This window comes from Microtus pennsylvanicus, chromosome 3 (assembly GCF_037038515.1).
Source record: "Microtus pennsylvanicus isolate mMicPen1 chromosome 3, mMicPen1.hap1, whole genome shotgun sequence".
NCBI lineage: Eukaryota > Metazoa > Chordata > Mammalia > Rodentia > Cricetidae > Microtus > Microtus pennsylvanicus.
The window spans coordinates 9,870,452-9,931,399 of record NC_134581.1 but is presented as its reverse complement, the minus strand read 5'-3'; the positions used below and the strand labels follow the sequence as shown (position 1 = coordinate 9,931,399).

Sequence of the window (60,948 nt, the reverse complement as noted above, 5' to 3'; positions counted from 1 at the left end):
TATTAAAAAAATAAAACTTTAGAGTCACAAAGATAAAATGCATAAAAGAATTTTTTCTCGCTGGTTGTGGTGGCACACGCCGGTAGGATTTGCTGAAGGAGGCAGAGGCAGGAGGATCATGAGTTCGAGGCCAGCCTGGGCTACACATTTAAAAAAAATTATTTTTTCTCTAATTTTGCCAAATACAAATGAACTAGATTTTGTAACTGTAATTCTTACTTGATAACTGTTTTGTTGTACATAATCTTACTATGTTAAAGTTAAAATGTGAGGGAGGTAAATGTGGAATATTGCTTTACACTGTGTGAATATACGTTGCTGTGATTGGTTTAATAGAGAAGCTGACAGGCGAATAGCCAATAGTTCAGGTGGAAGAGCCAAACAGATCGATGGGAAAAAGAACAGAGTCAGAGAGACACCAGCAGACACAGAGAGAAGCAAAAGCAAGATGGGCATGCTGTACTGAGAAAAGGTATTAAGCCACATCACAAAGCAGATAAGAAATACGGGTTAATTTAAATGTAAGAGTTAGCTAGTTAACAAGCCTGAGCTATTGGCTAAGCATCTATAATTAATATATGCCTCTGGGTTTATTTGGGAGATGCTGGTGGGATTGGAACTTCCACCTACCAGCCTCTGACTGGACCTGAGAAGCCAGCAAGCATGGCTGCGGTGACTTGCACAAGAACAATCCCTCAGGTTCGTACTATGTAGAACTGCTTGGGAAGAACCAGGTGTGGCCATGGTGGATGATTTGTGGGCAGAGGTTTCAGATGCTCTCTGTTTTTGCTTGTGGATTAAGACACGAGCTCTCAGCTGTTGCTCCAGCACCATGGCCCCCACCATGATGACCATGAACCCTAGCCCTCTGAAACTGTAAGCCTCAAATAAGTTGACAAAATAACCGTGACAGCAGCTGGTATATCTACTGCCCATGCCAGGCTGGTCTCCACCCCAGGACCTGAGGAAAGGGAAGACACTAAGAGATAGCCCTAGAAGAAAAACACTGAGAAACAACTTGTCATCGGTTGGGGCAACTCACTTTCTCTAAAGCATATCTACATTTTCCAGTTTAAAGTTACTGTGTGGCCTATCAAATTCTTGGGAAAGCAATCTTACAACACGCACACCTGGTATCATGTAAAAAAACCTTTTAAACTTTTAAATTCTTCTTTTTCCAAGTAGCCCTGGCTGTCCTTGAACTCAGAGATCCGCCTCCTGAGTGCTGGGAAAGGCGAGTCACACTATGCCCAGGTATTTCTTTCTTTTCTTTAAAAAAATATTTATTTATTTATGTATGTATGTATGTATGTATACAATATTCTGTCTGTGTGTATGCCTGCAGGCCAGAAGAGGGCACCAAACCCCATTACAGATGGCTGTGAGCCACCATGTGGTTGCTGGGAATTGAACTCAGGACCTTTGGAAGAACAGGCAATGCTCTTAACCTCTGAGCCATCTCTCCAGCCCCCAAGGTATTTCTTTATGTGCATGTGAGTCCTGAATGAATGTGGACTCTGTCTGTGCAGATGCCTGCACAGGCCACAAGATGGTGTCAGATACTCCTGGAGCTGGATTGCTCCTGGAAGTTGTGAGCATGTGGGTGTGAAGAACAGAACTCTGATTCCTGGAAGACCAGTAAGTGCTCTTAACCACTGAACCATCTCTCCAACCCCACTATCATTAATTTTTCAGTGAATGATTCCAACTGTATTAGTCATCTCCTTTAAACCCAATTATATCCTGTGGTGGTTTGAATGAGATTAGCCCCCAAAGGCTCATAGATTTGAGTGCTTAGTCACTAGGGAGTGGAACTATTTGGAAAGATTAGGAGGTATGGCTTTGAGGAAGGAAGTGTGACACTGGGGGTGGGCTTTGAGGTTTTAAAAGCCTATACCAAGACCAGAGTTTCTCTCTTGGTCTATTGACCCAGATGTATCTCTCAGCTCCAGCATCGCAAGTGCCCCCTGCTCCCTGCCATGACAATAACAGAATTACCTCTGAAACTGTAAAAGAGTGCTCAAGTAAACACTTTCTTTTTTTAAAAAAATATTTATTTATTTATTATGTATACAATATTCTGTCTGCGTGTATGCCTGCAGGCCAGAAGAGAGCACCAGATCTCATTACAGATGGGTGTGAACCACCACGTGGTTGCTGGGAATTGAACTCAGGACATTTGGAAGAGCAGGCAATGCTCTTAACCGCTAAGCCATCTCTCCAGCCCAACACTTTCTTAAGTTGCCTTGGTGATGGCATCTCTTCACAACAACGGAACAGTGACTAAGACAGACCCTGCGGGTTAGCATGAATCTACTCCATCTCCTTCACCCCAGGGTCAGTTTCTGGACTGACTAGAGCTGATGCTCTGTTCTGTTGGTCTTTTTTTACAGTTTTGACATTAACTCTCACTAGATAATTCCAATGGCGGAAAGAAAGATGACAACACTGTTCTGAGAAGAACATTTTTAATGCCTGGACACAGACATACCACAGAATGGGTCACAAGTAAAAGTCTCGCAAATAAAAACGGAAAGTGGGTTTATTAGTCCTTAATTTTAAGTAAACCTCTGGCAAAAATTCCGGTGGGGGTACAACAGTCTCAAACTGTTTTCAAAGCCAGCACCTTTCCCACCTGTTTTCTTTATTGGCTTTCCTGTAGGACAACCGAGAGGCCACTGACCACGCCCCGGGCCTCAGGTTAACAGTTCCCTCAAAGCAAGCTCTCACTTCCTCTGCACGGTGGTGAATGAGGGCATCTGGATGGGTTGGATGGGATGCACAGGCTGGAACACGGGCTTCTTCCTCACGTCGGAGTGGGCCTTCACTGTGGGGAGCAGCTGGTTCCGCTTGATCATCTGCAGGGCCAGCTGTGTGTTGCCTAGAGAAACACTGCCCATTAAAGAAAACCAAGCACACACACTACCAACGCACAAACTAGGCCACTAGCACCCTGCAAAGGAGGCGAAGGAGGCCTAGAGAAGGAGGTCCGCCTGAGCACCATGGACAAAGCCACTGCGCAGGCCACACATTCTCACTTAAGCTATGTGCAGTGTGGCGGGCGGTGCTCTTTTCTCTCGTGCTGGGGTCTAAACACAGACCCTGAGTACGTTTGCTGCTCCACTACAGCACTAGGCCAGCAAGAGGATCTCAAAAAAGTTCCCCAAGGATTCTAAGGCATACCCAGGCAGACAACTTGCTATGATACAAGTGGGCTGTATAAAGAAGGGGTTCAAGGGATTCAGCACCACAAACTCATTCGAGGCTTGGCTTTTAGTCAGTCAAGACCCTTGGAGTGCCAAGGACTTAATGTCTCTTCAGCTACAAAAACAAGATGTTAGAGAAATGCCTCAGAGGTTAAGAGCACTGCACTGGTTGTTCTTCCAGAGAACCTTCCTAGGTTTGATTCCTAAGAGATTGGCTTTGATTTGTTTTGAGAGTTCTTGTAAAAGTGGGCCAGGAGTGGTGGCATTTATCTTTACCCAGTAGACAGAGGCAGAGAGGCAGGAGGATTTTGGAGTTTGAGGCCAGCCTGGTCTACATAGTGAATTCCAGACCAGTCAGGGCAACAAAGTGAGACCCTGCTTCTTTTTTTTTTTTTAAATATTTATTTATTATGTATACAATATTCTGTCTGTGTGTATGTCTGCAGGCCAGAAGAGGGCACCAGACCTCATTGCAGATGGTTGTGAGCCACCATGTGGTTGCTGGGAATTGAACTCAGGACCTTTGGAAGAGCAGGCAATGCTCTTCTCTTTTTTTTTTTTTTTTTTTTGGTTTTTCGAGACAGGGTTTCTCTGTGGCTTTGGAGCCTGTCCTGGAACTAGCTCTGTAGACCAGGCTGGTCTCGAACTCACAGAGATCCGCCTGCCTCTGCCTCCCGAGTGCTGGGATTAAAGGCGTGCGCCACGCAGGCAATGCTCTTAACCACTGAGCCATCTCTCCAGCCCGAGACCCTGCTTCTAAAAACAAAAGAATAAAAACACAAACAAAAGACACAGCACTATGCAGCCCAAGAAGGCAGCATTGTGATTCATGTTCAAGAGTCAGTCAGCTGTCCAAGAAAAGCCGAATGTTCAGGAACTGATTTTAAGGGACAGAATTTAAAACTGTATTTTCAGACGAAAAGGAATATTTTAATTTGTGGGCAGGAATCTGTAAGACACCAAAACCTTGCTAACTAACTAGTCTTTCCATCTCCCCCGTCCTCTGTGCAGCGCCATGAACAGAACCCAGGCCAGCACTCTACTGCTAAGCTCCAGGTTACGCCCTTGGTGTGTGTGAGTGTTGGCATGCGTATGGAGGTCAGAGGACAATTTTGTGATTCAAGCTCAGGTTACCAGGAGCAAATGCCCTTTACCTGCTGAGCCACTGTGCTGTCCCCTTAGTTACATTTTCTACTTAGAAAACCGGGTGGGTCATGTTCTCAAGGACTGTGCAGCTTTAACCTGTATTGTTTTGGGGATACACCAGTCTGGATCACATGACCCTCCTGCCTCTGCCTCTCAAATGCTTTAATTAGAGACACAAACCAACATGCCTGGTACCAAAGGTCGTGAGCATTTTGAAGGACAGCACCCTAATGAGAATCACTCACCGTTCTGCAGTTCAAGGTAGACCGCCAGCAGGATGGCCTCAGGGGGCACCTCTTTAGGATGGATCATTGAAGCCGCCTTTGCCAAGAGAGAGAGAGAGAAAAAACACTCATGAAAGCAAAGTCCTCCGCGAGTCTCCATGAGAAGCTGGCACTGACTCAGGGCTCACGGTCACAGCGCCCCTCAGCACCTCTGCTGTCTCCTACCGTAGTCCAGGAAGGGCTCACTGCGTGCCCAGGGCTGGGAGCTATTATGCTTGGCTCTCCGTGGCAAATGAGGATGCCAGGCCTTGAACACATGGTGCTGTCCGGCCTCATCCTCTGAGCACAGGGTATAGAATATGCTATCTCACTCAACATTCCCTTTATCTTGATACCTATTAAACTCAATATGATTATTTTTCCTCATGTATGGTATAAAAATGTAGGTTTCCCAGCTTCTACCCATATTTCCTCAACCCTAATTTGGCTTTCTTTCTCCTTTTTTATTTTTTGAAACAGCAACCCCAAACTATGTAGCCAAGGATGACCTTGAATTTCTAACCCTGACCTCTACCTCCCTCCTCAATGGTGGAGAGTATAGGACTGTATGACTGTACATGTTTTCAAAAATACAAAATTTTTTAGATAGATTTATTTTTATGTGCATTTTCCCTGTATTTCTCTATGTGAACCACACATGCCTGGTACCTGAGGAGGTCAGTGCCCTTGGAACTAGAGTTTTAAATGCTTGTGAGCCAGCAAGCAGGGGCTGGGAACCAAACCTGGGTCCTCTACAAGAACAAGTGCTCTTTTTCTTTTTTTGTGTTTCTTAAGACAGGGTTTCGCTGTGTAGCCCTGGCTGGCCTTTAACTCAGAGATCCACCCGCCTCTGTCTCCCAAGGACTGGGGTTAAGCTGTGTGCCACCACTGCCCACTGAACAAATGCCTCAGTAGCTGAGCCATCACTGGGTGTGGTGGCTCACCCTTCTGATCCCAGCAGGTGCATCTGTGTTTGAAGTCAGCCTGGTCTACAGAGTGAGTTCTAGGACAGCTGGGGCTGTACAGAGAAACCCTGTTTTATAAAAGCAAACAGTTGAGCCATCTCTCCAGTCACTGGTATTATTTATTCTCTCATATTTGTGTCTGTACGTGGGGGAAGAGGGCGTGTGCATGCCACAGTGCACGTGTGGAAGTCACAGGACAACTTTAGTTTGTTTGTTTGTTTTTTTTTTTTTTTTTCCGAGACAGGGTTTCTTTGTAGTTTTGGAGCCTGTTCTGGAACTAGCTCTTGTAGACCAGGCTGGCCTTGAACTCACAGAGATCCACCTGCCCCTGCCTCTGGAGTGCTGGGATTAAAGGCGTGCGCCACCACCACCCGACTAGCTCCTTAGCTTTTTGAGGTAAGGTAGCCCACGCTGCTCTAGAACTCACCAGGCTGCCTTTAAAACTTAAAAAGTGTGCCCCACCACCCCCAAGCCTGGACTTAAAACTTCTGGAAAGACTACCTGAGATTACTGGTGTGTGCCACTATGCCCAGCTAAAACAGGAGCCTCCGCTGGGCGGTGGTGGCGCACACCTTTAATCCCAGCACTTGGGAGGCAGAGGCAGGAGGATCTCTGTGAGTTTGAGACCAGCCTGGTCTACAAGAGCTAGTTCCAGGACAGGCTCCAAAACCACATAGAAACCCTGCCTCGAAAAACCAAGAAAAAAAAAAAAAAGACAGGAGCCTCCCTGATGATAAACAAGAGAGCACATAATAATTGATTCAGGTTTACTGAAGTGGGAGAGAGGCAGGTGAATGTATGTGAAAATGGGCTAGACACCTAACTGATGGGCAGAAAATGGGCACAAAGATACGGAAGGCTGAGAGGGAATGCAGATTCCGGGGCCTCTCACCCAGAGCCTGTGTAGCCCTGGCTATCTGCAATTCACTTTTTAGAGAAGGCTGGCCTTAAACTCAGAGATCTGCCTGCCTTTGCCTCCCAAGAGCTGGAATTAAGGGTATGTGCCACCACTGCCCTGCACAGCTCATGCTCTGAAGACCCTGCCCTGTGAACGGGGCGGGCAGCTTTTCCCTCTCACATCACAGAGGTCTAACAGCAGCTAGGCCTAGAAACTGGAAATTCTGTACTTACAGGTCTACCTTCATGTGGGGGAGGGCATCACTACACTACTTTGTAGACATTAAGATTTTTTGGGTGTGTATGTGTTAAGATGGATCAGTGGGTAAAGGAAATAACTAACTCCCCCAGTCATACATACACACACACACCTGCAAAAAACTTTAAGTTCTATTTTTTTTTTTTTTGGTGGCTAATAAACAGAGGTAATTTGCTGTTGTTCTTTGCATCAACCACAACCTACACAGCTTTTTATAAAATACAGGAATTCAAGGTAACAACTTTCTGAGACTTAATGGCATTTGGCTGCTGACTGCTCAGAATCATGGTGGGGGGGTGATTTGGAAACATCAGCTCAGAGCCCTTTCTGACTCTCCAAATCATTGTTCTGCCCTCCTAGACAGGGTGGGCCTCCCAATTAACAAAGACCCGCCACTGGATTAACCCAAAGAACGGAGACCAAAACAAACAGGAGACCCCGAACCAGGACTGACCTCATCTGTCTCTTCTCACATGGCTCAGCCGCGACCATTGCAGTGCGAGAACCTGAGCTGGGCTGTACACACTAACCACAGGTCTAAAGCCCAGCTGGGCCATCAGAAGGGCCGCTGACTACAGTTCCACCACAGAGAGCACTAAGACATTTCACCTCCTGCAGTTCAGTTCACAGCTCACGTGTGTGCTCAGGGTTCCCCAGAGAGCTCAGCATTGATTTTCTGATTTTGCACTACAAGTGTCCAATGCAGACACTAAGGTGACTACAGCTATGGATGGTTATTTTCCAGGATAGAGCCCCATCACTTTAAGACCCATCAAGGTCACCTGCGTAAGCAGATAGTACATGGAGTCCTCTGTGACGTCCCGAGAGTCCAGTCAGTTTCAGTGCCAGTCTCCCCAACAGGTGAGAACACAGGTGGTTCTCTCAGAATGTCCTTTTCTTGAGTTTAGTTTTGCCTTTTCTTTTCTTTTTGAGACAGGCTGTCTTAGTTAGGGTTTCTATTGCTGTGGCAAACACCATGAACAAAATCAGTTTGGGGAGGAAAAGTTTTCTTCCAACTTACAGTTTACAATCCATAACTCAGGGAAGTCAGGATAGGAATTCATGGACAGAGCAGGAAGCTGGAGGCAAGAATTGATGCAGAGGCCATGGAAGAATGCTGCTTACTGGCTTGCTTCAAAATGCTTTTTTACAGCGCCCTCCCCCATCAATCACTAATTAAGAAAATGCGCCAGGCGGTGGTGGCAGCGGCGACAGCGGTGGTGGTGGTGGCAGAGGCCTTTAATCCCAGCAGGCAGATTTCTGAGTTTGAGGTCAGCCTGGCCTACAGAGAAAATTCCAGGATAGCCAAGGCTACACAGAGAAATCATCTCAAACAACAACTACAGAAAGAAGGAAATGTGTGCGCCACAGACATGCCTACAGGCCAATCTTAGGGAGGCACTTTCTCAACTGAAGAGTCCTTTTTCCCAAGGACTCTATAGCTTCTATAAAGCTAACATAAAATTAGCCAGCACACAGTACTTACTATGTAGCTCAGGGTAGCCTGGAACTCTCTTTGTAGGCCATGCTGGCCTCGAACTTGCAGAGAACCACTTGTCTCTACCTCTTGAATGCTGGAGTAAAAGGTATGCCCTGCCATGCTCTCAAGAAGATTCAATTCAATTTAATTATTTATTTTTTTGGTTTTTTTGAGACAGGATTTTTTTTTAAATATTTATTTATTTATTATGTATACAACATTCTGTCTGTGTGTATGCCTGCAGGCCAGAAGAAGGCACCAGACCTCATTGCAGATGGTTGTGAGCCACCATGTGGTTGCTGGGAATTGAACTCAGAACCTTTGGAAGAGCAGGCAGTGCTCTTAACCTCTAAGCCATCTCTCCAGCCCCCTAGACAGAATTTTTTTGTGTAGCTTTGGAGCCTGTCCTGGAACTCACTTGTAGGATAGGCTGGCCTTGAACTCAGAAATCCGACTGCCTCTGCCTCTAGAGTGCTGGGATTAAAAGTGTGCGTCACCACCACCCAGCCCAAGAGTATTTTAAATCTGGAAAATTTTTTCAGGTGTTTAATAAATTGACCATAAACCTCAAATAAAATCACAAACCCTATAAACTCTCAGATCCTTTACTGTACATGGCCAGCTGCCCTTCCCAGGTCCTCTTACCTGGTGCAGACACTTCCGGGCTTTATCATATTCGCTCCTCAGGCAGTAAGCACTGCCCAGATTGAAGAGCATCACAGTCCGGGCAGAGTTGACAGAACTGGGGTAGCACTGAGGGGCACGCTTGCCGGCTGAGGAGAAAGTGTAGACACTGGTGAAGGGGCTGTGCAGAGAACACGGGAGCACCGCTCCACCGCTGAGCACTTGGAACAAAGCACTATTCCTCAGGCTGACAGATACACGAAGGACACAAGAGATGCAGGGTCTAAATCTTTGGGATGCAGGCCAGGCTACTTAAGGATTTACAAAACTTCTTACTTACAGGATTCCATTGCTTCATTTTCACCCTTGTCTGATCCTACAAATACATGAAAATAAATCTGAGGGCAGGACAACAGCACATCTTCTAAACACCTAAGTTTCTTACCAAGTAGGAACTTAACGTATGGTAGCATTTGCTTTTGGTGTTGTGGAGGCTTTGTTAAAGGTGTCAGGATGCAACCTCACCACCACCCCACGTGAGCTAGTCACGAAGAGAGGGGACCACATGGCTTCACAGCCTCAGAAACTTAAACATGACTGAAAATTGTTTGAAAACCACACCTCCATTCACTCTTGCATGGAGGAATCAGTTAAAAGGAACAAAAAATAGTATCAGAACCAAACCAAAATGCATCCTCTTAAGGCAGGTGAGCTGGCACAAATGTCTGTCATCCTAGCACTGAAAAAGTCCAGCCAGGCTGGAGGATGGCATGAGCCCAGGAGTTTGAAGCCAGCCTGGGCAAACAGTGAGGTTATGCCTCTTAAAAAAGGGGAGTGTGTGAGGTGAGCAGAGGAAAGGAAGGAAGGAAGGAAGGAAGGAAGGAAGGAAGGAAGGAAGGAAGGAAGAAAGAAGGAAGGGAGGAAGTGAGGAAGGGAGGAGGGAATGGAAGGGAAGGGAAGAATCCTAACATATCAGCCTTTGAGTGAGAATTTAGGCCAAGAGACAATCAGTTTCCAGGCTTACTTAGCAAACAATTACTAGATTGCCATAAACATGGAGAGCTGACTTCAATCTTCCTTCCCTTCACAACCATGCCCTAAGGTCTCTACATATCCTGAATTACAAAAGGAAGGAAGTGGCAACAATGACCAGCTGGATCAAATGGGTCCTCATTAACCTTGGTCCTGCTCATTTGAGGAGATCCCTAAGGAGACATCAGTGACATTCTCTGGATTCAGGTGTGTAATGGCATCGGATATTCTGTCGAGGGAGATGAGGGCTTCTGCAGCATATAAATGGCCCAAAAACCTGAAATGAAATTGCAGATTTTAGTCTGAGGAGCAGGTCATCACAGAAATGCTTAGTGTACAGTAACACAGGGCATGTGATTCACATACTCCATGTACCTGACCTGAAACCTAAGCTTATTTAGGTTATTCTAATCCAGCAAGAATCAGTGGGTAAAGTCATCTGCTACCAAATCTTACGTGCCAAGTTCAGTCCCTGGGACTCATGCGCTAGAAGGACGGGGAGCTAACTCTTGCAAGTTGTTCTCTCGGCCACATGTATACTATGACATGTACCTTACCAATCTCTATTTGCACAAACATTACAAATAAACAAACAATTCAAAAACAAAACAAAAACATTGTAGGAGGAAATGGAGAGATGGCTCCCAGATTAAGAGCACTGATTGCTCTTACCGAGGACCTGGGTTCACTTCCCAGTGGCCCAGAACTGGCTGTTGACTCTTGTTCCGGGGTACCCAATGCCTTCTTCTGGCCTCCACAGGCACTGCACACATGTGGTGTACAGATCGACATGCAGACAAGACACCCATACATAGGAAGTCTCAGAGCCCCCACTCCCTGGCACGAAAGAAGCTGGTGAGATGGGTTCAGTAGGTAAAAAAAGGTGCTTGAAAAGGCAAGCCTGCGGAGCTCGGCTCAGTCCCATAGGGTTGGGAGCAGAGAACTAGTTCAAACAGAGCTGTTCTCTAAGCTCCATGAGCACCATGGACGGCCCCCCTGTTGCTCGACAGTGGCACAGTGCACAGTGGCAGAAGCAGCAGGAGGTACTGGCTCTAGAAAGAATGTCAACTGCCTCTCAAGAGTTGTCCTGACTTCCAGAGTGTGGGGCACGTACTGTATAGCACCTGCATGGCTATGCTCACACACATACTACTAATAAATTAAATTTACCACCCACATCATAAGCCAGACAAGGTGGAGCTACATAGTGAAGTTTCATCTAAAAGTAAATAAAACTTGAGGTGGGATTCCAGGTATCCAGGCTGCCTCAAACCTTTAACAACTTCTTTAATTTTTATTTTGATTTTTTTGCGACAGGGTTTCTCTGTGAAACAGTTCTGGCTGTCCTGGAACTCACTTTGTAAAACTAGTTTGAACTCACAGAGGCCCGCCCGCCTCTGCCTCCCGAGTCTCCCGAGTGCCGCTGGGATTAAAGGTGTGCACCACCACCACCTGCCTAATCTGATCCTCTTGCCACCCTGTGCTGTCATTGCTGGGATTATCTGCACAAGTGGTACATGTTATGTGGATGCTGTAACTGAGCCCAGGGCTTCACGCATGTTGAGGCGAGCACACTATCAACCTAACCACATTTGTGGCATGCTTTATACTTTGTTTTTAAAGACAGCAACTAATCTTCCTGTCTCAACTCCTGAGTTCTGGGGTTATGGTTATGAGCTACCATTGCCTGCCTGTCTTCCCTCCCTTCTTCCCTTCCTTTAAACTTGAGACAGGGTCTTAAGTAGCTCAGGACAGCCTTGAACTTGGTATGCATCTGAGAACTGGCTCTGAATTCCTGATCCTCCTGCACCCACCTCCAAGGTCCTGGGATAACAGTCATATATCACGACTGTTGCTTTCCTCATCAACACATATCCCACTGGAAAAGAAAAGTAAGCCTAGTCAAGAGAACCTAGCATCCTGGAAACAATCGTGAGTGCAGATGAAGTCACACTTACTTAAGAGAGCCCGACAGCTTGGGCTGCTGGAGGAGCTGGTCTGCATGATTCAAAGCCATGAGGTTATCACCTAAGGCTAGAGCCACGTAAGCACTGCAAGCAAGGATGGAGCACCTACAACAGAAGAGAGGAGGTAAGAACCCAAGTTACAGATGTGACAGTCTCAGGACAGCCAGGACTGTTTCAGAGAGACCCGGCATCAAAAAACAAAACATCCAGATGTGGCAGTATCTTGGTCAAATGCCAAATGGTTAGCCCAGAAACAAGCAACAAGAACTAAGCAGGTTATATTCATGTATTTAGGAATGCATGCACACATTATAGTAAAGGAAGAGTACATGAATTTGACAGCAAGAGGGGAATACATGGGGGAGGCTGTAGGAAAGGAAAGGGGGAAGAATAATATAGTTATTCTATAATCTAAAAAATAAAATTATTTAAAAAATACAGGGAGAATAAATGAAATACAAAGGTTAGAGTGGGAAGCTACATGTAGGATACGTGTCTCCAAATAACAATTTAAAAGATATGTCTACTTCCATGCTTTCCAGGGATAGGAGGATCTCAAGCTTGAGGCAGCCTGGGCTGCATGGTGAGCTCAAGACCAGGGTCTTAGCCCCACTTGTGAAAAATGGTTCCTCTTTTTTTTTTTTTTTTAAAGTTTTTCGAGACAGGGTTTCTCTGTGTAACAGCCCTGGCTTTCCTGGAACCAGCTTTTGTAGACCAGGCTGGCCTCGAACTCAGAGAGATTCACCTGCCTCTGCTTCCCAAGTGCTGGGATTAAAGGCGTGCGCCACCACTGCTCAGCCCTATTCTTTTATATATATAATAAATTATCCATGTATTTGAGTGTTCTGTTTTCATGTACACCAGAAGATAGAACCTGATCCCATTACATATGGTTGTGAGCCACCATATGGTTGCTGGGGATTCAACTCAGGACTAGAGAGAGAGATGGCTCAGTGGTTAAGAGTACTGCCTGGCCGGGCGGTGATGGCGCACGCCTTTAATCCCAGCACTCGGGAGGCAGAGGCAGGCGGATCTCTGTGAGTTCGAGGCCAGCCTGGTCTACAAGAGCTAGTGCCAGGACAGGAACCAAAAGCTACAGAGAAACCTTGTCTCGAAAAAAAAAAAAAAAAAGAGCACTGCCTGTTCTTCCAAAGGTTCTAGTTCAATTCCCAGCAACCACATGGTGGCTCACAATCATCTGTAATGAGATCTGGTGCCCTCTTGAGGAAGAGACCTGGTCAGTCGTCCTCGCCACATTCGGGCTGCCCATGCATGCGTCAGCACTGCCAGGGCACACATTTCATTCATTTCTTCCTCTGAAAGGGCGGTCAAGTGCACTTAACCTCTAAGCCTTATCTCTCCAGTTCCCTCTCATTAATTTTTTTTTGTTTGAGATTCTAATACATTGTTTCCCCCTTTTCTCCCTCCAATCCCTCCCAAGTACACTACCTCCCTTGCTCCCTTTCAAATCCACAGCCCCACCACCTGCCACTTTTGGGTAATTTTCATGTCATTCTTTTGCAAGGGGCCATGTTAATCTTCTCTGTCAATCCAGTTTTACTATATATGCTGCCAAAGTTAGCATGGAAACAGGGTCTTACTTCTAAGTACTGACTGTCCTCAAACTTATATAGTCTATCTAGACTGGCCTTATACTTGAGTCTCCCAAGTGCAGCAATGACTGACAGGTATGGCCCCATCAAGCGCTGCAATGACTGACAGGTATGGCCCCGTCAAGTGCAGCAATGACTGACAGGTATGGCCCCGTCAAGCGCTGCAATGACTGACAGGTACGGCCCCGTCAAGCGCTGCAATGACTGACAGGCACGGCCCCATCAAGCGCTGCAATGACTGACAGGCACGGCCCCGTCAAGCGCTGCAATGACTGACAGGCACGGCCCCGTCAAGCGCTGCAATGACTGACAGGTATGGCCCCATCAAGCGCTGCAATGACTGACAGGCACGGCCCCGTCAAGCGCTGCAATGACTGACAGGTATGGCCCCATCAAGCGCTGCAATGACTGACAGGCACGGCCCCGTCAAGTGCAGCAATGACTGACAGGTACGGCCCCATCAAGCACTGCAATGACTGACAGGTATCGCCCCGTCAAGTGCAGCAATGACTGACAGGTATGGCCCCGTCAAGTGCAGCAATGACTGACAGGTATGGCCCCGTCAAGCGCTGCAATGACTGACAGGCATAGGTCCCACAACAACTTCTGAGACAGGGCTTTCCTCTGTAATATAGGCTAGCCTCAAAACTCACAACAATCCTCCTGCCTCAGCTTCTGAAATGTTAGGATTACAGTTATGAGTTACCTTCTGGCATTTACTAGATAGACCAGACTAGCTTCAAACTCACAGAAATACACCTACCCCTGCCTCCAGAGAGCAGAGATGAAAGCTCTATGCCACTGCACTGGCTTTCCTTAATTCCTCTTTTTTTTTTTTTTGAGACAGCCCAGGCTGTCTTGAAACTCGCTAGTCTATAGCCCAGGCTGGCCTGGTACTCAGAGATTCACCTGCCTCTGCCTCCCAGGTGCTGGAATTAAAGGTGTTGTGCTTAAGTATTTTGCCTCCTGGATGTGTATCACACGTCAGAGGACAAAAGAGGGCCTCAGATTCTCCCGACTATAGTTACAGATGGTTGTAGGCCACTAAGTAGGCACTGGGGAATGAACCCAGGTAACTCTAGTGCTCTTAACTGCGGAACCATTTCTCTATAAAAACCTCTAATCATTTTGTTTGTTTGAGACAGGGTCTCTACATAGTTATGGCTGTTCTTGAACTCACTATATAGACCAGGCTAGCCTTGTACTCACAGAGATCCACCTGCCTCTGCCTTCCAACTGCTGGGATTAAAAGAATACTGCCCATCTAATTCTAGATAAACAAGTGTCCTAGTAACTTAAGGCTGGAGACATAGCTCATGGTATAGTAGTTGCCTAGCACAGGCAAGGTCATGAACTCAAGACTTCAGTATCACAAAAAGAAAGAATACGGGCTATGCTAAGCATGGTGGTACACATCTGTGTTCCTAGCACTGGGGGTGAGGGGACATGGGCACAGAGGCTGGAGTACAGTGTTCAAGGCCAGCTTGCACTGTACAGTAAGACCGTGTCTCGGAAAAAAACAAACAAAACCCGCCCCACAATAACAAAAGCAAAAGCTTCAGTAGGTACACTCAGACCACTGCTCCTTTCCACACTCCCACAGCCAGAGGTTGTCCCTGCAAGCTGTAGTGCTACGAGCCCAGAGCAGGACCACCTCAGCCTGGCTCACTGGGAAACACCGCCCCAGCTGCTCCTGACGGCAGGTGGGCTGTTACTACTTCAGCCCACTGTCACGCTCACTTTGGGTCCAGAAACTAGTCATGTAAGCACTGGAGCATGACAGTTTAACAGCAAGCCCACATCAAACCCATGCGTAAGAAAGTGAATGTTTCCCCAACTTTTACCCTAAGGTTCTATTAGTAAAATCAGCCCACTAAAATATTAAATATGTCGATATAAAACTGGGGCCAGGGATGGCTCAGCAGTCAGAGACCTTGGCTAACACGACTTGGTTCAGCTCTCAGCAAAGCAAAACAACAAATGTGGCTGGGATCCTGATCAAGGGCCATGGAATTAAGGCAGTTTCACTGCCCTGAACCGACACACTCCTCCTGAAGCCTGATAATTCACCCCGGGTCACTTCTCAGTGCCCTCCCCACTCAGTTTCCTGTTAGAAAACGCGATCTCCCGCAGGCTCTGCACAGCACAAAGAGACAAGCATGGCTTTACCTACCAGGCCCTTGCAGAAAAATCATTCTACTTTTGATCCTTAAAGCACCCGTCCCCAACACACACTGCACCCTGGAGCCACTGTCCGATCCGTTTTACCTGACGCTCAGTGGATCTGACAGCTCACTGAACCAGAAGATGAAGAGGCAAGGGCAGAGACACTCTAGCTTCTGCCCCTGTGGAGAATCTGACAAAACCCTCACTCCATCCACATCCTGAGGAGCTAGCTAAGTCCTCAGACGAACACAGAAAGGGAAGAAAAGAAGGAGAGGCGAAGGGGGTTCCTCCTTAAACATTAAGTTATAATCAGCTGCAGAAGACAGGCATTAAAAACTGTCGAAGAGATATCCTGGGGACTAAGGAATGCAGTTCAGATACCTCAAACTTTAACCACCAGCAAAGAAGCTGACATGGTCAAAATCAGTCAGTCACCATTTATCAAAATGAAACACATTTACAGTGAAATTCCACAACAAATATCATTTGAAAAATTGGCTAACAAAATCAACGCACAACAAACTGGAAAAGGTAAAATCTCAAAGAAATATATTTATAACATATATATATATATATAAAACATATATATCAAGAGCCCCCAAACCACCAAGCTTATTCCACTTCTCTACAAGTAATTTAGAAAAAATGAAACCTGTCCACTACCAGCTGACCCCCGATTCTCCTGCCTCCATCTCCAGAGTGTAAGGCTTACAGGCATGCACCATATCCTCTATGCTGTGGTGGGGAGCAAACTCAAGGGCTTTGTACTTGCTAGGCAGACACTCCACCAAATGAGCTACATTTGCAGCCCCAGGAGGCCCCTCCCACATTGAGAAAGAGCTCTGCTAAAGCAGCCTCAGCTAGCCTCTCAATTCTTGTCCCTCACTCTCCTAGATTATAGATTATAGAGGTGGGCCTTATGCCTGAATAATCCCCACCCCTACTCTCATAGGAGACAAGTTCTTACTATGTAGCCCTGGCCAGCCTGAGACCTGTTAAGTAGTCCAGGCTAGTCTTGAACTCACAGAATCTGAATCTGCCTGCCTCTGCTGGGGTTTTAAAGGCAAATACCACCACATTCTTTCTTTTTACCTGTTTTGCTTTTTCTTTAAAACAACAACAACAAACTATGGGTGTTCTGCTGCTTGTGTAGGTACCACTTGTGTGTCTAAGGAGGCCAGAAGAGGGTGAAAATCTCCTGAAACTAAGTTTCCAATAGATGGTAGTGAGCCACTATGTGGTGCTGAGAACCAAACCCAGGTCCTCTAAAGCACCGAGCCATCTCTCTGGCGCATTCTGCTTTATCTAAAAAGCTCCTTTTATCTTTAGTAAATGTAGTATCACAAGAACTGGTCATACCCTAGGCAGAAAATCAAGCATATACTATCTGGCTGGAGAGATAGCTCAGAAGCTAAAAGCAAGTACAGCTTTTGTGGAGGATGAGCCTGAGCACCAGCACAAACCACAGCTCCAGGGGATCCTGTGCCTCAAGCTTCCAGTCACAAGCTCTCACATACACACACCCCTCCCCATCCCCATCACTTGTCCTCACATCCCCCTTCCCACAACACATAATTAAAAGTAAAATGAATTTTTTTTTAAAAAAGCAGAAAGTCCTGGAGATCCAGCATTTTATATAAACAGAACCGCGACGTTCCATAACCCAACTCTAACCCCGCAACCTGACAGGAGAGTGAGGTGCAGAGGAGCAGAGCAGTGAGAAATCACTGCGACAGCGTGGGAACAGTCGTCAGGCCTCAGGGCGCTCTGGGGAGGCGACAGCGTGGGAACAGTCGTCAGGCCTAAGGGCGCTCTGGGGAGGCGCACGGGATCCTGCTAAAGCGGACACACGTGCAGATGATATGTAGGTCCTGCGCACGATCCTCTGGAGAACTTACTGCACTGGCAAGCTTTAGCAGGACCACACTCAAATCATAAGATGCCTGAACCTCTGCACTGGGGATGCTGAGGCAGGAGGATCACTGTGGTTTATATAGGAAGACTACGTATCATGTAGCTATTCCTCAAATAGAAACAAAACAAAACACAAAGACCCCAAACTCAACAGAAATGGGGACAGGTGTGGGCCCTGAGGAGGCAGTACAAAGGATGAAGACCAGGTGAGGCACGCCAAGCGGCAGGTCTCACCTACTCCAACTCTGCCCCAGGACAAGACTCAAACAAGCAGAACCCTTACACAAGCTGAGTCTTCCACGGTGTGTATGTGATCAGCCCATTGTTGGACTCCTTAAAACCAACCCTTGGGGATCCTCTGAATCCATGGAGGGGGAACTCAAAGGTGCCAGGTTAGGATCTAAGGAATTACCTCACCTGTACAACAGGGCCTAATTATCTTTGTCCTAAACATTTCCTGTTATCCATTTTGAGGTCTCTTACCAAAAAACACAAATTAAAATTCATTTTCATTTTGTGTGCTTTGATTTAATTTCCCATACAGAAAGAAGTCCCCCATGCTGGTCCCAATGTTTTTTCTTACACCTCCCTAGTACTGCTGTAGTCTTCCCAGATTCTGGAATCCTCTAGCTTATCTAAGATTTATGCAATCTTAAATTATGTGTATATATGTACCTGAGTACCCTTGCACACACAAATAAAAAAGGACCTTGGATTCAAAGCTTTTTTTTTGTTTGTTTTGTTTTTAAAGACAGGGTTTCCTGTATCCTAGGTTAGCCTCAAATATGTAAGTGAGGGTGACCTTGACTTCTGATATCCCAGCCTCTCCCTCCACAGTGCTGAAATTACAGGAATACATCACCACATCTCACCTCTTTTTTTGGAGACAGGGTTTCTCTGTGTAGTCCTGGTTGTGCTGGAACTAATTCTGTGTACCAGGCTGGCTTCGAATTCACAGAGATCTGCCAGCCTTTGCCTTCTGAGTGCTGGGATTAAAGGTGTGTGCCACCACTGTCTGACTCTCTTATTCATTTTTTTTTGTTTTTGTTTTTCGAGACAGTGTTTCTCTGTGGTTTTGGAGCCTGTCCTGGAACTAGCTCTTGTAGACCAGGCTGGTCTCGAACTCACAGAGATCCGCCTGCCTCTGCCTCTAGAGTGCTGGGATTAAAGGTGTGCGCCACCACTGCCCTGCTTTATTCATTTTTAACATCGAATAAATTTTTAGGGGTGCTAGGAATAGAACACAAGGCCTAGGACACAGGGGCTACCAAGTTTCACCCCAGTCCACTCATGATCAGTATTTGTTTTATTGTTTGACTTTATGTGCATGTGTGTGCATGCATGTGTACTACGTGCATGCAGGACTGAGTCTGTGGAGTTCATAAGAGGGAATCAGGTGCCCTGGAACTAGAACCACAGGTACTTGTTGATAAACCAGCCTGCCTCTATCGTAGGCCTGAAGCCATCTTATAGTAAAGAGAAACTAGATTCATCCTTATTTATAATTAAACCTATTTCTGAAGGACTGGGCTAGCCCTCATCTGTAATCCCCCCACCCCCACCAAGGGTTTAATTGTGTAGCCTTGATTGTCCTGGAACTAGCTCGGTAGTCCTGGCTGGCCTCAAATTAAGAGATCTGCCTGCCTACGCCTCCCAAGTTCTGGGTTTCTTTTCTTTCTTTCTTTTTTTTTAATGGTGCAGGGATTAAAGGCATGACTTTATTTTAGTTATACAAGTGGATTTTTTTTTTCGAGACAGGGTTTCTCCATAGCTTTTGGTTCCTCTCCTGGAACTAGCTCTTGTAGACCAGGCTGGCCTCGAACTCACAGAGATCCGCCTGCCTCTGCCTCCTGAGTGCTGGGATTAAAGGCATGCGCCACCACCGCCCGGCTACAAGTGGATTTTTTTTTTCTTTCAAAAGTTCAGACATGTCTCAAAGTCACCATGCAGCAGAGGCTGGCTTTGAACCCCATCCTCCTGGTTCTACCTGCCAAGGGCTGTGATTAAGGGTGTGGACTACCACATCTGATTCCAGGTGGAATGTAATTGCTTTTAGCTTTTTTTCTAGTTTACACCTGTATTAATTGCATGTACATTTAAATAGGCACTTATGGGTAGAAGCCAGAGGACAACTCATAGAACTCCTTTCTCTATTTCATGGGCGTGGGGACCAAACTTAGGTAAGAAAATGCCATCTTGCTGGTACAGTGACTAAATTAAAAAACAAACCGTTTGAGCCAACACCCTTTGTCTAGCTCACTGGAAAACTGACTTTCTCAGAGAACAAGGCATTGTATGGTAAAAGCTAATCAGGATCTTGTAACCAGGGGTTAGACCTAGCTCCATGGTAGTGATGAAGCACCGCCCAACATGCACAAGTCAGTCCCTGACTGCATCTCTAGTCATGGCCTCTCTGTCCCAATTTGTTCAGATAAACTTAAGGGACGGGGCTTGGAGTGGACAGAGTGGGTAACAGCAGATGCTGTGCTAGCATGAGGACCTGACTTTGCATTCCCAGAAGCCATGGAAGAGGCCAAGCGTGGCTGAGCATTCCATAACTTCAGCACTGAGGTGGGCAAAGGGAAAGGAAAGGCAGGATTGTCAGGTCATGCAGGACAACCAAAGCTGGAAGATGGTGCTACGGAGAGGTCTCCCACAGTGGTGCAGGCATGTGGTCTTGCATCTGACAGTGTTGTAACACAGGAGAAAGCCAGTGTGCTCACCTCAGAGGATGCTCACCTCAGAGATGCTCACCGCGTCAGATACTCACTTTAGGTTTTCTAATTCCTGCTTCCTCAGTGGAGAAGAAGGTGGAGCTGGAATGAACTTATCTCCATCATGGCTTTTACTGCTGAAATAGAGAAAGACTCATATATAAAAAGAAACAAACCAGTGTGAAATTTGTTCTCCTGTCCCTACCACCCCAATGCAGTTCTTCAAGTGTGAGTGAAGCAACTAATGAACGGGGGCCTGCAGTGCGTTCACGCTCACTCCGTACTGTGCACTATTGTAGTGTCCCGAGCACACAAGAGCACCTCTATGAAATCTCCAGCTGCAAACATCACTACTATAGAAGTATCTTCTCACACTGTACTGCTTCAAAATTTCTCTAGTATATAAGCTAGGGCTGTGGTTCAGTTGATAGAGTGGGATCCAGTCCCAGCATTGCATAAGGTGTGTGTCTTTAATCCCAAGTTCGTTTTCTATCTTTTCTCAGAGTCCTCTTCTCACATAGCCTTTCCTGTGTTTCTCTTCAGAAACATTTTCGCCTCCTTTGTTGTGAAAGAATAGGAACTGCTGGATGCAGCTGAGGAAGACATCGGAAGGACAGAGGGCTTGCAAAAGTCCTGAAGGGCTTCTGCCAAGGGAGCTGCGTTGGTATTTTTTTTTAATATTTATTTATTTATTATGTCTACAATATTCTGTTGTGTGTATGCCTGCAGGACAGAAGAGAGCATCAGACCTCATTACAGGCGGTTGTGAGCCACCATGTGGTTGCTGGGAATTGAACTCAGGACCTTTGGAAGAGCAGGCAATGCTCTTAACCACTGAGCCATCTCTCCAGACCCTATTTTTTGTTTTGTTAATTTGATACAAGCTAGAATAATCTGGGAAGAGGGAACCTCAATTAAGAAAAGGCCTCTAGGGGCTGGAGAGATGGCTCAGTGGTTAAGAGCATTGCCTGCTCTTCCAAAGGTCCTGAGTTCAATTCCCGGCAACCACATGGTGGCTCACAACCATCTGTAATGAGGTCTGGTGCCCTCTTCTGGCCTGCAGACATACACACAGACAGAATATTGTATACATAATAAATAAATAAATTAAAAAAAAAAAAAGAAAAAAAAAGAAAAGGCCTCCAAACCAGGCGATGGTGGCGCATGCCTTTAATCCCAGCACTCGGGAGGCAGAGACAGGCGGATCTTTGTGAGTTCGAGGCCAGCTGGTCTACAAGAGCTAGTTCCAGGACAGGCTCCGAAGCTACAGAGAAACCCTGTCTAGAAAAAACAAAAAAAAAAAAAAAAAACCAACAACAAAAAAAAAAGAAGCTTCCATCAGACTGGCCTACAAGCAACTCTTGACTGCTGACTGATAAGGAAGAACCCAGCCCACTGTGGGTGGTGCCTCCTCTGAGCTGATGGTCCAGGGTTGTGCAAGCATAGTGAGCTATGGAAGAGGAGACACGGGTTAACAGCTCAAAAGCAGAGTTCCTCCTAGGCTTCTGCTTTGGTTCCTGCCACCCCTCAATGATGGAATACCACCAAGACCAAACAAACCCTGTCCTTCTTGTGGGGGTTCCAATAAGAATGGCTCCCTTAGACTCATCTACTTGAAAGCTTAGTCAACAGGAGTGACACTATTTAAAAGGACTAGGCGGTGTGGTATTGGTGGAGGAAGTATGTCACTGGGGATGAGCTTTGAGGGTTAAAAAGCTCAAGCCCGCCCAATGTCTCCCTTCCTGCTGTCTGTGTATATAGAAAGCTCAGCTACTTTCTCCATGTCTGCCTGCATGCTACCATGAGAATAATGGACTAAATCTCTGAAACTGAAAGCAAGTCTCAAACAAATACTTTATAACCGTCGATGGCCATGGGGTCTTTCTGTAGCAACAGAACACTAAGGCTTTTCCCAAGCTGCTTTTGGTCTAGTGTTGACCACAGCAGTAGAGAGCATGAGACAGGAAGAGTGGGGTGGGTACCTGCACGGCTCACTGCTCTCGCTGCTTTCGGTGTTTCCTCCTAGCTGGCTGCTGTTCTTGGAGCCATTTTCCTGCTTTGGGTCTTGCTGTTCTTCGGGTAATAGCAACAAGGCATTTCTGAGACAGATGGCTGCAAACTCCACACTTGCTACAGGAATAGCTGAAGACTGCCCATCACTTCAAAGAATGAGACAAACAAGCTGAACAGACAGCAGAAAAAGAAACTGGACGTTGCTGCTATAAGAAATCATTAACTGTTATACAGCGGTGGTGGCGCACACCTTTAATCCCAACACCGGGGAGACAAAGGCAGGTGGATCTCTGTGAGTTCGAGGCCAGCCTGGGCTACACACAGAAACCCTGTCTTGAAACACCAAAAAAGATCCTACAAAGGACTATAAATACATATAAATCAAATAAACTCAAGTACTCTGTACTGTCAATATTAATGCAGGAGAGGAATTATAGATGAGACCATGAGAATAAAGGGCAGAACAGGTGTTGCAAGAATGAGGGGGGTCGGGCAGTGGTGGTACACGCCTTGTATCCCAGCACTTAGGAGGCAGAGGAAGGCAGATCTCTGTGAGTTCGAGGCCAGCCTAGTCTACAGAGCAAGTTCCAGGATAGGTTCCAAACCTACACAGAGAAACCTTGCCTTGGAAAACAAAAACAAAAAAGGAACTAAATCAGTGTATGTTCAATATGGTTTTATTTTTTTTGCTTGTGGATGTTTTCAATCAGGCTGGTTGACTCCATGAATGGGGACTAATAAGAAAGGGTGAGGAGGATAGGCAATTGTTCTAGAAGCAATGTGATCTAAAAAGGAGACACCAAAACGCCCTCTTCTGGACATTCTGATTCATGGCAATCAATAGGCTGCTTGCTTAGGACATAGACTGTTTCAGCACCCTAGATGCACTAAATCATAGTACAGCAGACAGATGAACTCACTGTGGAGTTACTCAGTGTGGGCCTCGGTTTGCGGGTCTGGTTACTAATGCTGCAATAAAACATCATCACAAAGCAATTCTCCTATGAAATGATAAAGTCCAAGCTCTTTCCCACTAAGAGACCACAGCGTGAACCGGATTGTTACAGAGACACATTGGCTCGTGGCAAAATACTTACTTGTAGACAGTGTTCTGAATAGACTGTGATGCCAGAACGATTTTACGGTGATATCCTTGACCAACAATAGACTGTACAATTCCCTTTTTGGTAGGAAGACCTTTAGTTTCTTGCTCAGAAGTCTACAAAACAAAATATACTTCAAATAAAATTTAAAGGAACTATAAGACATGATATAAAAGCCAGGAGGTGGTGGCACACATCTTTAATCCCAGCACTTAGGGATGCAGAGGCAGGCAAATCTCTATGAGTTTGAGGCCAGCCTGGTCTACAGAGTGAGTTCCAGGACAGCCACAGATGCACAGAGAAACCCTGTCTCGACAAAACAAAACAAACAAAACACAGAACAATTTAGCTGGGTGGTGGTGGCACTTTTAATCCCAGCACTCAGGGAAAAAAAAAAAAAGACATGACATAAAATATGATAAAATAATTTACAATTATTATTACATTTTATAAATTTATTTCATGTACATAAGTGCTTACCTGTTGGTATGTATGTATACCATGTGTATGCCTGCTGCCCATGAAAGCTCAAGAGGTAGCTGTGTGCTACCATGTGAGTACTCAGAAACTAACATGAGTTTCTGGCAAGCGTCCACCTCTAGCACCATATTTCACAATTATTAAACAAGCATGTGAGTGTGTACCTAGGAGATAGGTTTGTCAGACAGCTCAAGCTGGCCTCAAACTTGCAGTCCTACTGCTTCAACCTCCTACGGCCACTGTGAGGCCACATTTTTTCCGCCCTGTGTATCTGTCACACATGTGTCCCTGTGCATTGAGTCTGGAAACCTGAGGGGACATGTGGAGTTGTCCTTGGTTTGTCTCCTATGTCTTTACTGAGCAGAGTCTCTCAACAGGACCTAGGCTGGCTGGGAAAGCTAGTGCAGCTAGCCAGCTAGGGATTCCCTCCCTACTTTCCAGTTCTGGAATTATGCTCATCATAGTCACGGTGCCGGAAAGCCAAACTCTAGCCTACAAGAGCTAGTTCCACGACAGGATCCAAACCTACAGAGAAACCCTGTCTCAAAAAAAAAAAAAAAAAAAAATCCAAAAAAAAGGACCCCCCCTCCAAAAAAAAAAAAAACCCAAAAAAGGAAAAAAAAATAAAAGAAATTAAAACCCCCAAAGAAGCTCAGTGATATAGAACTTTCCTACTATGCACAAGGCTCTATTTTGAGTTTGAACCAGCATGCGCGCCCGCGCGCACACACACTCACGTCCCGCCACGAAAGGTAAAGCACAATTAACCACATGGTGAAAGCCTTTCAGGAGCATCCGTAGTCTCTTCTCTGCTATATTCAAGTCATCAACTACTTAAACACTAATGAAAAAATGCTTCTTTTAAATCCTTGGTTCTTTTGCCTGCTTTTTAGAAAATGCTGCTCAGTAAAGAACTTCAAAATCCTACATATCCTATGGCAGGCAGGCATGCCAGGCAAGACCGTAGACGTCAACCGCTCCCATCTTCACACACCCAGGGAACACAGGCAGAGGGTGAGGGGACTTGGGAGTTCTTATTTCCTCCACTTTTCACTGACCCTTCTCCAGCAGAGATCCAGAAGACAGCTACTAATCTAGAGATAACGACGCAGGGCAGCCTATTTCTAAACACTGTGGACAAATGTGTCGGCGCGGATAGCTGACTGCATGTGCTTCACTGAAGGGAATGCTGTTTAATGTCCTGTCCATTCTGGATCAGAGCCAACTGTTCTCTTAGCACTGTGTATACACACTATCATCATGCTTGCAGATGGCACAGGGCAGGCCCAGCAGGAGGCACTGTTCAGACAGGCGGTTTTCTCATCGGCATCAACCCTTTCCCAAGAATCAGAGTTAAGCAAGTGACATTCTGAAACTAAATCCAACCCCCAACTGCTAACAGAAGACTCCCCTGTAAATTCAGTGAGGGTGAAAAAAGAAATGAGGTCTTAGATTCCCATTTGCTCTCTGTGTAACAAGTATTGGAGAGGAGAAATAGAGGTTCAAAGAGATACCCAAGGAGCACTCACCCCTTTATTGGCAGCAATGCAGCATTCAGCCAGTCGTAGCCAAAGCCGGGGATTTGCATGATAAACCTGAACAGCTTCAATCAGACACTCGAAGGCTGCAAGAGGCCTCCCGATGTGTAGCAGCTGGATCCCACAGTTATAGAGCAGCTCATACCTTTTGTTGCTTAGCAATGTACACATGGGTCTTCCAGAAAACTTTTTGCCTAGCGATCAGAATTGGAGACTAGATCATTAAAGTTCAGTTGCACTGAAGGCATTTGTTTTTCCAAGTAAACCTTGTATGTTTAGTACCCAACAACCACAATTTAAACTGTCATCAGAGGCTCTCTCCATGCTTAACCCTACAAGAATCTGTCAGTCATATCACATGTCTGTGCTAGTTGGGACAGAGATGCCCTTGCTTGTGTCAGCTCTCCCTGGTTGCTTCAGGGAGCCAAAGAACTGAAGTGAGAGTCACTGACTCCCTGAACCTTCCAGCACCTTCAGCTTGGCCAATCTGTTACCACTGCTACACATTTCCAGTGATTCATACCCACAATAGGACCACTCGCCATATAGAATATATTTTTGTCTTCCTTCCTTCCTTCCTTCCTTCCTTCCTTCCTTCCTTCCTTCCTTCCTTCCTTCTTTCTTCTCTTCTCTTTTCTTTTCTTTTTTTGAGGCAATGTTTCTTTGGGCAGCCCTGGCTGTCCTTAGAACTAACTCTCTTTGTAGACCAGGCTAACCTTGAATTCAGAGATCTGCCTGCCTCTGCCTCCCAAGGGCTAGAATTAAAGGCGTGCGTTAACATGCCCAGCATAGAATATATTTTTCATCAACTAAGTACTTATGATTTTAAAAATTAAAAAATTGCTTGATTTAAAGCATTTTTGATCAAGGATCCATATAATCTGATTGTTCAATAACAAACTTCAGCAATGCTTTAAGGCTGTCAGATGCCACCAATACATCACTTTGGAAGATCTGCCAACAATTTAATAATGCCGGCCTGACAGTCGAGAAGTCCTAATGACTAATTAAAATTGATTGACATATCATGTAGGATAACGAATTCAAATACAAAACAAACTGAAGTAACTGAATTCTTTTTGTCTTTTTTTTCCCCCCATGTCTGTGTGTTTTTGTGTGTGTATACATCTAAACTAGAGGTCAAGAATCTCCCTCAATCTCTCGTCTTCTTTAGGCAGGCAGTGTCTTTCAATCAAACTGAAGCTTCTTGATAGAGGGGCCTCACTAGCTGGCTTGTTCCAGGACCTCACCTTTGCTTTCTAAGGTTGGAATTACAGGTGAGCTGCCCTGGGCATACAGCATTTATGCAGATCCAGGGGTCGAAAGTCTGCTCCTCTTGTGTAATTGCTGAAACATTTCCTCAGCTCTCGCTTTTTCATAATTCAAAATTTTCTTAGCTTCTTAATACCAAGGGGCAATAACTACTAAAAGTCTCCAGAGCCAAGTCTGAACACATGGCCTGCACCCTTGAAAGGAAGGCTGCTACTCTTTTTACTATGACATCTTAGAACAAACCTGTCTCGTCCTCCGAGCCCTGACTGTATCCCCCATACCGAGGTCTCCTGCCTGATGCTTGCTATCTCAGTCACGTGTTTCTCAAGGAGGACACTGCAGTTCCCAGCGCTGCTTACCTGGATCAGTGCCACCTGCACTGAGTTGGGCACAGACATTGTCATTTTCTTGCAGAGCCTTCTTAAAGTAGAAAATCCCCAAATTGTGCTTGCTCATGGCAAAATGGATGCAACCAAGATTATTCCAGAACATGCACCTCAAGCATTCACCTGAAAATAACACAACACAAACCACTTTATCTACAGAATTTTGTTTTTGCAGTCCCTCATATAAAAATCAGGCCTAGCTGCTGTCAGTTACCTAACCTATTTGGAATGTCACTTAGTCACTAAAGGACAGTTCATGAGGCATGGTGTAAGTGTGAGGACTAGATAGGGTGACACAGACACCCTCTCTAGCAGATATCATTTTTAAAAAACCCTGCATACTTTTTTTCTGACTTCATTTTCAACAAGTGACAAAAAATTAAAAACAAATACATACACCATCTGTCCACAGTGAAATACAGTACAAACTGAAAACAGTGAAACAATCTAAACACGAAGGCTGGCGCTCAGTGCAGTGCTAGCACTGGCTTAGCATGAAAAGGGTCTTGAGTAGAACACATGCATGCACATGGAAAGAATAAAATACACTAAGGGAAGAATAACAAGGAGAATGTATCAACAGAGTAAACAGTACTGGGAGGCGGAGGCAAGTGGATCTCAGTGAGTTCAAGACCACCATGGTCTACAAAGCAAGTTCCAAGACACACAGGACTGTTGCACAGAGAAACCCTGTCTTGGAAAAACAAAACAAAACAACAAAAACAAAGAGTATAGAAACCCTGTTTCATCTGAAGCTTAAGTTCCCATTCTACCTACTCTATCCACCCATCCATCCATCCATCCATCCATCCATCCACCCACCCATCCATCCACCCACCCACCCACCCACCCACCCATCCATCCATCCACCCACCCACCCACCCACCCATCCATCCATCCATCCATCCACCCACCCACCCACCCATCCACCCACCCACCCACCCATCCATCCACCCACCCACCCACCCATCCATCCATCCACCCACCCACCCACCCACCCACCCATCCATCCATCCACCCATCCACCCACCCACCCATCCATCCATTCATCCACCCACCCACCCACCCATCCACCCACCCATCCATCCATCCACCCACCCACCCACCCACCCATCCATCCATCCACCCACCCATCCATCCATCATACTACACCACCTGAGACAGGATCCTGTGTAAAAAAGGCTGCCTCACTGCAACTCTCCATGCAGTTGAGAGTGACCTAATTCTCTTGCCTCTACCTCCTCAAGTGTAAAGATCACAGATATGTACCGGCTCTTGGTGTGTGTGGTACTAGAAATGAAGTCCAGTGCTCTGCGCATGACAGGTGAGCTCTACCAACTGAACTACATTCCAGATGATTTTTATTATTTTGAGAGAGGGCCTCACACTGTGGCCCTGGTGGCCTAGAATTCACTAGGTAGCTGAGGCTGGCTTTGAACTTTGGAAGTCCTTCTGCCTCATCCTCCTGAGTGCAGGGACTGCAGTATCTTCTGTCACACCTGACTGGGCACGATTTCTTACCTTAGGTATTATCTCATCTGGTTTGTCAGTTACCCTTGACATGTATGTCAGAGAGGCCTTCTGCCTGCTTCAAACACTCATGCCCACCAATATTTCTCATTTGTTCTGTGACTTGATCTTGAATGTATGTGTGTATTTGTGTTTTTAATCAAAAAAACACATTCTTTTTTTTTTTGTGGTCAAAATCTTTACCTATTTCTCCAAACTCTACAGCATTAGGATTTTGGATAATGTTCAAGCAAGCCTTCTTCACCACAGAGCAGAATATTCCTCCCAGTTTCTTTCTGGGCTTTTGTTTTATTTTTACATTTCAATCCTTTACCTGGATAGATTTTCAACTTTGGTATAATGAAAATAACCCAAACTTAGCTTTCACTTTCATTATTTATGGACGCTTGTGTAGTGGCGAAGGAGTAGTGCATGCCTATAATCTTAGCACCTGAGAAGTAGAGGCAGTGATACAGAGTTCAAGGTTATCCTTGGTCAGACAGCAAGTTCAAAGGTAGCCTGGTCTATGTGAGACTGGGTGTGGTGGCTCGTGCCTTTAATATCAGTACTAGGGAGCTTGAGTTAGGCAGCTCTCTGAGTGTGAGGCTGGCCAGAACTGCATAGTAAGACCCTGTCTTGAAACGAAAATTACAGAAAAATGTACTAGTTGGCATGGCATACTTTACACTTGCAACACACAATGCCAGATTATGTTAAGTTGGTAACAGGATATTCACTGCTAAATATCAAGGCTGTATGCTTTGAATATTTATATATATATATATATATTTTTTTTGAGGCAGGGTTTCTCTGTTAGCCCTGGCTGTACTGGAACTTGCTTTGTAGATCAGGCCGACTTCACGTCTAGCTCTAGACCTGTTGCAGTTTTCTCAGAGTGTACTTGTGATTTGAGAGATCATTTTATACCACGACAATAAAAACATTATAAACAGAATTGAGGAGAACAGGCTAGGGATGTGGTGTAACAGGCTGGGTGCTTCCTAGTGTTCATAAGCCCTTGCACATCAACAATCCCCCAGCACCACATCACCAGGGGCAGAGGCACAAGCCTGTGCTTCTACCACTGCAGAGCTAAGAGAGGTAAGATTAAAAAAAAAAAAAATCCAGGTCAACCTTGACACACTCAGTTAAATAAATAAGATTAGCCCAGGCACAGGAGATACAAGACCCAAAGCTAAACAAACCCAGGACGGTTAGGGGTGCTTGTTTAAAGAATGTCCAAGAGGAACCAAGAATACAACTGACTTTCTCCACTCTCCAGTGAACTCAGACACCAAACTGGAGGAAGGCGGAAGGCCCACAGGTTTGTAAATAGAGATTATGTGTGCATCAGAACAGAATCTAAAACAAAGAATACAAACATTCAAACACACACACACCAGGAACAGGTAATGAACAGGCAAGGTTAACGTAAAGGAAAGATGTGATGAGCCCTCTTTCAACGTGGAAGCAAATTATACGATAAAAATTTTATTTTTGCATGAAGAAATAGGAAAACCCTGTTTTAAGATAGAGCTCTGAAAGGCAGCTTGGCTAGCCTCAAATTTGAGACACCCGTACTTCAGTCTACCCAGTGATGGGATTAGACTGTGCCACTTACCAGACTTAGAACATTTCCACCTAAAGATGAACCAACATCACTCCGAAAAAGAAGACTGGTGTGTGGGGTGGGGGACCCCAAGTAATAAGGAGTAGACCAACCAAAACTTTACAGTTTTCTTTTACCTGTTTTCATGAAGCCTGGATGCTCGGCAATGTTTGAACTATTTAACAGCTTCACTGCTTTTCGATAATTGCCCCTTAAGTACTCAAAATTGCTTTTAAGAAACAGGGAGGGTGCAGACTGTAAAGAAAATATAAAAGTGATTTAAAATTTGTTTTCAGTTCTTTTTTGCATGATCGGGACTACACCGCTGTGCATGAAAATGTTTAGGACATAAATCAATCAGCTGAATCATGCCACAGAAAACAATCTCTAAATGCTGCATGGATCTTGCTATTTAAAATACTGAAACCTTACAGAGAACAGCCTGTGATGTGTCCACCTAAAAACACTATGACACGTGTGCATAAGAACAGAGCTCGCTCACAGGGTATTAAGTGACCGTCCCCATGCACTGCAGTCTCCAGGTGCCCAGCACGGTCTATGTTCAGATGATCTTCTGCTCTAGCCCCTTATGCAGTTGGGGGTACAAACACACAAGGCTAGGTTTGGCTTAACTGGAAGCCAACTGTACAGCACAAACTAAGACTTTTGTTTTAACGGTTATTGCAAAATTGATGCTAATGGCAGTTTGAATGAGAATGGCCCCCTAGACTCATATATTTGAAAACTTAATCCCTGATTGGTAGAACCATTTGGAAAGGATAAGGAGGTGTGGTCTTGTGAAGGAGGTGTGTCACTGGAGTCAGGCTTTGAGGTTTCAAAAGTCCACATCACTCACAGACAGCTATTGATGCCTTGTGCTTGTGGATCAGACAGAAGCTCTCCACTACTGCTCCAGCCCCCTGCCTGCCTAACTGCCATGCTTCCTGCATGATGGTCACAGACTCTAATCCTCTGGAACTGCGAGCCCCCAAATTAAAAAATTCATTTCATAAATTGCTTTGGCCATGGTGTCTTCTCACAGCAGGAGAACGGTAATTTAGAGAGTGATCTTATTTCTTTTTGATTTTAAAAAAGATTGTGGTGGCTTGAATAAGAATGGCCTCGATAAATCAGACAGCGGTGACACATGCCTTTAATGCCAGGATTTTGGAGGCAGAGGCAGAGCTATCTCTCTTGAGTTCCAGGACAGTTAGGGCTACACAAAGAAATCCTGTGGGGAGGGGGAATTAGCCCCCCATAGGCTCATATATTTGAATGCTTGGTCATTAAGGAGTGTCACTACTTGAAAGGGATTAGGAAGTGTGGTCTTGTTGTTAGAGTAGGTGTGGCCTTGTTGAAGAAATATGTCAGGGGTAGCCTTTGAGGCTTCAAAAGCTTGAACCAGTTCAGTGCTCTCTCTGCTGCCTGGGAATTTGTAAACTCAAAGCTACTTCTCCAGTGCCAGTCTGCCCATGTGCACCATTCTCCCCAGCATATGGATAACGGACTAACTTCTGAAACTGTAAGCCAGTCCCATTTAAATGCTTTCTTTTATAAAAGTTGCCTTTGGTCACGGTGTCTCTTCATAGCAATAGAACATTGACTAAGACAAAGATAAGTTATTTTTTTAAATTATGTGTGTGGTGGCGAGGGGTGGAGGTGGAAGAACAGACATACTGAGTATGGATGCTACAGAAACCAGAATAATGTCAGATATCCTGGAGCTGGGATTTATGGTCTTGAACTTCTGACCCTCCTGCCTCCATCACCCAAGTGTTGGTACTGTAAGCCTGAGCCCCCACACCCAGGCTTTTTATTTACATATGTACTATGGAGAAATGTCTTGCTATTGTCATCTCAAGATCTTTTTTTTTTTTTTTAAAGATTTATTTATTTATTATGTATACAGCATTCCTTCTATGTATGCTTGCATGCCAGAAGAGGGCACCAGATCCCATTATAGATGGCTGTGAGCCACCATGTGGTTGCTGGGAATTGAACTCAGGGCCTCTGGAAGAGCAGTCAGTGCTCTTAACCTCTGAGCCATCTCTCCAGCCCTCATCTCAAGATCTTATTTTTATTATTCTATGTGGACATGAGTGGTAGTTTGCACTGGAGTGCAGAGCTCTGTGAGGTCAGAAAGGGCTTTAGATTCCCTGGAGCTGAAGTTACAGGCAACTGTGATCTGCCTGATGTGAGTGCTGGGAACCAAAGTCATGTTGCAAGAGTAGTGAGAGACCCTAACTGCTGAGTCACCTCTCCAGTTCCAGTTTTAAAATGGTTTTACTGTGGCACAGGCTGCCCTTGAATTCCTTCTCCTCCTGCCTTCACTTCTGAAGTGATAGGACTGTATCCTCTCTGTGTGTGCGTGCATGCACAAGCACATTTGAGTATGAACTTAAGACTAAACCCAGAGATGATTGTTGTGGAATATTAGTGTTACATTCATTCATGCTGTGGAATATTTAATGATGCAAAGATGTGTTGCAATCTTTTATGTTGCATTTGTTTAACTCTGTAAAGCTGTTTACTTCACCTGCCTAAAATGCGTGATTGGTCTAATAAAGAGCTCAGTGGCCAGTAGTTAGGCAGGAAAGAGGGATAGGTGGGGCTGCCAGGCAGAGAGAATAAATAGGAGAAATCTAGGCTCAGGAGAAGGAGGAGGAGCAAGAAAAGGAGGAGAGGAGGGTGCGGGGGCTTAGCCAGCCAGCCACACAGTCAGCCCTGTAGTAAGAAGGAAAGAAAATATATAGAATAAAAAAAGATAAAAAGCCCAGAGGCTAAATGTAGTTAAAGAGAAATGGAATAATATAAGTTACAAAAGCTAGCTAGAAACAATCCAAACTAAGGTTGGGCATTCATAAGTAAGAATAAGTCTGGGAGCAGGTGATGGGCCACCAAAGAGCAAAGAGTGAAAAGCCAACTACAGAGGACTGCTTGCTAGGCTAGTGCTCAGTGCTCTACCACTGAGCTATCCCCAATGTTTCTCATTACTTAGGATTCAAGTTTACCTTTCACCTAATAACCAATAACCAGTTATAATGGGAAACCGTATTACTGTATGAAAGGAAGAACGTTAAAACAGCAAGTTTGTTTGTAGGCACTACTCTTTCTATCCCTCAATTCTTTCTTTGGATTTCAGACCACTGTCACTAAATTCTCACGCTGTCTGGCCCCCAGAGAGTGCTGATTCAGAGTGCAATCACACACAGAGGTCTGGACACTGGAGTTTGAAAACCTCCATCCCAGCATTTACTCATTGGCTCATAAACATGCTCTCCTTCTATGGTCTAGTTCACCCTCTCTCTCAGCCTTCTGTTGGCCCAGAGATGATCTGGGCACTAAGAAATCATAATCTCAGGATTATGATCTAGGCGGAGCCACTTCCAAGTCAAGTGTTCATGGCCTTGGGTATAAGCAGTAAACTATACAACAATCACCAACTATTTTATATATTTAGGGTTTTTTCCAAGACAGTTTCTCTGTGTTGGAATTAAAGGTGTGTGCTGCCACAATCAATTTTTAAAAACAAATATGTATATGTGCTGAGGCCACAAGAGAACAGGTAGCCTACCCTCTCTCCCTGTTCTGTTGAGACAGGCTCTCCCGGAACCTGAAGTCTGTGTTTTCAATGGTAGGCTGGAAGCAAGCAAGCCCAGAATCTTCCTGGACCCCTCAGAACCTGGGTTAGAGGCATGTGCTTTACCACTAAGCCACCCCTCACCAAAAACTAACAAATCCTCAGTCTAAATAGAAAAGTCAGAAACTGATGCCACAAGAAAAAGTCCAGAAGGAACTTACATTTCCAGCTGTGTTCATGACAGACTTGATTTCCCGTTTGCACGCTTTCAGGGACTTCATCTGGATGTATGCTCTGACTTTGTACTGTCGAGGAGGAAGGGAGGGGTGTAAGAGGCGGGCCATTTACACATGCTCAAGTTCTAGTTTCCAGTGCAGGACACTAGTTCTCATCTGCTTACAACACAGTCAAATTCCAGTCACATACAAATGCATCTTATAAATTATCTTAAATATTTGTTTTCTTTTATTTTTTGTGGTGCTGGGGACAGAATCGAAGGTGTTGTGCATTATAGACAATAATTCTACTCCTGAGCAAAAAAAAAAAAAAAAACCCTACAAATCTACATCTGCATAATTTACCTTAAATGTATAATTTTAAATTTTCATATATTGACTTATCATATATACTATGTTATTTCAAAGTCCTATAAAGTAATTTAAAGAAGTTTTATGTGTATATACATATATACATACATACACATATATATTTTAAAATGTATTTGGAGGGAAAACTATACTTCTAAACTACAAGTCTTCCAACCTGAGTAAACACACTGCCTTGAACTAGTGTTTATGTGCCTCTCACACTGCTTCAGGGCACGTCCACCCTTTGAATGTACAGTACCTGGTGTATCTTGAACTAGTGTTTATGTGCCTCTCACACTGCTTCAGGGCACGTCCACCCCTTGAATGTACAGTACCTGGTGTATCTTGAACTAGTGTTTATGTGCCTCTCACACTGCTTCAGGGCACGTCCACCCCTTGAATGTACAGTACCTGGTGTATCTTGAACTAGTGTTTATGTGCCTCTCACACTGCTTCAGGGCACGTCCACCCTTTGAATGTACAGTACCTGGTGTATCTTGAACTAGTGTTTATGTACCTCTCTCACACTGCTTCAGGGCACGTCCACCCCTTGAATGTACAGTACCTGGTGTATCTTGAACTAGTGTTTATGTACCTCTCACACTGCTTCAGGGCACGTCCACCCTTTGAATGTACAGTACCTGGTGTATCTTGAACTAGTGTTTATGTACCTCTCTCACACTGCTTCAGGGCACGTCCACCCTTTGAATGTACAGTACCTGGTGTATCTTGAACTAGTGTTTATGTACCTCTCTCACACTGCTTCAGGGCACGTCCACCCTTTGAATGTACAGTACCTGGTGTATCTTGAACTAGTGTTTATGTGCCTCTCACACTGCTTCAGGGCACGTCCACCCTTTGAATGTACAGTACCTGGTGTATCTTGGACTTTGCAGCCTCTATTAGCGCCCCACTCTCAGCTTTAGGATTAGAGCCATCTTTGCTGCTGTTATTGCCAGTCTGTATAATAGTGAAACAAAATTAATCAAATAGTTATGACCATAACTGATTTTCAAGTGAGCTACGCACAAAGTGCCCAAGTCAAGCAGTCCTAGGCCATTTTAAACTGAGCCTGCTGCAGCGCCCACTCCGAGGGACTATGGGTCAGGTCAGTATGGCATTCCTAACAGGAAACTCACCGATGAACATAACTATGGACCCATTTAAAGTCATGCATGTCACTCAGACTATCTCTCTAGATACTCTGCCTTCTTACACCCTCCTCTGTCAGAATCCTGCCAGCACCACTGAGCCCTGACTTCCCGAGGAAGGACTCCATTTCCCACTCTCCTCCTACTCGGACCCACTTCCCTTCTAATGAGCGCACCTCGGCGCTCTCCACACCCAGACCCTGCTCATTTCAGTACCACCATTCATCCCCTTTGTGCTGTTTCCTCCATTAGGACAGTTACTCTGCTCCATCCCTCCTTTTCTGACTGGTCAGTCTGCATATTCAAATCAAATACTCAATTCCTGGAGATTCTCTAATTTTCTTCCTCTCTCCCCATGACCTCACTGTACTCCACCCATCCCTTCCCTACAGAGGGCCCCAAGGACAAGGGCTCAGTGTTCCTACTGTCAGATTAGAATCTACTGCACATAGACATGCTGTGGTATGCTGTTCTTGTATCCTGTAAAGATTTGTCACTCGTATTGGTTTAATAAAACACTGATTGGCTGGGTGGTGGTGGTGCACACCTTTAATCCCAGCACTTGTACTCAGGAGGCAGAGGCAGGTGGATCTCTGTGAGTTCAAGGCTAGCCTGGTCTACAAAAGCTAGTTCCAGGAATGGCTCCAAAGCTACAGAGAAACCCTGTCTCAAAAAACCCAAAAATAAATAAGTAAATAAAAAAAATGCTGATTGGCCAAGTGGCCAGGCAGGAAGTATAGGCGGGGCAACCAGATTAGAAGAATTCTGGGAAGAAGAAAGGCTCAGTCTGCAGCTGCTACCCAGATGCAGAGGAAGCAAGATGAAAATTCTGCACTGAGAAAAGATACCAAGCCATGTGGCTAAACATAGATAAGAATTATGGGTTAATTTAAGTTCTAAGAGCTAGTTAATAATGAGCCCGAGCTAATAGGTCAACCAGTCTATAATTAATGTAGGCCTCTGTGTGTTTCTTTGGGACTAAATGGCTGTGGGACCAGGTGGGACAGAAACTTCCATCTACATATATGTACTTACCAAACTAAGGTCTACTTCAACAAATACTATAAGTACCAAGTATGAAAATGAAATATTATACAACACAAAGTTTAGGAAGATTGCTAAGAGCATTCAGTTGGAACCTGTGGGGGTTGAAAATGTAGACCACGCAGATGTTAGTAAAAGAAAAGTTTTTAAAAGGCAGTTTACAAGGGTTAGACAGATAGCACAGCTTCTGTGAATCACACTCCATAAAGCTGCTAGGATACTAGCTCACATGACAGACATGGGATCCACTTTTTTTTTTTTTAATGGGGCACACTTTTTAAGTCTCAGTCTGATGCTTGGGAACTCACCTCGTTCTTTCCGTTTTTGTTGCTGCTGCCCTGTGATATCATTTTTTCTAGGACAGCAAGAAGATGCAGAGCTTTCTCAGCTTGGTGGGTTAATATATACAAGTCCACAAGCAGAAAGCACACTGCTTGGGCAAATTTTTCTTCTGACAAAACAAACACACAAACAAATAGGAAACGTTACAATCCAAGGTTGAGCATACACCTCTGCTTACTCCTAAACAGGACACAGAGCTCCGCAAAACAAAGCACATCTTCATTCAAACAAAGAATGTCACTAAAGCCATGAAAGAAAGCAGCATCCTTTCCTGGTGCTGCCATTGTTCTAGTGGGGTCTCCAGGCCTCATTCAGGCAGTCAGCGAGTATTCTTTTACACCGTCTTCCTAGAAGCAGCCATGTAGTGGGAAGAAGCGTTAATTCAAGCATTTGCTTCATTACTTACTAATACACAGTACCTCTGCATACCACTTAACTTCCAATTTTTATTTATTTTAGTATGACTGCATACGTGTGTGCATGTGTATTTTTCCACACATAAGTGTACACAGAGTATGTGTGGAAGGTCAGAGGCTTTGCTTGATTATTGCATCTAAAAGTCTCTATTTAATTAACCTCTATCTTCTTACCTGATTTTAGCACTATTCCATAGCATTCAACTACTCCTGTGAGAGTGACAAAGACAACGATTTCCTCTGTTAAGCTCACTGCAATGCCCCCTACACTGCCAAGCCATGCCTGGCTCATAGCATTGGTGTGTGCACTCAATAAATGTGCTATGTGAAGAGCATGCCCATCAGGGCTCCAACCTGCACAGATACTCTAGAAGAGAAGCACAGCTACAGAGATGGCAGAAAGTTCAATGTCTGTGGGAGAGGAGAGGAGACAGCCACACAACATTTATTTTAGGGCAGTGACTGTACTCTGTATATCCAGATGCACAAAGTACACCAGGAGTAAATCCTGACGTAAGCTATGGACGCTGCGGGACTGTGATGTGTCACTGTGGCTCATCCACTGTAACACGCACACCAACGGGGCAGCTGCTATGGGAGTTACAAATGTTGATGAGGAAGGCAATAGGAAAGAGCTGCGCTCTCCTCTCATTCATTTTGCTATGAATCCAAAACTGCTCAGAATATAACCAAAACAAACAAAAACCCCAAACCCCAAGTAGTAAAAAGTAAATAATTATCTGAACATGATGCTGCACGCCTTTCATCCCACACTCAGAGGAGGCAGGCAGACCTCGGACAGTTCTAGGTCAGGCTGGTCCACGTAGCAAGTTCTAGGTCAGTCAGGGTTACACAGTGAGATACTGTCTCAAAAATAAAATAAAGGCGAGAGAAGTGGCTCAAAGGTTAAGAAAGCTTGCTGCTCTTCCACAGGATCCGAGTTCCTGGCACCCACATCAGGCAGCTTACAATTGCCTGTAACTCCAGCTAACTTCCAGATATCCGTATTCATGTGCACACACCCATACATAGACACACCTCCAACACATATCATTTAAAAAGTACTTAAGCCAGGCAATGGTGATGCATGCCTTTAATCCCAGCACTCAGGAGGCAGAGGCAGACGGATCTCTGTGAGTTCGAGGCCAGCCTGGTCTACAAGAGCTAGTTTCAGGATAGGCTCCAAAGCTACAGAGAAACCTTGTCTCAAAAAACCAAATAAAAATAAGAATAAAAAATAAAAAGTACTTAAATTATAAATAAATGAATTTAAAAGTTTAAATAGAAAAATTCAAGTAATTACAATAATTTTCACAAAAATGAATAGATCTGTATGACTTACACTGAATTTTATGTTCTCTTAGCCACAGTAGAGCTCAACAGCATTTTGTGAACTGTTGGCAGAATTCAGAAAAGCTCTGCCAATGCTTTCTAGCACACAGTGGGGAGCAATTCTGACAGATAGTCCCTAATACACAGTCCCTACCACTGCCTCTCTCCTGGCCAGCCTACCAGTCACCAAACCATCAGAACTGAAAGACAGGTAACTCAAAATGGTTCCCTAGAGTCATTCACCAACTGCTCACCGAGCTGTCAGAGGGCCCTACATAGCCTCTTCCCAAGTGCCACCGGGACAGAAGCACACTCCTCCACCTGCTGTATAGGAACCACCAATAGACCAGGGTTCGTTCACAGCTTCTGAGTCCCCTTAATGGTCTGATCTAACAGACTCCCTGTGGACTGGAGAGCACTGGTGCTCTCTAACCATACACCAGCAGCTGTTTATCTGCTAGCTCCTTCCTGCTCATCAGCACCCACCTTTCCCAATTCTTAGGCCTAGCATCAGAATGCAAACACAAACCCCTATTTGCTCTCTGCATGCACAAATTTCAGCAGGGCAACAGAGAAATAAAATACTACACTGTCCTTCTGCTTTTTCGAGACAGGGTTTCTCTGTAGCTTTGAAGCCTGTCCTGGAACTAGCTCTGTAGACTAGGCTGGCCTCGAATTCACAGAGATCCGCCTGCCTCTGCCTCCCGAGTGCTGGGATTAAAGGTGTGCGCCACCACTGCCCGGCTCCAAAATGGCCTTTTAAAAATGTTTACTTTAGACACATGAATGTTTTGACTGTGTGTATGTATGTGTATGCCTGGTGTATGCTGAGGCCAAATAGAGCTGGGAGGCAAACCCAGATTCTCTACAACAGCAGTAAGTACTCCAAAACACTGAGCCATTTCTCCAACCTGCCCCCATCTCTTTTTCATGTATATTATGGTAAAAAGGGCTCTGAAATAAGGTAGTATTTAAGAGGAAAGAAAAGGCAAACATCTTTCTACTATCTAACAGTTCATTCCTTCCCTTCCCCTCTTCCTACCTTCCTTTCTTTTTGATATGTCTCATGAAACCCAGGTCTCAAACCCAGTATGTGTCAGAGGATGACCCTGAACAGCTGGTCTACCAGATGCTAGGATCACAGGCATGTGACAGCATATGGGGGCACCTTTAAAGCTCAGGTGAGGAGGAGTGCTAAAGGAAACTGGACTTCTCTAAGCGGCATACAAGCTTACCTGGTCTAAACTCAAACTGAGAAAGACGGAAACAGCTTTATTTTTGGTCATTTTATATGTGTGTGCCCAGGTATGCAGTTGAATGTGAGTACATGTGTGTGGAAGACAGGAATCCTTGCGGTTGTTCCTTAGTGAACCTTCATGTATGTCTGTGTACCATATGCATGCCCGGTGCCTGAGGAGGCCAGAAGAGAGCATCAGATCTGAGAGTGACAGATGATTGTGAGCAGCTATGTGGGTGCTGGGAATTAAACTCATGTCCTAGGAGAATAGCCAGTGCTCTTAACTACTATCTCTCTCCAGCCATCTCTCCAGCCCCTGACTCCAGTACTCTTTGAGACAGGAATTTCCATAGCCTAGAGCTTCTGAAGCAGGCCAGGCCACCCAGCCAGCAAACTCAAGGGATCCACCTGTATATTACAAGCACACACTACCACACTCAGCTGTTTTCATATAGGCTCTAGGCAGTGAACTCAGGTCCGTACACTTGCAAGGCAAGCAGTCCACTGACTGAGCTATTCCCTTTAAATGCTGACATATAGCTTTAATTTAGGTCATCTAGATAAAAAGCATTTTTAGAGAATTTTGCAAGTAAGAGTGGATGAGATTTCTGGCTTGACAGATAACATACCAAATGGTTCTATGAACTGATAAAGCTTTTCACCAACAGATATGGCCTCTGTATACTGTCGCAGATGATACAGAATGACTGCTTGATTATAATACAACATGCTGTTTTCAACGTCATCTAATCCATCCATCTCTTCAACAGCTGAGTGAACCTACAAAACAATCCAGACAGAAAGTGCTCTAACAACAGTACGACAGACTGCAAAAGTGAAAGACCTCAGCTGGATGTGTGGCACACCCCTATAATCTCAGCACCTAAAAAGCTGAGGCAGCACTAGTAAATTCAAGATCAGCCCAGGCAATAGTGAGTTCCAGGCTAGCTTCCGAAGAGCTGTGAGCGCAGATGTGCACTGCCACGCCCAGCTCTAGCACATCTCACTTTCTCACATCTCAACAGTACCTTCACTAATCCCAACACTGGGAGGACTGGGGAGGCAGATTCCTGAGTTCAAGGCCAGCCTAGTCTATAGAATGAGTTCCAGGACAATCATGAAGAAACCCTATCTCAAAAACAAAATACAAAACAACAAAAAATAGTATCTTCAGGTTTTTAATTTTTCTTTTTTTGTTTTGTTTTCCGAAACAGGATTTTTCACTGTAGCTTTGGAGCCTGTCCTGGAACTAGCTCTTGTAGACCAGGCTGCTTCGAACTCACAGAGATCCGCCTACCTCTGCCTCCGAGTGCTGGAATTAAAGGCATGTACCACCACTGCCTGGCTCATGTTTTTAAGTTTTTAAAAAAATTTACTTATTTATATTTTATATACGAGTGCTCTGCATGTATACCTGCAGGCCAGAAGAGGGCATCAGATGTTATCAAGATGGTTGTGGTGCTTGGAATTGAACTCAGGTCCTCTAGAAGAGGAGTCAGCGCTCTTAACTGCTGAGCCATTTCTCCAGCCCGTATTTCCAGTTTTTAAAACAAGATTTCTGAGATGGGTCTCATTCTATAGCCTAGGAGGACCTCAAACACACAGCAATCCTCCTGCCTCATCTTAACAAGTGAAGGGATTATAGACTAGGTTTGCATTTTATTTCCATTGTTTTTCTTGTCTGTTTGGAACAGGATCTCACTACAAAGCTGTGGCTGTCCTTGAAATCACAGAGTACTGTCTCCTGAGTGTTGGGGTTAAAGGCATGCACACACCTGGCTTACTTGTGGGCCTTTTTTTTGAGAAAGGGTCTCCTGTAGCCCTCCTTGCTTGGTCTAGAACTCATTTTGTGAACCAGGCTGCCTTGAATCTCTTTACATTTCAAAACAAATCTCTAGCCGGGCGCCACCACGCCTTTAATCCCAGCACTAGGGAGGCAGAGGCAGGCGGATCTCTGTGAGTTCGAGACCAGCCTGGTCTACAAGAGCTAGTTCCAGGACAGGCTCCAAAACCACAGAGAAACCCTGTCTCGAATAACCAAAAAAAAAAAAAACCAAACCTCTAATTATGTATACCACACATAATGAAAATTCTAGTCATACTAAAATTAACATCTCTTTGCCATCATAAAGATTAAAACGAATACTCATATAATGTTATAAGATTAATTCTGACTGACATTTCCCCAAATCATGCAGTGGTTTAGTAAACACGGATCCAACAACTTTGGTGTGGCTGCTGGCATGGAACCTCAAACTTCACAGAATAGAGTGGTTCACAATCAGACTTCAGCTACACATACGGTTGAGCATGACATGGCAGGGGAGTTCGCAGGGTGGGAAAGACCCTGGCTGACCAGCAGCTCAAGGGAGCTAGCTCTTCATTACTTATCCAGCCACTACCTTCATATTAAAAGTTGTCTTAAATAGTGTATTTGATTTGAAAATTTCTATTATTGTGTGATCAAGTGTAGAAAGCCCCTATGAAAGCTAGAAGCCGACATCACGCATCTTCCTCTATTGCTCTCCATCCTTTTCTTGAGACAGGGTTTCACACTGGCTTTGGCTGGTCACTGCCTCCCCGGTGCTGGGACTGGAGTAATAACTAAGTCCAAACAAAACTTATAGCAACAAAGGATTCAGAGAAGTAGAAATTCTGTCTTTAATATCAAGCAAGAAATCACATTTATTTTCCTTAACTATTTGTATTTCACAACTTAACACAACAAATTTTTACAGTTAAATTCATTTATCACCTGATTCTTCAGCTGGTTAAGTGTTTGTCTCAAATTATCTGTTGTTGTTTGATTATTTTTAAAAAATTCAGCTACTGCTGTATTCAAAATTATTTTGTAATCATCTTTGTTTATATCTTGGAGACAGGCAAGGTGTTGCAGACAGGCATCATAATTTCCAGACTAAAAAGAAAAGACAAACAAAACCACACATATACACACAAAATTCCATATTAGCTTTAAGAACAATACAGCTTTTCCAAATACGTTTCCCTCATCTCACTTATGTTTTAAAGTGGGAGTCCCCTTAGCATTCTAATGAACGCCCTAGGTAGAGCAATAGGCACGCCAGAGAACACTGTGTTACATTTTCCTAAGACTCCAACTCTCACACCAGTAGGCAGAGCTCTAAAACATGTATGCAAACATGATAGATAGTGCGCACATGTTGCTGGCAGTGTATGGATCGGAGGCTAGCCAAGAAAAGGAACATAATTATTCCAAAGGTCAGATCCTTTGGAATTCTTTTGTTTAATGTGCATGTATATCATAAGATTTTTTTCATATTGTTTATGTCAGATAAGTTGCAATTCTGACAACAAATATTTGGTGGTCCACTTTAAAGTACATTCAAGACAAGAAATGGACAAAGTAGGGAAATGAAAAGACTGACCCACACATTTATCAATCTAAATTTAAAAGACTCAAACAACATTGGAGTTAAAACATGTTTATGAAAACAAAAATTTGGGGGTGGCTCAAAATATTTCCAATCTTTTCAGCATGTTTATATAAAATGAAACCCACTTCTCCCTAAAGTTAATTCCTGAATTATGACAGAATAAAATTTATAAAATTTAGATTTGTTTTGAAGTGAGTTCTACTCGGTAGACCCATTCCGAGCAGCTGAAGAGGGAGACCGTGTCTTACTGTGAAGGCCTGGAAAGCACTGGTAGACAGCTCCTTCTCCTGGTCAGTGACCCCAGACGACTGGCCTGCCCCTTCATGTTTCTCGGCTCCCTGATCTGCAAACACAAAGTTTCTTTAGAAATGGAAGCTAGGGCTGGCAAAAGGGCTCAGCAAGGGAAAATACTGTTTGTACGCAAGACTGACAACCCAAGTTTGATCCCCAGATCTTAAAAGATGAAGAAAACTAACTTCCACAAGTTATCCTGACCTCCACACGGGTTCCATAGCTCATCACATGTCCACGCACACACAAAATATGAATCTGTACAATGAATCCGTTCTCCATCTGTTTTGTTGTTTTTTGGGGGGGGTGTTGAGGAGTAGGTTTAGATACAGTGTCATGTACTCAATAGCCTCAAACTCAGTATTTCACTCCTAGTGCTGGGCATGTGCCCTACACTGTCACGTGTGTATGACTGGGGATTTAGGATCTTGAGCACTTGCTCTGGTTACCAGACCTGAGGTGACATCCTATGCCCCAACAAAATGTGGCCGCTTATCCTTGATAAACTAATTAAAATAGCCAAGTTAATAGTAAAAAGCAGAAAAGGGATTTATTCAATGTGTCCTAATAATGTCCTCAGGTCTACCTTCAGGGTTCTGAAGTTAAGTTGAGGTTCAAGTAGAGCCAGAGTTAAATCTGAGCAGACTCTAGTGAAGGTGTGCGCGCGTGCACACACCCCCCCGCCCATGTATGCTTCCTGTGAACTGAGATGTTAGTAGTGAGTTGAGATTATAGTGACTTAGAGGAAGAGCTCTTACCTAGAATAGACAAGGTCTTGGGTTCGATTCCCAGCAACACAAAAAATTAACAAACAAACAGGATGTAAATCAGCTGGTAGACTTTTTGCCTAGCACCTATGGTTCAGTCCTTTGCACTGCATAAACCAACTATGGTTGGTGGTGCCGAGCACTCCAGAGGCAAAGTCAGGAGACTCAGGAGTTCAAGGTCATCTTCATTTAGCCATCTAAAGGTCAGATTAAGACAGGAGACCCTAACTCAAAAACCACTGTTTGGGAGCTGGAGAGATGGCATAGGTAAGAGCACTGGCTGCTCTTCCAGCGGGCCTGAGTTCAATTCCCAGCAACCACATGGTGACTCACAGCCATCTGTAAGATCTTCTGCTGTAGCGGAAGCCCAGCCCAAGGGGGCGTGTTCACCTCGGGCTAATGTTTATGTATAAATCGGGCGTGACCCCCTCACGCCCCTCCGGTCCATTTTGTACGGTCCATTTTGTACTTCCGGTTTCATCGCTGGATCCCTGGTGTTGTAAGCTATTTCTTCATTAAAGTTTACCATTTCATATTAAGCTAGCCTGGTTATTACACCGCATCATAGTGCCCTATTCTGGCATTCAGTAAACATGCAGAAAGAACATTGCGCATATAATAAACAAACAAACAAATCTTTAAAAAATAAATTAAACCAAAAACATTGTTGGTTTAGAAAGCAGAGGCAGGAAGACTGTTAGAAATCCAGGAGTTCAAGACCAGCCCAAGGAAGATAGTGGGATCCTGTTTCAAAACTAAAATACAATAAAGTGCTCATGTTGGCAGCACATTTACTAAAACTGGAATGACAGCAGATCAAGAAGGCCCAGCTGCAGGGATGACTTGAAGATCTGTAAAGTGTTCCACACTTAATACCAAAACCAAACCAAAGTAAGGCAGTAGTGATGTTGGCTGTGTGGTAGAGGGTAGAGGTGATTGCCTAGCAGTTAGGGCTGTGGTTGAGCCCCAGCACTGGGGGGAAGGGAGGGGAGATCCTAACTATTCAGTAAGGTATTGAAGATTTCAGATTTCTTTTTCTTTGAGACACTAGCTCAGGCTAGTCTCGAATTTACTATATAGCTCAGGGCTAGCCTCAAAAATCACGGCAATTCTCCCGTCTCAGTCTCCCAAGCACTGGGCTTCCAGGATGAGCCACAGTGCCCATCTAGGATACTGAAGATTTTAAGCATCTATCATCGACTAAAATCAGACTCACATAGCCACAGACGTCATAATCCCTAGAAAATAGAAAAAGACTGGGGCTGACAGACTCTGGAACTCATTTCCATGTCTAGAGAACTGAGTTGCATATTCTCAAATATTAATCAACCATAGTTCACCTACATCTTTTACTTCAGAATAACAATTAAAAAATACTTCAGTGAGATTACTGCTATTTTGCTTCTTCTGCATGTGCAGGGCTGTAATCAATTTCCCAGTGTTTTAAGAGCCATGCACTATTTGTAGCTGCTGACTGCTTACCAGACAGCGTCTGCACATAATCCCACAGTGTGTCTTTACTTGTCCAAAAGTATTCTCCATTGCCAATGGAAAGCGGGGACGGTCGCTCCTCCAGAAGCTTCACCTTCCTTCTGCCCTGGCCTAAAGAGCACGGCTGACGCAGGTGTACAGAGCTCTTGGATGCACAAACCTTAACATTCTTTAAGCTGAAAGACTTCATTTCTAACCACACACACACCTTTAGGTTTCAACCACAGAACAGAAACGTAACACCTCTTCCAAATGAAAAGAGGTCAGTTAACTGAAAGCACAGACATATTCCAACACAGAATGTTAACACTTCAAAGCTGACTGGAGGATGCGGGCAGTCAAGGAACGACTGAAACACAATGCTAAGGCTGCCAGACAGTGTGGTCACAAAACATCAGCAATGCCTGGCAAGGCAAAGTTTTAAATGATGTCTTTTCATTTTATTTTATTTTGTTTTTAATACAGGCTCTCATGTAGTCCAGGCTAGCCTCAAACTCACTATGTGAGTTTCAACGATTCATCTCCACTTTCTGAATGCTGGGATGAAAGCCCTTACTGAAGTCATCAGAGAGCTGCTAGGACAGCTCAGATGTGGTTTCTACCACCCAAAAAAAGCTGAATTCATCCAAACTGATATTAGCTTCAATACAATGCAAAGAAGTTACAAGGTCAAAGGTGTTATGTGGGCTGAGGAGATGGCTCCGTGGGTGAGAGTGCCTACTCCGCAGCAAGGCCATGTGAGTTTGAACCCTCAGTCCCCATGTAAAGAGCTGGAAATGGCTGTACATCCTTCTTCACAGAAACAGAAGGGTCCTGTCTCAAGAGAATGAGACAGTGGAAGACATGTGTTCTCTGGCCTCCACTTGCTAGCTCATACCCTCATGTATATGTCACACACACACACACACACACACACACACACACACACACACACAGAGCGAGCGAGCGAGAGAGAGACAGAGAGAGAGAGAGACAGAGAGAGAGAGAGAACAAAGGGGTTATATTTTACAGTTCCAGCCCAACAAACTATGTTCCTTCTATTTTAAGATAAGCACAGCTGGAAAAAAATGGGAGGACACACATTCCAGAAACCAACGTAAGGTACTGGAATCCTAATTCCTAGTACTTGGGAGGCAGTGGCAGGCGCATCTCTGTGAGTTCAAAGCCAGCCTGGTCTACAGAGGTAGTTCCAGGACAGCCAGAGCTGTTACACAGAGAAACTCTGTCTCAACAAAATCAAAAAGAAAACAAACAAACAAACAAAATCAAAAAACATTCTGCTCAAACCTGTTCTCGGGGTAGCTGGGTGCCATGGTGCATGGAGGCAGGAACATTGTGGGTTTAAGGCCATCTTAAAATACTAAGCAAATTGGAGGGTGGCAAGCGTGATCTCCATCTGCTCTTTGCCTTTTTTGTGTTTTGTTTTGTTGAGACAGGGTCCCAGTCTGTAACTCAGAAAGGCCTAGAACTTATCACATTTCCCAGGCTGACCTCAAACTTGTGTGCAGTTCTTCTGCTGGGATCAGGCTGTGTCAACACGCCTGGCTGACTTGCTATTTTATCACAAGATCTCTCTTACACACTCGGGAACCCCACCACCCATCATATAACACAGTCATAGGGCCTCACCAGACTCAGGCTGGGATGCTGTCATTTCATCTTGGACATTTAGCATCCAACACTGAGGTAAATTGGGCATGATGACACACATCTGTAATCCCTGCACTTTAGGAGGTTGAGGCAGGAAGACTTTGAGCCTGAGGCTAGTGTGGAATCTACTGGTTCATCAACTGCCAAGGAGCCACATAATCCAGAAACAAATGAAAATCTGTTCTTCTCTGTTAAACAATCCTCAGAATCCATTTAAAGTCAGACAGGATGGTGTGTCTGTAATTCGAGCACTCCCACAATGAGACAGATGGGGAGTGAAGACATCCAAATCTCTTGGGAACCTGGAAGGCAACTGTCTTGGAGTATACAGCACAGTGGCAAATAACCAAAGAGATCTTGCCCCAAATACAAAGTGAACAGCTAGAAGATGACTCCGTGGTTAAGAGCAGCATATTGTTCTTCCAGAGTTTGGTTCCCAGTACCCATGTCAGAGGGCTCACAATTGCTTGTAACTCTAGTTCTAGGGGACCAACACCCTCTTCTGAATTCTGCAGACACTGCACTCACAGGTATATAACCACATACAGACACACAAATGTACACATGCAATTCAAAATAAATCTTTTCCAAAAAAGGGGAAGATGAAGACACCCAAGGCTTTTCCGTGACCTCCACACATGCCATGGAACATGTGTACCCCTCACATTTTAAAGCACATATACACACATACCATATACATAAATTTACAAGATGAAAAATAAAACAGATCAGTGAAGCAAACAGGATGGATGGAAAGAGACTGACCCTTTCTGAGGGCTGATGTGAACAGAGAAAACCTTAAAGAGTGTGCGCTATTCATCAGAGGACCAGAGTCTGGAGCCTAGCACCCACATGGGGCAGCTCATAACTGCATGTAACTCAAGCTCCAGGGCATCAAAACACCTTCTGGCATCCTCCAATATCTCTCCAAATATGCATATATCCACACGAAGACACGCACACATATACATAACTAAAAATAAGCCTTAACCTGGGCAGTGGTGGTAGTACCTTTAATTCCAGCACTTGTGACCCTGTGAGTCCAAGTCAGCCTGCTCTACAGAAGCAGTACCAGAACAGCCAGGGCTATATAGAGAAACCTCATCTCGAGAAACCAAAAATAAAATAAAAATAAGTCTTATTTAAAAAAAAAAAGACTAGTATGAAAGAGAAAATATGGAGACCCAAAGGTCAGAACCATGCCACTGAAAACAGCAGGTTCGTGGGAACTTTGCCAAACTCATCTCCTTCATATAAATCCAACATCTCAGCAGGAACAGGGTCCTCCTCCAAGAACATCAAGGCTGCTCTGGATCTTTCTTCTTCAGTTAGACATGTCACACAGCTCTTAGCAAACCAGGGTTAGGTCCTCAGGGCAGGCTGTGCTACAGCCACATCAACACCTGAAGCAGTGCCTTTGCGAAGGAACAAGGGACCAGGGAAGCAACGCTGCATGACCGAGCTAGAACTCAAACTGGGTAGTCCTACGGATCTAGAAAGATGATTTTAGAAAATGAACGTGATGGCCTCAATCAGCCAGAACATCTTAATTAACAAGGACGAAGTTGGTTCCTCGTCTGGACTTGGACAGGCACTGCATACCCTCCCACCGTCCTACAACACATGGATCGTCCCTGCACTATATTCAGATCTCTGCTCAAACATTACCCCAGCAGGGGTTGGTTCAGCAAAGGGCTCAGAGGGTAAAGATGCTTGCAGCCTGAAGGTGCAAGCCTGATATTTGAGTTCGATCCTTGAAAGTCAAAGCATGCATAACACATGCATTCACACACACTCACAGATAATACATTAAAAAAAAATCACCTGGGGGCTCAGGGATTAAGAGCACATACTGCTTTTCAGAGGACCTGAGTTTGATTCCCAGCACTCACTACCACATGTACGTACAGATTCGGGGAATCCAATGTCTCTGACAGTCTCTGCAGGAATCTGTGTTAAAGTGCACGCACCCACAATTAAAAATAATTATAAAAAACCAAAACCACAATAAAACCAAAATCTCACAAGAAGCCATCCCTGACCAACCTATCTAAAATTCTATAGCAGCAGGCATGGTGGCACACACCCATTTAACCCAGGCCTCTTGAGGCAGAGACCGTAAGTCTTTGTGCATTTAGGAACAGCATGGTCTACAAAGCAAGCTCCAGGCCAGCCTGTGACCCTGTCTCAATCACAAATCAATTTATCAACCAATTCCATAGTACACTCTGTTAGCTCAACACCCGACATCTTTATTGTTTTCTTCCGGGACCACTGAGAGGATTCTCCAGCGGTTCTGTTTATCTGCACCTGAATTGGGACAGGCTCACTTTAACAAGTTCGTTTGTCAGTTGTGGAGATGGGAACCACCTAAAACCTATGTCACCTGACATCCCCCCCTTTCTGATCATATTTCACTGTAAAAAGCGTGCAGACCACTTTAAATTCTTGTCTCTTAAGTTTCTTTCACTAAAACCTGAATACAGCAAATATTACTTTCTTGAAAGAAACAGAGCAGATTTTCCAGGTGACAGGCTTATATTCCCTAGTGGAATAGCAGAGAGACACTACAGAAAACCATAGAGAATAAGAACTTAATCTTAGGGCCGGGCAGACGGCTCAGCAGCACTTGCAGAAGGACTAAGACCAAGTTCCCAGCAGCCACAAGAGGCGGCTCACAACGGCACAGAGCAGAACGCCACGTCTATTTAAACAGTTTTCAGAAAGAGGATTTCACAGGACACAAGAAAGTTGCTGACCGGAGGCCACTTTCAGTGGCTGAACCTGGGGACCTTCAGACAACCGTGTATGCTCGGGAAGACCTTTCCTTGAAGCATCTGGAAAGCGGGGTGACACAGCTGAGCTTCCTGGGCCAGAACGATCTTGGAGCACAAGGCAAGGATGGTCTGCAGTGGATTCAAGAGAAGTCACAGCAGAAAGCCACTGGAGGTGGGACCCGAGGGCTCCCAGCGGAGACAGCTGAGAAGAGGGAGGCGCGGGGGCACAGAAGCGAAGACAAGTGGCCTCGAGTCCCCCACGCGGGCCCCGCCGTCCCCGCGCGCAGTGTGTCAGCCCCCGGGTCGCGGCGCGGGCCCCTCACCTGCAGGCTTGTCTGCAGCCATCTTCCCACCTCGGCTCGAGTTCTTCCCTGCAGGTGGCGTGGCCCCGACTCCCGCCGCCGGGCTGGCCGCTGGTTCTGCAAGGCGGGGGACAACGCTCAGCTCAACCCGGCTCCGCTCGCCTCTGATTCGGGCCTGGACGGACCACGGGCTGAGGAAGTGACGAAGCTACGGTTGGTCGTCTAGCAACAAGACCTACATATCCGCCTGTACAGGGCTGTTTTCCCCGCCATCCACAGCTTCCGCCCGGTAGCGGCCCAGAAACACACTACTTCCGGGGCGGGGCCAGCTGCGCCGACAGCTGGGCGTGGGAACAGTGGCTGGTCTCGGCCCCGGAAGTTCGTGCCTGTGCTAAGCCGGAAGTGAGCTAGGGCAGATCCTGAGTGAAACAGGAAAAGGTAGGGATTTTTGTTCCGCGTTTCACCAAAATGCTAGGCATCACACCTGACGTTTATGTGCCAAGCGCTGGGCCTGACATGGCCTGTACTGACTCACTGGTTTCCAACAACAACCCTATGTTGCATTCCCTCCCTAGATAAAAGACATTTTTTTTTCTGAGACAGGATTTCACTGTGTAACAGTCCTGACTGTCCTGAAACTCTCTGTGTAGACCAGGCTGGCCTCAAACACATAAAGATCCTCCTGCCTTTGCCTCCTAGGAGCTGGGATTTAAGGTGTGTGCCACCACTGCCTGACCCAGGCCCTATATCTTTCTTTCTTCTTTTCTTTTGCAATATTTCTCAGTGTAGCCCTGAAACTCTCTTTATAAAAGAGGGTAGCCTTGAACTCAAAGATCTGCTTGCCTCTGTCTAAGAAGTGCCAGGATTAAAGGCATGTACTCCTGGCCAGCCCCACATATTTCTTTCCCCACAAATTGCATACTGAAGTGTTTGGACTTGCTTTAACATTCTTTAGCCACAAAACACAAAGTGCATAAGAACATAGAAGAAACTAATAAGCAGCAAAAATGCACTGTAGACATGGGAGTTGTGATAATCACTGCTTTTGCATATATTTGGAATGCTTTACAATAAAATTTTAATGACGACATGAGGCTAAACCCTCTTCATTGTTTGTATCCTAAAGAGTGACTCTTAGCTCTGCACATGCTTAAGGATGATCTTTGTAGCAATGTCTTTAAAGTGTAAAATTAAAAATAGCTTCAAGGAGGCATCATCAGTAGAGTCAAAAGTTTTCTTCTGCATCTTTCTTAAAATCTGAGATAAAATCTTGTTGTTCAGTCCAAGTTACCCTCAAACTCAAAATCCTCCTGCGTTGGCCACCCATGTGCTAGGATATTATGTATGTGCCATCACATCTAACCTCTAAGTCTTTTGCCCAAGATTTATACCAACCGAGGACTAGTTTGAAAAATAGGAACCACTCTAAGCATTTTAATAAAATACTTTATTACTTTCTTCTTGACGCAGGGTCTGGTCTTGTTTATAGCCCTGACAAGCCTTAGACTAGACTTCTTCCTTCTGCTGCTTGTCGAGTCCTGTGCTTGTATCCCACCATGAACTGCTTAGTTAATTTTTTTTAATTTATTTATTTTGTATATAGTGTTCTGGGCACCAGATCTCATTATAGATGGGTGTAAGTCATCATGTGGTTGCTGGGAATTGAACTCAGGACCTCCGGAACAGCAGTCAGTTCTCTTAACCTCTGAGCCATCTCTCCAGCCCCTTAGTTAATTTTTTTCACATTTACTTATTCATTCATTCGTGTGTGTGTGTGTGTGTACAGGTGTGCCACAGTATGTATATCTATGGAGGTCAAAGGACAGTTTGTGGGAGTCATTTCTCTCCTTCTACCATGAAGGTTTCGGGAATCAAACTCATGCCATTAGGCTTGGTGGCAAGTGTTTATGCTCTGATCTATCCTGCTGGCTCTTGGCTTAATTTAAAAAAAAATAAAAAGAAAATTTAAAAGATCCTATGAGGAGCACCTGGTGTGTGATGTGTTCTTTTAATCCCAACACTCAGGAGGCAGCAGCAGGCAGATAGAGCTCTGATTTTGGCTACGTATAAAATATAAAAATATAACTAAAATAAATAGGTTAATGCATTTTATTTATCTATTTATTGCCTTCACTTCTGTCTCAGGATTTTTATTGCTGTAAAAAGACACCATGACCACAGAGACTCTTTTTTTCTTTTTTTTTTGGTTTTTCGAGACAGGGTTTCTCTGCGGTTTTAGAGCCTGTCCTGGAACTAGCTCTTGTAGACCAGACTGGTCTCGAACTCACAGAGATCCGCCTGCCTCTGCCTCCCAAGTGCTGGGATTAAAGGCGTGCGCCACCACTGCCCGGCCACAGAGACTCTTATAAAGGAAAAAAAGTTAATTGAGGTGGTTTACACTTTCAGAGGTTTAGTCTATCATCATAATGGTACAACATGGTGGTGTGCAGGCAGACATGGTGCTGGAGAAGTATTCAGGTGTTCTACATCTTGACTTGCAGGCAACAGGAAGTGGTCTGAGATACTTGACTAGACTTGAGCAGATAGAAGACCTCAAAGCATGTCTCCACAGTGACACACTTCCTTCAATAAGGCCATACCTACTCCAACAAAGCCATACCTCCCAATAGTGTCACTCTCTTTGGAGGCCACTTTTTTTTTTCTTTCAATCTACCATACATCAAAGCACCACTCTGGGTCACTTTACAATTCAGTGCTGTTTTTGTTTAGATGGGAAGCACTCACTTCCTCAAAAGGCTCCTAAACAGAGGCCTGGACTGAGGGTGGAGATGGGATTCCAAGGTTTTGGATCTACTCAATGGATTTATCCATTAGCAGATTTATAATCTGATACATTATGGAGAAGTAATGGAAATTAAGGAGGTGGAGTTTAGAGTAAGTATCTCAGTGGGATGTGTCCTTCAAGGTTATTTCCTCTCCCAGCCTTCTCTGCTTCCAGCCACCAAGAAGTCAGCAACTTTACTTTGCCACATGGGCCCTGGCCCAATGCACTGCTTCACCAAGGGCCCAGAAACAATGGAACCAAGTAACTGCGGACTGAAAACTCTGACACCATGAGGTAACATCAATCCTTCCTCATTTAAATTCTCTTCCATGGTATTTTTCCTAGAAACAAATGTCTAATACATGTGTCCTTCATGTCTGTTTCCATCCATGAAACAAACCTCTGTAACCATAAGCACTGGTTGTTCCTCCGGAAAAGGAAGGATGGAGTAGGTGTTTCTGGAGCCCAAGCTTGTGGTCATTGAACAAAACCAGAACCAGTTGCTGCTTAAAACCTTTGCGACAAAGATTGTCAGCCATGGATACATAATGAAACCCTGTCTCAAAATTAAACAAAAACTGTCAGGACAAGAGTTGGAGATGGCTCTGTGGTTAAGAATGGGTATTGTTCTTGCAGAGAATCTGAATTTGAATATAGTTAATTGTGCTTTGTAATAGTGATGCTCCAAGCTGATGTCTTAGATGTGACTGATGTACCATAGTAAGTTAATGATGCAGGGTTCACAGTCAGGAAAACGGGATGCATAATGCAGGAACTCTGTGAATGATTTTTGCAACTTGGCTACAAATAACAAAATGGCTCTAAAACTTAAAAATATCTTTTATTGCAGGGGAGATGGCCTGGGGAGATGGTTCAGCGCTCTCACCCACCATGGAACCTTGCTGTGGGACAATGGTCTGTATCCTGTCAGTATATTTTAAATAAATGCCGATTGGCCAATAGCCAGGCAGGAAGTATAGGCAGGACAACCAGACAGGAAGTAAAGGTGAGTCAGTGAGAACAGGAGAATTCTGGGAAGAGAGAAGCTCCTTCTGCAGTTCTGACCCAGCCACAGAAGAAGCAAGATGTGACTGCCTCACTGAAAAAGGTACCGAGCCATATGGCTAACAAAGATAAGAATAATATACGTTATAAGAGTTAATAAGAAGCCTGAGCTAATGGGCCAATCAGTTTATAGTTAATGTAGATCTCTGTGTGATTTCTTTGGGACTTAACCATTGCGGGAACTGGGCAGGATAGAAACTCTGACAACAGAACCTGATGTTTGATCCCTGGGATCTATATGGCAGAGAGGACTCTGAAAGTTGTTCTCTAACCTACACATGGGCACTGTGGCATGTATGCTATGGCAGGAGCATAAACAACATGTACACACTCTAAAATACAAATACAAACTAGCAGAGTGTTGTTTGGTGGTACATGTCTTCAGTTCCAGTGTTTGGGACGTGGTGGTCCAGAGGATCATGATGAATTCCAGACAGCCTGGGTAAAGAATGACACCCTGCTTACAAAACCCAAGCCAAGTGTGGTGGCACATGCTTATCATCACAATACTGGAAGGGCAGAAGCAGGAGAGCCAGGCGTTTAAAGGCATCCGTGGCCACATAGCCAACTGGAGGCCAGCATGGTAAGATGCATGGGACCCTGTCACAAACAGCAAAAATAAAAACAAAAAGCCAAACAAATGAGAGAAAAAACAACAACAGAAACAAACAACGAAAACAGAACAGGGACTGGAGAGGTGGCTCAGTGGTCAAGGGTAGCTGCTGCTCTTTCAGAGGACATGAGTTCGGTTCCCAGCACGCCTGTCAAGTTGTGCATACTACCTGTGATTTTAGCTCCAGCAGATCCAGCTTCCTTTACTGACATCCACAGTCACCTACTCACTGACATTATCATATACACATAGAGAAAAAGGAAAAAAAAGGCAAAAAATCCAACTAAACAGGCCGCCTCCACTTTCCAAGTTTTGGTATTACAAGTGTGCACCGTCACACTTGGTTTATGTAGTGCTGGGGATCAAATCCAGGCCTTGGTTTGTGCTTATAAGCATTCCACCAGAAAGGCTTTATCACCAGCCACAAATAGGATCTTTAGACTTGTAATTTGTCTCTTTTTATACACTGTGTAGGTTAGTCAGTGGAGGGTCTGGTGGAAGAAAAGACATGCAGATGCCTTTTGGGGATATTCATGTACAGTGTGTAAACTATGCTCTGATTGGTTTAATAAAGAAGCTGAGGGGCTGGAGAGATGGCTCAGAGGTTAAGAGCACTGCCTGCTCTTCCAAAGATCCTGAGTTCAATTCCCAGCAACCACATGGTGGCTTACAACCATCTGTAATGAGGTCTGGTGCCCTCTTCTGGCCTGCAGACATACACACAGACAGAATATTGTATACATAACAAATAAATAAATAAATATTTAAAAAAAAAAAAAGAAGCTGACTGACCAATAGTTGGGCAGGACAAAGTTATTCAGAAAAGTCAAACTGAGAATAATCAGAAGAAGGATAGAGTCAGAGGGGATGCCAGCCAGCCCCCGAACAAGCAGTATGTGTAGTCTCTCACTGGAACAGCAGCCCAAGACTCTCAGTAACTGCAGTTCCAGGGGATCTAGTGCCCTCTTCAGGCCTCCACAGGCACCAGACATGCACGTGGTACACCAACATGCAGGTAAAAAGTTCATACACATTTAAAAAAAGTGTGTGTGTGTGTGTGTGTGTGTGTGTGTGTGTGTGTGTGTGTGTGTAGGTTAGAAGACTGCTCTTGGAGTCAATTCTCTCCAGCCACCAGGGGTTGAAATCAAGTTGTTGGACTTGGTGGCAAGTGCCAATACCCACTGAGTCATCTCCTTGACACCTGCCATTTTCATACAAATGTGTCAGTATACTCTTTAAAAACGTGTTTTGGGGTAGGGTCTCACCATATATCTCTGGTTGCCCTTGGAATTTCATTTGTAATCCAGACTGGCTTGAACTCACGGATAATCCACCTGCCTTCAGTGTGCTGAGAGTAAAGGCATGTACCATCATGTAAGGTCTGTCTGTATGCTCTTTCCTTCTCCTTAGTCATTCACTCTGACAGTCCAGCCATGGGATGGGTGTACTGGCTACTTTTATGTCAACTTGGTACAAGCTAGAGTCATGGAGAGGAAGGAGCCTCAGTTGAGAAAATACCTCTATAAGATACAGCTAAAAAGCATTTTCTTAATTCAGTGATCAATTGGGGAGGGCCCAGCCAATCCTGGGTGAAGTCATCCCTGGGCTGATGGTCCTGGGTTCTATAAGGAAGCAGACTGGGTAAGCCATGTGAAGCAAGCCAGTAAGCAGCACCTCTCCATGGCCTCTGCATCAGCTCCTGCCTCCAGGTTCCTGCCCTGCTTGAGTTTCTGTCCTGACTTCTTTGGTGATGAACAGCAATGTGGAAGTGTAAGCTAAATAAACCCTTTCACCCCCAACTTACTTTTTGGTCATGGTGTTTTGTTGTAACAATAGAAACCCTAACTAAGACAGATGGTATCACCCACATTCAACCTGGAAACCCCCTCACAGATACAACCAGAGATGTGTCTCCTAGGTGACACCAAATCAAAGGCAAGTGAGTAGTGAAAACTAACTAGATAGGATGAGGTTACATTAGGCCTTCAGGAAACTCCACTGCCAGCCACCTTCTCTGTATGTAGCAACCTGGGCTTGAGGAAGCCAGGTGATCTTTGTCATACTTGGGATTACACAACATACAATGGTAGACTTCAGGGCACCCTTCCACCACCCTCAGCTGAAAAGGCTTTATCCTTCCTCCTTCCTGATCAGATAAACACAGCCTGGTCCCAAACACTCCTGCACTCAGAACAGCCATCCTGGCAAATATCTAAGGTTTTGTTTTTTGTTGTTGTTTTGGTTTTTTTTTTTTTTTAAGACAGGGTTTCTCTGTAACTTTGGAGCTTTTGAGCTTGTCCTGGAACTCACTCTGTAGACCAGGCTGGCCTTGAATTTACAGAGATCCACCTGTCTCTGCCTCCTGAGTGCTGGGATTAAAAGTGTGCACACTACTGCCTGGCAAGTCTCTGTGGTTTTGGAGACCAACCCAAAACTCATTAGACCAGGGTGCTAGACAGATGATGGTTCAATGGTTAAGAGCATTTGTTGCTCTTGCAGAGGACCTGGGTTTGGTTCCCAGTAACCACATGGTGGTTCACAACCATCTGTAGCTCCAGGTTCAGGGAATCAGATCACCTCTCTGACTTCTGCAGGCATCAGGCATGCACACGGTACACAGACAGACAGACAGACATGCAGGCAAAACACCCATATGCATGAAGTAATTTTAAGAGAAAGATCTTTAGACGCTGCTATCTGTTTTAGGACCTCACATTCTGACCTCGGAGATGGCCTTCCTAGTCCCAGGTTCTCTCTACCCCTATCTCGTGTGTAGGCGTGCATCCAATGGCACTACCCTCAAACCTGTGCTTAAACGCTAACAGAAAACTCCAGTTTTACCATTGGCCACTAGATGGCACCATCTCACAGACCATGCGACAGCGTGGGCGTTCTGAGACCGCATTGAGAGTGTTTGACTTGACCAAGGTGTCAAGTGTAAACATTGTGGACCCTGTCCCCATACGAATCTAAAGAACTTGACAGGGGCCATCATGGTGGCCCTGTAATCCCAGCACTTGAGAGTCAGTGGAAACCTGTGAGTCTGAGGCCAGCCTAGCCTGAAGTATGTGTTCCAGGACAGACAGGGCCATGGAGACCTTATCTAAATAATAATAATAGTAATAATAATATCTAAATAATAATAATAATAATAGTAATAATAATATCTAAATAATAATAACAATATCTACATAATAACAACAACAATAGTAGTAAAATTACTTATTTTGGTTTTGTATGTATTTGCTAGAAGTGATGCATCCAGACTAAGAAAAAGCTTGCCAGGAAGAATTAAAAAAAAAACAGCAGTGTGCCTTTTCCTGTCTGCATCCCTCTATCTGTAAATGCAGGCTGCGTCTTGACAGGGGAATAAACACAATTGTTCGGTGTAATTATTTCTATTGTCTGTGGAGCTGAGTCAGTGTGGGGAGGGCTGACTAATGAAGAGCTTAAGCCATATTTACTTCTTCCCACGCAAACGCAGACTGGAGCAGATAGCTTGGATTGGGACAAACACAGCTTTGCAAGCGTAAAATAATGTTTTGGATGCCTTCCTTAGGCCCATTCATTGATTTCCCTTTGCTTAGTCCCAGAGGTGCTGGGTGTGCTGGGTACATTTTGATGTTGTTATTGCTATTGTTATTGTTTGCTTTTTTTGTTATTCTGCTGCACTGAAACACCATGCCCGAAAAGCAAGTTTGGGACAAAGGGGTTTATTTGACTTCCACATCACCGCTCATCACTGAAGGAAGTCAGGACAGGAACTCACGCAGGGCAGGAACCTGGAGGCAGGAGCTGAGGCTGTGGTCGTATGTGTGAGGTAGGGGAGGCTGTGCACCACTGCAGTGCCTGCCACAGTCAGAAAAGGGCATCAGCACCACCAGGACTGAAGTCATGGGCAGCCGGGAGCCCCTGAATGAATACTGGGAACTGAATTTGGGTCTTCAGAAAGAGTAATCACCAAATAATCTTAATCACCAAATAATCTCTCCAGCCCCTAATAATTTTTTAAGTGGCATCTATGGTATCAATAAAGACACTTGTTAGTGTTTCCCTATGCAGTGTTTCTCAACCTGGGGGTTACAACTCCTGGGGATTGAGCATTCCTTTCACTGGGATTGCCTAAGACCATCTATACATATCAGATATCAATAAAGTAATTTATGGTTGGAGGTCACCACAACAGAAGGAACTGTACTGAAGGGTCACATCATTAGGAGGGCTGAGAACCACTGCTGTATGGTCTTTTTCGCTGCTATTATATCATAGATGTTCTATGTGTATCAGGGATATAAAGATTTAACCTTGTTTTTTTTTAAGATGAAAAAGATTAAACAGCCCTTTCAATTTTTAAATGTTAAAAGAAATATTTTTTCCCTTTTCTTTCTTTGCCAAAGCTACACTGATCAGCAAATATCATGGAAATTTTCATGCGAACAAAAACAAAAAGTATTGTTGCCGAGCAACAAATAAAAGGAGAGCATTATTTTTATGCTTTTGGGGAGGTGTACCATTGCAGTTTCCATGGAGAATCTCAATTATCAGGATTAACCAGACACTGCGATATTGAAATTTTATGCGAAGAGACTTGTTTTAGTAAGTAGTTACCAATGCCAGGGGACAAGGAGGGAGAATTTTAGATGAAGCCTCCTCGGTGGGCAGAGCAGCACAGCAAGCACTCTGGAGCAGGGAACCGTGTCCTTGTGGACAGATAGATACACAGAGGGTGTCTGGAAGAAAAAGGGGTTGATTTCTTTGTGCTAACCTGGGGGAGCTTACCAAGAATGTTTGTTCCAGCCCTGGCTGGCGCTGGTGTCTGGAGATGCTCTTTCTCTCCTGGGATGGAGAATACCTGCCACATGAACATCTGCAGGGCAGAAGGAAGAGAGAAGATTGGAGACTGACATTTTTGGGTTAGGGAGGAGGACCAGGGAATTTTGGAGATGTGATCAGAGGGTAAGAGCACTCGCTGCTCTTCCAGAGGACCCTGATTCGGTTTCCAGTACCTACCTGGCAGCTCACAACCTCCAATACCTCCAGCTCTAGGTATTGATTCTAGACACCTTGGGTACCTGCAGACACGTGGAATGCACACACAGATACACACAGAGAGACACATAAAAAGTAAATCTTAAGAAAGGAAGAGGGGGCTGGAGAGATGGCTCAGAGGTTAAGAGCACTGGTTGCTCTTCCAGAGGTCATGAGTTCAATTCCCAGCAATTACATGGCGGCTCACAACCATCTGTAATGAGATCTGGTGCTCTCTTCTGCCATGTGGGCATACATGGAGGCAGAATGTTGAATACACAATAAATAAATAAATCTTAAAAAAGAAAGGAAGGAAGGAAGGAAGGAAGGAAGGAAGGAAGGAAGGAAGGAAGGAAGAAAACATGCTCAATATTATCAACCCTGGCTCCCACCAACCTGCTTCCTGACTGCTGAGGTGATGTGGACAGCGCCTCATGCCCCAGCCTGGGCTCATCTAGCTGTGATGCTGAGTGAATCTTTCCTCCTTGTGCAGTCTCTGTCAAACATTTTACCAGAGGGATGGTGAAGTAACTACTACTTGGTTATATGAACCTTTAACTTCGTCAAGTTTAGATTTGTTTATAAATTTATAAGTCAGCTACCTCCAAGGGGAGTTAGAAAATAAAGCCCTTACCTGATATGTTAGAGAAAATTTAATTCAGTTCTAAGTGTGTCGGAACTGATGTCTTTAAGTCCAGTGCTTTTGTGCTGCCCCCTCCCCTATTGAGCAACATCTGTTGTGCTGGTTAAGCTTGACTGTTTGCTTGATGGTATTTAGAATCCCTACAGACATGTCCGTGAGGGAGTTTCTATGCTCAGTTCATTAAGGCGAGAAGACCCACCCTGAATGTGGGAGGCACTGTTCCCTGGACTGGGTCCTCGGATGAATAAAAAGGAGAAAGCCAACTGAGCAGCAGC

At 44.7% G+C, this 60,948-nt stretch overlaps 1 protein-coding gene and 1 non-coding gene across 8 annotated transcripts; both read right to left on the bottom strand.

The window, feature by feature from the left end:
- Positions 1 to 2,451: 2,451 nt before the first annotated feature.
- Positions 2,452 to 50,878, bottom strand: Cnot10 (CCR4-NOT transcription complex subunit 10). Of its 7 annotated transcripts, none has more exons than XM_075964253.1 (19): positions 50,561 to 50,860; positions 43,510 to 43,604; positions 42,601 to 42,762; positions 40,475 to 40,625; positions 36,827 to 36,969; positions 35,197 to 35,283; positions 33,958 to 34,041; positions 30,294 to 30,411; positions 27,012 to 27,161; positions 25,372 to 25,574; positions 23,357 to 23,478; positions 22,229 to 22,405; positions 20,303 to 20,383; positions 11,831 to 11,944; positions 10,019 to 10,149; positions 9,181 to 9,216; positions 8,862 to 8,989; positions 4,598 to 4,673; positions 2,452 to 2,881 (listed from the first exon to the last, which is right to left on the bottom strand). In XM_075964253.1, the coding sequence occupies exons 1-19, from the start codon at positions 50,580 to 50,582 to the stop codon at positions 2,727 to 2,729; spliced, it is 2,235 nt and encodes a 744-aa protein (XP_075820368.1). In that variant the 5' UTR covers positions 50,583 to 50,860; the 3' UTR covers positions 2,452 to 2,726. The 7 variants fall into 7 exon arrangements, with proteins under 7 accessions (XP_075820368.1, XP_075820369.1, XP_075820370.1 ...); XM_075964254.1 differs by having other exon boundaries at positions 20,303 to 20,380; positions 50,561 to 50,733; XM_075964255.1 differs by lacking the exon at positions 9,181 to 9,216.
- LOC142847410 (U6 spliceosomal RNA) lies at positions 13,319 to 13,424 on the bottom strand. Its single transcript, XR_012910171.1, has one exon. It is a non-coding gene; the product is annotated as a U6 spliceosomal RNA (small nuclear RNA).
- Positions 50,879 to 60,948: the final 10,070 nt, after the last annotated feature.

What these genes read in the sequence shown, in the direction of transcription:
- Cnot10 (XM_075964253.1), bottom strand. Translation starts at nt 50,582, where the DNA reads ATGGCTGCAGACAAGCCTGCAG. An exon ending in TTAACCAGCTGAAGAATCAG is followed by an intron (nt 40,626 to 42,600) that starts GTGATAAATGAA and finishes ATTGTTTTGTAG; the next exon opens with GTTCACTCAGCTGTTGAAGA. An exon ending in GCATTGCTGCCAATAAAGGG is followed by an intron (nt 23,479 to 25,371) that starts GTGAGTGCTCCT and finishes TTTGTTTTGTAG; the next exon opens with ACTTCTGAGCAAGAAACTAA.